This window comes from Myxocyprinus asiaticus, chromosome 6, assembly GCF_019703515.2.
Source record: "Myxocyprinus asiaticus isolate MX2 ecotype Aquarium Trade chromosome 6, UBuf_Myxa_2, whole genome shotgun sequence".
Classification (NCBI taxonomy): Eukaryota; Metazoa; Chordata; class Actinopteri; order Cypriniformes; family Catostomidae; genus Myxocyprinus; species Myxocyprinus asiaticus.
The window spans coordinates 13,133,760-13,193,472 of record NC_059349.1 but is presented as its reverse complement, the minus strand read 5'-3'; the positions used below and the strand labels follow the sequence as shown (position 1 = coordinate 13,193,472).

Here is a 59,713-nt window from a genome sequence, read left to right as displayed (position 1 = left end):
ATTTCAGCAATTCCTTCACCGTTTTTAAGTACAGGCATAGTATAGTTTTTCCTGATTCCTCCCATTTTCCTTATATCCCAGATGTCAGATATCTGTGTTTCCCAACCAATAGAATTACAAAACTCCTTCCAATATTTCCGCTTTGCAGCTCTAATAGTTCTTCTGACTGTTGCTTGGGCTTTTTTATAATTAACAAGATCATAAAAAGCATATGATGATTTAACTTTCCTAAATGCATTATTTCTAGCTTTAATTGCTTCTCCACATTCATTATTCCACCATGGGACTGCTTTCTGTTTCTTTGACAGATACCTTCCCAGTTATCTCTGTTGCTGCATTATGTATAATAGTACATATTCTTGAGTTATACTCTTCTACTTCAGCACCTAATCCACTTAATTTAACTAATCTGTTACTTCATTCTATTTTGAACTTCTTCCACTCTACATCCCTTAATTTCCATCTAAGTATCTGATCTTCTGCTATTTGTACCCCCTATTCCAATTGTGCAGCATATAGGATAGTGATCACTGCCTATTGTGGACTCCTTCAAAACTTCCCATGAACTTTTTTTTTTTTTTTTTTTTTTGCTATAGCTTAAGAGATTAAGGTAGAGATAACAACCTCCACGGAGTTCGCGTTTTTAGTAGAGAGCGTAACGGCAGGTATTATTTAGCAGAGACGAGCCACTTCTATTCAAATAAATGGGGAAAAATTGGAACGGTCAACGGAAATAGAAAGGAAGTCCCACCTTACAGTTAAAAGAGCCAATCACCTTTTAGATACAGACATCGCCTGTCAATCATATTGAGAATGCGCGTGTGCATTAACTATACAAGCCGGGAAATTTTCTTTTTTTTTTTTCTTTTTTTCTTCCATAATCTGAGGTAAGAAGCATAATTTATAATACCAGTATTGTCAGATTTTACTGCTGATTTGGAATGTTCTTTGATTGTAATCTTGACCAACCGGTTATGAGATGTCGGCCTTTCCCCTATTCAATTCAAGTATATAGAAGCTGCACTGGCATGACTGGAAATAGCCTCCCGAGAGCGTTCCAAAGATAGCCGACACTGGACTGACTTGCTGTAACAGACTTTGGTAATGGTCGATTAGCGTGTTACGACAGTAAATCACTGACGGGCTCTGCGACATTGTTATTGTCCTTTATCTCATTACTAAATAATGATTATAAATAATGCAGCAGTTTTTGCAAAACGAATGAAAAATGCTTTAAATGAGATAATTGATGTAACTCAATGTGGATTCATGAAAGGACGCCATATTTCCTCTTATATTCGTTATTGATTTAGTACAATATAGCAATTTACTAAATGGAGACCCTTTAATACTTTTTCTAGATTTTAGAAAAGCTTCTGATATAGTTAGCCATAAGTTTATATTTGATTCCTTAAAACTCTTTGCTCTTTAATCAAAAGTGTAAAAACAATGTACTATAGTAATAGCTCTATTAAACTTGCTAATGGAACATCTCCCAGATTTGAAATAAACGGAGGCATCCGACAAGGCTGTCCAATTTCTGCATTCCTTTTTTTTGGGGTGGGGGTAAACCAACACCCCTGAAATTCATGAAAGACAAATTAAAATATCGCAACTTGCTGATGACACGACACATTTACTTGGTGATAGTACTGAGGTACCTTTGGCTTTGAATATCATTAATACCTTCTCAACATTCTCCGGATTGAATTTAAATTTGTCTAAATGTGAGATCCTACAACTTAAAAACAACAACCTATCCACTGTTTGTAATATTCCTGTTAAAAGTATGGTAACCTATTTGGGAATTAAAATCTTTAAAAACACTGATGTAATGGCCAACTCTAATTTTAGGCCTGTTATTGAAAAAATGCAAAAGAAATATAACTCATCGTTAACTAGAGATCTTTCTATTCAAGGGAGATTTCTATTGAGTAAGGCAGAAGGTCTCTCGAGAGCAGCATATCTTTTCTCTTCACTTAGTGCCCCAAAGGATATATAGCGTCCTTGTTAATAAAATATCTGATGGTGGGTTAAATGTTCTTAATTTGACTATTTTCAATCAAATTTTAAAAATTAATTCTGCCTACAACTTTTTAAACAAATCAAACAAGTATATTCAATATCATTGAAAAACTTGGGATTACATTTTTTTGTTGCAGTGTCCTTATATAACTGGTAAACTTCCTATTGCTTTGGCCAATTATCACAAACAAGCATTACTGTTCTGGTCACTTTTGTACAAACACAATTTTACTCCTAACAGGTGTTTTATATGGAACATTGGTAATATCATTCATAATAAGAAGTCATTGTACATGAAGCATTGGGCTCGGCACAACATATAAATTATAAACCAGCTTATTGACAAGAATGGGCACTTAAACACATACCCTAATTTTATTTCAAAATATGTTATTTTTTATTTTATTTTTTTTATTTTTTTTGTGTAAATGAAAAAGAATTTAACAAAAAGGGCTATCCCCAATGGCATAATAACCTTAACCAAATTCTCAAATGTAGATATTAATAATACAACCTTACAAAATCCTCAACTTTTTGTAAATGGTCTCTCCTATTTTGATAAACGTTTTAATAACAATTTTATAAGAAATTCCTTTAATGTCGGATCCTCCTCCATGTAAATCAAAATGGCTTAAACCTCATTGTATATCTTGGCGCAGCATTTGGACATTACCATATAAATATGTTATTTCTAATAAAGTAAAATAAATAATTTACAAAATTATTCATAGATGTTATCCTGTAAATGCAGCCATTAGTAGATATATTCATACTGTTTGTGATAAATGTAACACATCATTTGAAGATATTGAACATTTATTTTTTTATTGCCCTTTTTGGACTGACTTTAAAATAGACATGACAAAAACATTAAACAAAACTCTTAATTTAGAACCTTATGACATTTTACTTTGTTTTCAAAACCCATGTTTTTCTGAAAAACAAAATTACATTTTGGCAAAGTTTTTATATTCATAAGACAAAAATAACTCAAAAGAAACCCTCATATATTACCTTTTGTAATACTGATCTCACAATATACTTAACCCTTTCAAACATGAGATCACAAAACAAAAAGCTTATAAAAACACAAATGTTAAAGCTTTTCAAATTCATGTAACTGCTCTAATATATTATATAGCACTTTGTATCCCAGTATTTTATTTTTTTATTTTTTTTACATATATGTTCATTTTATGTTTTAGTAGTTGTTGTTATTATGTTTCACATACTCTGAACTGTACCATAATGCCTTATATTTGCCTTGTACTTTTTGCATTGTACTTGTCTGTAATTGAACTCTGTTAAAAAAAACGCCAGAGTATTTCAATGAGCCCACACTGAATGAACCACTTTGACGAGGAATCTCTAGTAGTGCATGTCTGTAAAACACATTAAATAGGCTACAACAACATACAAAAATGATCCATAACAATTCTTTATTCACCTTACAAAAGCACTACCTGCTTGACCATACAGTTGAATGAACATGGACTATAACATCAATGCTGTGTTTCATTCAAATCGGATGTGGGATATTCCACTTGATATCCCCGATCTCCAACTAAATGCATTTCATTGCCAGATGCTCGGAAGATGACGTTTAAGGAAACAAAACTGTAACGCTCCCGTTAGCAGGTGTTTGACTGTCACCAGAGATGTCTCCAAGCAACCCAATTCATAAACATCCAGCAACGCTAGCATTTGTGCAACAGGTGTACGATTATCAAAAGATAGTATCATTTATCATGTTTTGAACACCTGCTACTCTGCTAGTGTTTGTTAAACAGGCTTTAATATCATGTAATGTAGGAACTTGGACTCATTTATCGATATTATTTAATAAAAGTGAATGTTTATCACTTATTTTGTACATCTTCCTGGGTGCCGACATGATTGTGTGACGTCATGCACCTGCATCTCAGAGAAGTCAGAGTTTAACATTTCCACACGACTTTCTGAGTTGGAATTCCGACTTCAAGTGTCGTTCCATTGGACTTTTCCTAATAGGAAGTTGGAAACTCAGACTTTCCGAGTTGAATGGAACGCAGCATAACATAAATACTATGTTTAAATATTACTGTTTCTTATAAAAATTGATACGACTAGTTCTACTTACAACACACATACAATGGCCCACATATATATTTCAGATTTCAAGTTGCATTTTTCTTTGGTACAGTTGTTATTTTAGAAAAGCACATGTTTGAAAACACAATTGTGTTTTCCATTTGTAAAGCTGTAACAGTTGGGGTTCCTTGATCCAAGTCCCACCCAGGTTTTAACAGTCAAAAGACTTTATTTTTAACTGCGCAATTGTCCTGTATTCAAAATGTAGGAATAAATGTGAAAAGTGCACGTTGTTGTGTAGGCTGAATTACATTCAAATGACTGTAAACTACCTGTACTCAATGTAAATCATGGAAAAAAACATGATCCACCACAGAAAAAAATGTGTGAATATCATATATATTGAGATTAATCATATTTATTGAAGCCCTGAGGCTTTAAATCTCAATACAACCATTTGAAAATCCTTAGGAGTCATTCAGATGATACCTGAATCTCCACTTGATTCAATTGACTGGATTTTACTATCATCATCTAAAAGCAAAACAAAGATGTACAGTGTTGTACTCAACATTAACTATATTAGCTGAAGTATCACCTACAAAAAAGCAAGTACTTTCACTGTATATAGTTCATAATTAAGCACAAATGCTTACCTCTTCCTCTTCTGTAAGTAAACCTGCACAAGCCAGTGCACAGCAAAAGGCCACATAACAGCCAGTGCCACAGAGCATGGGGACATGTCTAATGGCCACCAGGGTAACCTCTAAAGAACAGAAAATATATACATGTATTTACTACTTGCTTTTAATAAAAAGTCCATAGCAGTCCATAATTTTGAACTTCACATAAGCACACCTTTTTTGATGATTTTGAGTGCCAAGTCTCTAGAGGAATGATTTCAGCCTGAAACAAAACAAATAAATAAAAGATTAAATTAATGGCAGATGTCCAGATAAGATGACTTCCATGGTGTTATATATGATATAGGACCTCTGATCAAAACAAAAGCATATCCAGCATATCCAGCTTATAACTGTCCTAAGATCCACTTAGGGTCTTAAAGGGATAGTTCACCCAAAAATGAAAATTCTCTCATCATTTACTCACCCTAATGCCATCCCAGATGTGTATTCATGGACTCATTTACACTATAAATTGTTAAGCATCATAATACCACTTTATTTTTAGGCCCATGCAGAAAGATTGAATATGAAGATGTGGCCTGAATTACAGTGCTATGTGCCTTACTTGTGATGCTTTCAGAACTTCCAGTGCGGCCAGTCTTTGCAGCACATCCTGCATATTGTCCTGTAACTGTAACAAGGTCATGGCGATCTGGGTTTTCAATGCCTTTTTGTCCTTGATTCCTTCCGTCACCCAGTGTTTGCCATCTCCTTGGCAACTGTGCTCTGATAAAATATCATATTCAGTTCTTGAGTTAGTTCTCAATAACTGACAGCCTCAGAGGACATAAAGTGAAAATCATCAATTTATGTTTCCCAATTTATGGCATTACAAGAGTTATCTCTACTGCCCTCATTGTAATATAAGTCAACACAAAAAAGGCACGTTGCTAGTTGTTTGCTAGGGTATTTCATTAAAGGCTAAATCTCTATGATACTCTGAGCCCTGGATAAGTCTTGAGTCCCTTCTTCAATGTAAGTATATGGGATTTTATTCACCCATTTTGTCATCCACCAGGTGAAGATGGCAAGTCAGACTGCTTTGAAAAGTAATAGTACACATCTCCTCAACAAACCATACATGCAGAGGGTTGGGGTTACCGGTTTGATGTTGCCTTAGCACCACTAACTGCTTCTAAAAGAAATGATTTTCTAGCAAAAGCAAGTTTATACAAATGCTGGTAGAAAATAGGTCATCACATTATTGCTTGTTGACATCATTATTCAAACACTGACTCAAGCCCCACCTCGTCTTCTTCTGCATGGTGAGATTCGGTCATATTGGACTGTTCCAAATGCCGGTGGGTGGGGGAATGGGGGTGTAACTCCCTGTGGTTTTCCATCCTGACTCCCACACTGTGGCTTTCTGTTTCTCCCTTGTTGCTCCTGCATCTTGGCTCCAACCGCACTCATGTCTGCCAAATGCACCCTGGGAACTTCTGAACCCTGGTGAGAGCATTACATACACTCATTTTTAATGCTCTGACATGACATGACAAACAAATACATTTCTTCCTTTACAACTCTCTTTTTTTTCTCTCTGGGAAATGTCATAAGTGTGCACTTGCCAACTATAGATAGTCAGTGCCTGTGCCAAGGATTTCATGTAATACTTTGTGTTTTGCCAAGATTCAACACTTCCAAAGTTCTGGTGACGTAAGATGCATCAGTCTTGAATGACCTTAAAGCAAAATGGTTTCAACCCAACTTATAAACCACATTCAAGTGTTTGTCTGAATATTTTTAAAACTTTAGGTCAATAACTATAGGTTCTTTGAGCATTGAAATGTATCTCTTTAAATGCAAGCCTATGAAAGCATTAAAGACCCTATGAAATCAAAACTGAAGATTGTGTTTTGGCTATTAGTCCATGCCTGTTAGCTTTGAGGCCATCTCTATAAAAGTGTTTTCCTAAAAGTAGACGTAATAAACTTTCAGCCAATTTAAAATGTACAGTCTATCTCTTCTGAGAAAACTGACAAAAAAATATTGATGGCTCATCTTGCACTCATGGGCATATCCCAATAAAAATGCTGTAGAATGACAACACAGGAAAGAAAACTGTCAAAAAAAGTAAAAGAAAGAAAGCTCGTCAGGCAATTTCATGGGGTCTGTAAAAAGTACTGAGAAACCAATAGAGACTGTACCTTCTCTTGTGTTGCAGTCTGTTCCATCGAATCACTGTACATCTCATCATCCAAGCCATCTATGTGATGTTTGCCTTTTGTGAGAATGTTGTCATCTGTATGAGTATGATGTCATCAAACAAATTTTTCATATATCCAGTTTATAAAAGACACTTTGATCACTTTATCTGTCCTCTGGTTTCAAAACCTGAATCTGAACGCAAAACCAAAAGTGATATCCAATTTCAGTCAAAACTACTAGTACTGTAGTGTGACTAAAAAATATGCAACCTTTAACTCAGTTAAAATGGTCATAAAAAGAAATGATTTTGCCATGAAGTCCATCTTTGAAACCAAGTTTAGAACGCCTCTGTCATAAACCATATCTGAGCTTTAAGTCAGGATCAGCTTTCATCTTATCTTGACTGATCTTACACACAGAAGACTGAAATGTAAACCTAAGTCAGAGATGTAATTTAGGAATACAGTACCACTGGGGTAGTTGTTGGATGGGCAGAACTCTGGAGGCTCTATGCTTGGCTCTCTGCTGTATACCAGTTCCTCCTCGTCATCCTCAGAGTTCAAAGAGCTGTGAGTGTCATTGGTCAAGGAAGACGTGCTGTTATCCTCACTTCCATTAAACACACGTGAACCTCTTCTCCCTCCTGCCAGAGTGATCAAGTCTACAGAATAGAATTGAATATGACAGAACAGAAGAACAGAACAGAATATGACAGAATAAAACAGAACATGAAAAGAAAAGAATAGAACAGAATTACAGAAGAGGATAAAAACAGAACAGAACATAACAGAGTAGGATAGAATAGAACAGAATAGAATAACAGAATAATATGTTATAGAATAGAATGGAATAAAATAGAATGGAATAGAAAAATAGAACAGAACATGACAAGACAGAACATAATTTGATAGAATAGAATAGAACAACAGAACAAAATAGAATGGAACAGAACAAAAGAACAGAATGTGACAGGACAGAATATTAAAGAATAGAATAGAATATGACAGAACAGAATAATAGAACAGAATATATAAGAATAGAATAGAACAACAGAACATCGTTGTTGTTTTTGTACCTTTGCTTTTCTCTTCCATCTCTATGTCATCTTCAATATTCTCATCAGAACTTTCACTTTCGTCCTTGCTGTCTTCCTCAGCATCACCATAATTGTCATCTTCTTTACCCCTAGTCCTACCTGTTTAATCATTCATCATAATACGTATAACATTTTTCATTAAAAGCTCAGACAAGGACACATTTTATGATTAAGGAAAAGTCTAAGTTTCTGAAAGGGGTCATGAAATGCCTTTTTTCATTATTCATGTTCCTTGATGTTCACTTATAATATTAGTAAAGTTTTTTGCACAAAAATCAGTCATTAAAACATGATCATTTTCCACCCTCATTCTGACCCTCTGTCAGAAACACTCGGTTTTAGTCCTGCTTCTCCTTTAAGACTTGACAGTAAATGCCCACTGTTCTGATTGTCTCTCTGTTCTTGACTGATCTGCTCTCTCTACATGTCACACATTTAAAAGTACTCAAAATTTACTCAAAAGTACAATTTAAAAAGAAAACACCACATCTTCTAAATAATAGCTCTATTGTTATTAAAAAGTCTAATGCCAAAAGGAGCTGTAAAGTTACCAAAACGGTTTGTATTTGTTTTGATTAAGTCAAGTTGTTTTGATGGTGAAGAAGCCGACCAGTTTTTTCACCCCATTTGGTGGGGTGATCTCTCACAGTCAGAGGTGGGTAGTAATGCACTACATTTACTCCAGTTACATTTACTTGAGTAACTTTTTGGAAAACAATTTACATTTAGAGTAAGTTTAAAAGTGGATACTTTTTACTCTCACTCAAGTAAATTTCGAATGAATTTTTTTTACTTTTACTTCTTTACATTGGGTGGCGTTACTGTCATTACATTACTAGGTTTAATTTGAATTAATGTGTAATTTATTGAGAGATTATTGAATGGGACTTTTACGACAGTGGAAGTTCACACAGCTGCACGCGCTGAGCTGCTGTCACAGACTGTCACTCAATCACTGCTGCAGCATCAAACTCTTCAAAGTGAAACACTTTCTTCACTCCGCACAGTGAAAAAAAAAGAATCTTTTCATCATGCAATGCCTTCATTTAACACCAAGACAAGCAGATATTTCAAGATTAAAATCACAGCTCCAACTTAAGGCAGCACGCTGAGGTAAGTTTTGGCTCTAATCCTAACGCGGGCATTTCTGTGTAATGTGATGATCATTTTCAGGGTGATAATGTAACTGGGCTCTTATGACATCAGTTTTTAAGTGTACATTTTTAAATCAGTGCAGCAATATATCAGTGCGCTCTGTCCCGCGTCCCGCATGTCATGAGCTGTATTTACACATTTACCACGCGCCCTCGCTTGGGTACTGGAAACTATCGCAGCTACTTCAGGCGGATTAACTATAAATCCATGTAAACATCCAAGTTAAGTGTAAATAAATGCCTTGGCTCTGCTGTTCGCGTGATTGACAACTGGAGCGCGAACAGACAGCATTTCTGCGCGTGCACAGCGAGGTGCGAGGCGTGCGCTTGAGAGATGTGCAGGCGCGAGGCGATTGTATGGCGAAGAGAGTGGCTGTGTCTGAAATCGTTCACTCGTTCATTATTTCCTATATAGTGAATGGCAGTTAGTGCACTATATCTCAGCAGTGAATTAACGAAATGAGTGAGTAAATTCGGACGCTGACGTATACACAGAGTGTTGGAGCTCTGGGGCTGTCACAGAAACAACATCACATATGAACTTTAAAATACTTGGGCCTTACTAGTTATTCTTATTAAATAATATATTAATACAATAAATATTCATTCTTTTGGTCATTTTTAATATATACTGTGTGTTAAAATCAAGAGTAAACACATTTGATCAGATAAAGAGTAAATTTTTTAAATAAAGAGTACATTTTAAAATGTATCTGTATGTTTTGCCTCTCTATATGTTATTATGTTATTTTAATCAAGTAATGATTTGTCAGGAAGTAATTTACTACATTCAGCATGAAATAAAACATTGCAGGAGTGAAGGAAGCAGTAAACTCCCAGCTCGTACGTCTTCCCCGCGGTGGATTATGGGCAATTAACCGTCGTCGATTGTACATCAAATGTACACTCGAAATTAGAGTGCATTGTGGGTAAGAATGAGTGAACAAAAGTAAGGAACGTGTGGCTCACTCTGAATTCAGACAATCCTACAAAATGTCGGACACTCAAAATAGTGCACTGTATAGTGGACAGGGGGCAGTTTCAGACACAGCGAGTGTTCCGCGACCGGGGTTGGTGCCTCGCGACCTCTCGTCTTATTGACAAATTCATCCAGATCTGACAAGAGGCCTTAAAGGGATAGTTCACCCAAAAATTTTAATTCCCATTATTTACTCACCCTCATGCCATCCCAGATATGTATGACTTTCTTTCATCTGCTGGACTCAAATGAAGATTTTTAGAAGAATTTCTCAGCTCTGTAGGTCCATACAATGCAAGTGAATGGGTGGCAACATTTTAAAACTAAACAAAATCACATAAGTCAGCATAAAAGTAATCCATAAGACTCAGGTGGTTAAATCAGTATCTTCAGAAGCGATATGATAGGTGTACACCTTCACATTCTTCTTCTTGTGTTTTTGGTGATTCACAATCTTCTCTGCATATCGCCGCTGCTGTCTAGCAAAAAATGACAAATATTGATCTGTTTCTCACCCACATCTATCATATCACTTCAGAAGATATGGATTTAACTACTGGAGTCTTATGGATTACTTTTATGCTGCCTTTATGTGCTTTTTGGAGCATCAAAATTTTGGCCTACAGAGCTAAAATATTCTTCTAAAAATCTTCATTTGTGTTCAGCAGAAGAAAGAAAGTCATACACATCTGGGATGGCATGAGGGTGAGTAAATTATGAGAGAATTTTCATTTTTGGGTGAACTATCCCTTCTAAACTGATAGCTCAGCCATAATTTTATATTCTGTCATCATTTCCCTACCCTCATGTTGTTCCAAACCAGTGTGAAGCTTTGCATTATGTGGAACACAAAATATTTTAGACAGAATGTTAGGGACTGACAGTCTCAGTCCACATTCACTTTCAAAATATGGAGGAAAAAAAAAATTCACAAAGTAAATAGTGACTCTGTCTAATATCGACTTCGTGTTGCATGGAATAAAGAAAGTCATACAGGTTTGGAACAACATGATTGTGAATGATGACAGAATTTCCATTAATAATAATAAAAATAATTCTGTAGTATATGTTCAATGTGTATTATGTAATGGAATATAGGGGAGTTAACGTCTATTATGTCATTTGTGAAAGTAACGAGTTACTACTTGAGTACTCTTTTAACTGGATACTTTCATACTCTTACTCAAATAATTAGTTATGTTAGTACTTTTACTTCTTGAGTAATTTTTTTTTTTTTTAAGTAATTGTACTTTTACTGGAGTACAGTTTTTGGCTACTCTACCCACTTCTGCTCACAATGTGGAGGAAGTAGAGAATGAGTAATTTTAGCAGCTTGGTTTCAACAAATGCTATTTTTGCAGTGAGGAGGAAGTTTTGAGTTCTGAAACTTACAGTATGTTTTTATAGTATAATGACCCTTTTATATGTCAAAATATCAAGGGAAATTTGATTCCTAATGTCATGACCCCTTTAATAAAGACAATATGATTATTCTGGAATAGTAGAATTTTGGAATTGTTTCTACGCCACTAGCATCACCAAATGGAATTGCAAAAATAATTATTGTTTTCAAACATGTTTTTTTAATCCTACCCCTCTCTAACATTGTAAAGTCAGAGAGTACAAACCAAAACTCACGCCATTGGTCAAGCCAATTTTGCTGTGCCAGGCTGGACAGAATGCTTAATAAAACAGAGAGACGTTTTGAAAAAAAAAGATACATGAACCTTTTTAAAGGATTAGTTCACCCAAAAATGAAAATTCTCTCATGATTTACTTACCTTTAAGCCATCCCAGATGTGTATGACTTTCCTTTTTCCTTTTTTTGTCCATACAATGCATGTAAACGGGTGCCATCAGTCTGCTGGCTATTTGACGATCCAAAAGGCATATTTAGGCAGCATAAACATAATCCACATGATTCCAGTCGATCAATTCATGTCTTCTGAAGCAAATCGATAGGTTTGTGTAAACAAATAAATAGATAATTAAAACGCTTTTAAATTTAAATCGTTGCTTCTGGCCAGCGCTGGATTGCTGTTTGAAATTACCTAACTCTTGCGTGACGTTCGTTCCTCTGTTGTACACAAAGCGTGCACTTCTGACTTCTCGCGTGAACCCGCCATTGCGCTCATGTCACGCGACAGCAGTGTAATGCATCGACTGCTGGCAGGAAGAGATTTTTTAAAGTTAATTAAGTTTTAATTATCTATTTATTTTTTCACAAACCTATCGATTTGCTACAGAAGACATTAATTTATCGACTGGAGTCATGTGGATTACTTTTATGCTGCCTAAATATGCCTTTTGGATCATCAAATAGCCAGCAGACTGATGGTACCTGTTTGGTTGCATTGTATGGACAAAAAAGAGCAAAAATGTGCTGATAAAAATCTTCACTTTGGTTCTGCTGAAGAAGGAAAGTCATACACATCTGGGATGGCTTAAAGGTAAGTAAATCATGAGAGAATTTACATTTTTGGGGTGAATTAACCCTTTAAGGACTAATACCTGTGGATAACTGTGTCTGTCTTCTGGGCACATCTTCATCCTCATCATCAACTATCTCATAAAATGGGTCAAGAGCATCCATTAATTCTTCCATCCTGTCTGTGACTGGGAGGGTCTCTATTATCTATGATAAACATTTGATATGTTAATGATTTAATCACATCTTTGCTACTGAAACCTCAATATCCTTCATCTCTGTATTGTATTAAAAAAACACCTACCAGCTGTATTTCTTGAACATATTCCATCATGGCTTGATCCTTTGACATGTTTCCTAAGGCTTTCCATGCCTCCCTGCAAAGAACATGTGTGACTCTTTAACACATACAGTACATTCTGCCATTACTAATGTGACTTAAGGCCATTTCAATTATATTCTTTAAACATTTACTAATAAAATATCATCATATCTGTTGAACAGAATAATAAAAGAAAAATTAAATCAAAATGTAGTCTCATACTCTTCTTCACAGTAGTCATGTCTGATAAATCATTGAAGAGCCAGTGGATATTATTTACCATTTAGCTTTACCGATAGGATCCCAGGAATTGGGTTTTAGGGTGTTACATGGCCCTGCTGTGGCTTGTTTGTAGTAACTGTAGAACAGTACAAGCATATCATCTGAAATGTCATAAGAGCCTGTGTGGAATTAAGAAAGAATCATACAGTGTATTAATGAACCTACATAATATGTTCAATATATATGACCTGCATATACACTGCCTGGCTAAAAAAAGTCGCCGTTTGGATTGAAATAATCAGATACTTCAGAGTCTATGAATGAATCATTATTGCAGTGATTAATATGTTTCAGCTAGCAACAATTCTTTTAATCCTAACTGATGCAGTGTGTAAATTCTCATTTCTTAAACAACCATGTCGGAAGACGTATCCTGTGGTCGTGGAAAAGATGTTACTGTGTTTCAGAAGGGGCAAATTATTGGCCTGCATCAAGCAAAGAAAACAAATAAGGAGATTGCTGAAATCACTGGAACTGGGTTAAGAACTGTCCAACGCATTATTAAAATCTGGAAGGATAGCGGTGAACCGTCAGCTTCACGGAAGAAATGTGGTCGGAAAAATGCCTGAATGATCGTGATTGGCGATCACTAAAACGCTTGAAGTCATATCATAAAAATCAACAGTAGAACTCACGGCTGTTTAATAGTGAAAGTGAGACAGACGGACAGACGGACAGACAGACACACACAGATAGGTAGGTAGATAGATAGATAGATGACAGACAGACAGACAGATAGATAGATGACAGACAGACAGACCGATAGATAGATGACAGACAGACAGACAGACAGACAGATAGATAGATGATAGATAGACAGATAGATACAGTAGATAGATAGACAGACAGACAGATAGATAGATGATAGATAGACAGATAGATAGATAGATACAGCAGATAGACAGACAGACAGACAGACAGATAGATATTATTGAGAAGAATAGATAGATAGATAGATAGATAGATAGACAGACAGACAGACAGAGAGATAGATAGATGATAGACAGATACAGTAGATAGATAGACAGACAGATAGATAGACAGATAGATAGATAGATGATAGATAGACAGATACAGCAGATAGACAGACAGACAGACAAATAGATATTATTGAGAAGAATAGATAGATAAGATGACAGACAGACAGAGAGATAGATAGATGATAGATAGACAGATACAGTAGATAGATAGACAGACAGATAGACAGACAGACAGATAGATGATAGATAGACAGATAGATAGATGATAGACAGATAGATACAGCAGATAGACAGACAGACAGATAGATGATAGATAGACAGATAGATAGATAGATGATAGATAGACAGATAGATACAGCAGATAGACAGACAGACAGACAGACAAATAGATATTATTGAGAAGAATAGATAGATAGATGACAGACAGACAGAGAGATAGATAGATGATAGATAGACAGACAGACAGACAGACAGATAGATATTATTGAGAAGAATAGATAGATGACAGACAGACAGACAGATAGATAGACAGATAGATAGATAGATAGATAGATAGATAGATAGATAGATAGATGACAGACAGACAGACAGATAGATAGACAGACAGACAGATAGATAGACAGATAGATAGACAGACAGATACAGTAGATAGACAGACATACAGACAGACAGACAGATAGATATTATTGAGAAGAATAGATAGATAAATAGACAGACAGACAGATAGATAGATAGATAGATGACACTTGTAATGCTGGAGGTATTACCATCCTCAGGTAAACTTCTGATCACTTTAACAGCAGCTTCAAATCTCCTCTGAATAGATTTAGGATCATCCATTGCCTTTCGTGTCATGGACAGATCTATTATGTCACAAAATGTAATACACACAAATAAAGGTAGATGAGAAACACATTCAAAAGGTCATAATTTACAAATACGTTTGATGTAAACGTATGTGATGCTTTACCTCTTTTCTTAATTAGTTTAATATCAGCAGTTTAATTAACCTTTCTCGCCATATTGAGTAATCACCATCTAAAATAATTCCCTTAATCCGGACTTAAATTAGACGGAAATTGTAGGATATATATATATATATATATATATATATATATATATATATATATATGCAACTGAATAACGGAACAAAAAGCAACACATGACATTAACAGTATTGAACAACTCACCACCTGTGTTTCGTCCATCTGATGAAAATACTGCTCAACGCGTCAGGTATTAACTGAAACAGACGCGGTTTTGGGTGTTGTAGTTTCATATGAAGATCGACGACATTGTTTTGAAAGCAATCTAGCGTGCCATTTGCCTACAATATCCACAATGCCTTGTTAAAGCATATTTACTCTCGGGCTTTTGCTCACACTGAGATTGTGTTCAAGGAGTTGTCCAGCAACGATTCTGCTGGAACTGGATGGATTGTATAGTTTATAAAAATTAAAAAATGGATACATTTTTATAAATAGGCCCCTCAAAAACCTTCTTCATTTTAAAACAAAATCCATTTTTGTGGGTGTCAATTATTGTTCACAACATGGACATTGTTTGTTATGTTTCTTAACAAAAAGGTCTTGAAGGTTTTTTTTTGTTTTTTTTTTAACCAAAATGTAACTAAAATAACAGTGTTCATAAGGTTTTTACATTCTGAGCCATAAATAACATATTATATTCTAACATAAAAAATAATATTTTTGGTGCATAAGAAACACAATACAGAGATTATTCACACTTTATTATCATATTATTACTATATTATACTATTCAGACTTTTCTATAAATAGACCTCTCAAAAATCCAAAATCCTTGTCTTTTTTTCTGAATTAATTTTTAAGAACATGGACCTTTTTGTTATATTTCTTTACAAAAATGTCATGAAGGTTTTTTAATTATGATTAATTATATTTAACTATAATAACAGGCTGTTACATTTTGAGCAAAAACATAAATCAATAAATAAAGTTTTGTTAAATAATTTTTTTGTGTTTGGTGCATAAGAAACATATTACAGAGATTATTCATACATTATTATCATGTTATTACTATAAATTACTATGCTACTATACTATACTATACTATTATTATATTATTCTATTATTTTCACATTATTTATTTCATTAAATTACCTAATATTATCTTATCTAATTTTTTTTCTCTTTGGTGCATAAATTATTCACATTACTTTACTATATACTATACTTCACTATCAGACTTTTCTATAAATAGGCCTTTTAAAAAAGCTTTTTCATTTTAAAGCAAAATCTAAAATTCTTGTATTTTTTTCTGAATTAATTTTTATGCTACTATACTATACTACACTTATGTAAATATTATATTATTTTCACATGATTTTCATATTATACTACCTAATATTATCAGATCTACATTTTTTAGCGTGTTGTGGATAAGAAACATATTACAGAGATACTATACATACATAGTATACTATAATATGCTATGCTTTGCTATACTAAACTAGACTATACTATGCTATACTATTATGAAAATATTATATTATTTTAACATTATTTCATTATTATATCTCCTAATATTATCATATCTATATATATTATAGTTTGGTGCATAAGAAACAGATAACAGAGAATATTCACACTTTATTATAATATTATTACTGTACTATTTTTGCTTTACATTATTATCATATTACTTAACATTATAATATTACACACCTCCAAGGTTTTGCTATAACTGAAAAGCCCAGGAGTCTTCATCAAAGTCCTACATCAGGGCTTATCCTCACCCTAATAAAACAGTGGCATGTTATTATTGATAATATTTCTAGTGTTATTACGAGATATTAACAATTGTTATTGTTGAGTCTTAATACATTCTTTTTTTTAAATGTGCTATTGTGCCATAACACACACTAGTCTAACCCCTATTGTGGAACTGTACGGTTTTTCTCACCGCTGAGAAAAGCGCACTCGTCTTCCATTGGTCCAGAGCGTCTGATCTGAGCCAAACATCCCATCACAGCACAAAGCGTTACGCGCTGCGTTGAGAATTGTCGTGTTGCTAAAAAAAAAAAAAAAAAAAAAAAAAATAGACATACAAGCCAACGGGAATCCCACAATGCCAGGCGAGGGAGCTCCTGTCGGAGAGTGAAGCTCCGCTGCTCTCAATGAAAGAGGGGGAGAACAGTAATGCAGAGGGATGTAAGATGGCAGAGCTACAAATGTTGTTAGAGGAAGAGATCCCGGCTGGAAAAAGAGCGCTTGTGGAGAGCTACCAAAACCTTTCAAGGGTTGCGGAATATTGCGAGAATAATTATGTGCAGGTACGGTTGGGCAATATTCCCTTTGCCTTTCATGTATTGTGTCTGTATCAGTGTGGCTGTGATTGAAATGTAGGATTACATTGGATCCTCATGAAACGGCGATGAGCGCGCACTGAGGCACGATCACCGTGATATCTTCATGTAATCTGCAAGTTGCATGTTCGTTCTCGGATGATATTTGCGTTGTTTTAAGGCTGATGCACACAATGCACGAATGCACTTTCAGAGGGTGTGTCTATGATCACCCAGTCTCAAAGACGTGCCGCTTTCTCCGCGATGGATGAAGACAGCTGAGCTTTACAGTTGATCAAATAGTTCAGTGAGCAAAATATGACCCAAATGATTGTTTAAAAACTAAACAAGGCTTGTTACACACATTATGGGCTCTAATAGCATATTGCTGGTCACGTAGCGTCAATGTATTGACTGCAAATATGTTCTCAGCCAGTACGTCATTTTTCGAACTAATACGTCATATTATCAATGCTGCAATGTTTCATTTCTCAGCATTGTCAGTATGTTTCAGCGGAATTCGGCTGTTTGACTTTATAAGCTCTCCAGACGGTTGCCATGCCTCTCTCGGGTGATGAAAGCCCACATAGTCTATATTCACGTCGAACTTCATCCAGATTTTGCCAACATCAGCTGAGAGACGGGGTCGTTTTTTATTAAATGACCGTAGAGAGCAATTTATTGATATCCACTCGTTTGACTTGATTCCGGTTTTAATATTATATGCACTGATAATTATTTGTGTGTGTGTGTGTGTTGCAAATGTGTATTGCATGTGAGGTAGAATGGCGTGTCTGGACTCACGAGACGCCCAGACTTGAAATGTCGGTGAGATGGTGTGAATTAGTTACTGCTGACACACCTGTGTTAATCTGTCTCTCACTGAGCATTTTACACTTACAACTACAATAAAACACAGGACAGTAAGAATGCCTGTTGGGAAACATTGTGTTTTAACAGTCTGACGTACTGTTTGTGTTGTTATAGACTATGTTCTCCCAAAATTAAGAGAAACTGTTCAAAATCTGAGATGGTATTCTTATTATTATGTGATCATCTTCTACTGTTGTAATAATGAGTATATTTATATCAAGATACAGTATATTATGTATATTATTTTATCACAGATTATTGTCAGTCTCATACATTTTGGCATTGTGCAGTGATAATGAGTTGAATGAGAAAATCATTTCCTTGCATATTTTCATATCACATACACTGAAAAGATAAATGTTAACTAAAAATGCTACATTTGGTAACATCAAACTGTTCTTTTTTCATTATTAAAACATGGCAAAAATATTACTTGACTAAATCAACATGAAACAATTAGGATACATCATCAAAATTAATTTGAAGGGTGTAAATTTTCGGGTTAAAATTTTCTCTTATCCTAGCTTTATGTGCTATGTAGGCAAGCCATTTGTTGGTAAATTTTTTCGAAAACTGAAAATACTGTGTCTCTGTGGTGCTATAAAAAATTGTTTTGAGCGACCCGTCCATACCGACACAATAACATTGACAGCGTTTACATGCACTTAAGAAAACGGTTTATTCCAGGGTTTTTGCAGTAAGCGGCGTTCTGTAACATTATGTAGACAAGAACGGCAATTTCCTCACGCCATTTAAAGCTGCACTACGTAACTTTGTGCTCTCTAGCGACATCTGTGGGTGAAAGTTAAAATTGCAAGCAATTTGCTGAAGAATCAATCACATTTATTTCTATAGCACATTTAAAAACAACACGTTGACCAAAGTGCTTTACATAAAGGAAACATAAATAAATCATGCACATTCAGAGAACATAAATACTAAACCAACACAAATAAATGTAGTTACACACTAGACACAGTCATAAGCAAGAGAGAAGGGATGAGTCATTCAAATGCGATTTAAAAACATCAACTGAGGTACAGGATTTGATATGGAGAGACAAACTTTTCCAAAGGCAAAGAGCCGTAACAGAGAAGGCACGATCTCCTTTCGATTTTAAATGAGACTTAGGAATGATTAAAAGAAGACTCTGTGATGACCTTAGAGGTCTAGAAGTAGTATATTGCTGGAGTTCCACAATGTAAGGAGGTGCCAAGCCATTAAGACCCTTAAAAACAAATAATAAAACCTTATACTGAATTCTGAATTTAACTGGGAGCCAGTGGAGATAGTCAGATATACTAGCATGCTTCCTATTTCCAGTTAGAAGCCTAAGTTGGAGCCGGAGTCATAACGTGCTGTTTTCATGTTGATATTATGTTATACAATTAAACATTTAAAACTGAAATATTACTTGCTTTGATGAAGATAAAAAAACACATACATTGTACACTTATAGTGCTTTTCTGACACTACACTTAAAGCACTTTTACATAGAGAACAGGGTATACCAGTATTACCAGTATATTTTAATATGATTATTCAAGTGTTTTATCTTCTATTATGTTTGTATTGTACTACACATGTCAATTTAAGAGGTGATACTCGTGATATGGCTGATACGAGTTCAATGGAAGACTTTATTATTTTTATGTTATATTGTACGGCCTCAGTTGATGCAAGTGAGCCATAATACTACAATGTCTATGCAATACACACAATAACACCGCTAACTAAAAACATAAAACGAGGATTCAATAATGATGGGGATAAAATATGCTTTATTAAACATGAAAATAATATGCTTAAAAATGCAATATAACAGTTAACAGTCAATTTCAGAAATCATAAATATTAGTAAACATGTCACAGTAACTTCCCCCGACAACTTAGGTACATCACGATCGGTTAACACACGAGTATTGTTTGATTGATAAAAGCATGACAGGCAATATAAGCTTCAACAACCCTACCAGAAAACATATTCAAGCATTATAGCAGGTAAACAACTTCGCCAAACGGATAACAGATAAACATCCATCTAGACTGCATCGATGCTGTCCTGAACTGCGTGAATGTGACTGGACTGAACTGAATGTAGTTTCTCCAGTCGGAACAAGAGACAGACAGTATTTCTTTCTTGTGTTTAAGGACATGACGTAATGATGCAAGGATGTACGTCATAAGCCCGCGATTTCGTGCCAAATCAGACCAGACAGCTCAAAATACAAATCATTTTTATATGTTTACCATAGTGAATCGGGGTAAGGACATTGATTTGAACACTGATTGTTTATGTACTCAATCAGTAATGGCAATTTGTTAATTTTTAACCAGAAAATCTTACATAGTGCTGCTTTAAGGGATTAAGAGAATTGTGGTTATGTAAATGCATAAGCAACATTCTTACAGACTTTTAAGGAGTGCTCATGTGTGCGAACAAACCGGATAACAAACGTCATTAGATGGAGCTCACAACAAGTCAACAAAGTGGAAAGAATTCAACATTTCTGGGAGTACATTGTGAACAGCACATACACTATAATCTATTCTCATTCATAAGCACTAATTTAAAATATTGACAGTCCCTCACATTCGCGTATATTCACTCGTACATTGGGTGAATCCCAGAGTTTTACGTAAGAGGAAAACCCCACTATTGCAGCGCAATTCTGCTGTAGGCCGCAATGGAAATTTGAGGAAATAAACACAGCAACAACTCTGGAATATCTGGAAATAAAGCAAAGCTTAGAGAGAATAAAAACAGTGAAGTCTTCCTCAGATACGATGTTTGTTATTTACAGCGTCGTGGAGAAATTACATTGCTGTGGAGAAAGCTGCTTACTGACTGAGCCGCATGTATACGGGGGTAAAGAGTATACGGCTTACACAGTGCATGTAAACTGGAATGCTGCTTTCTCGCAATAACCCGCTTTCTGGTGTCCATGTAAACATAGTCAGTGACTACGCCAATGGCGTGAGTTGGGGGCGGAGCTATCTGTTTGTTCAAAAAGTTGTTTGAAAACAAACGTTTATTTTTGCAATACCGTTCGGTGGTGCTAGTGGCACAGAAATTACACACTTCAGCTTTAAGGTAACAATTGCAAGTGACCGTTTTTGAGGTGTATAGAAGAGATCAACAGTAAATAATGCATGCACCAAAATGACATTTCGGCTTCAGGAAGAAAAATGTGTTGATCAACTCTATAGCTTTCAGTGAAAAATTAAAAGATACTACAATTTCAGATATTCATTTTGCATGTTATTTTACCTTCAGTACTTTATTAATGGACCAAGACTGAGCATCACTTTGGTTAATGATATGCCTTGATGTTGTCGAGGCTTAACATAAACCACTATGAAACCTGAGTGTTCAGAGGTAGGAATTTGTCTGCAGCTGGGGAGGGAATATTTTTCATCATTCACATGGTGGTGGATATGTTGAGCTCACAGTCAACAACCACAAACATTTCAAACCAGTCACATGAACACATTTAAATGAGTATGAGGATGATATCATATGTGTGAAAGATCAGGGTACTTCAAATGGTTCATTGGGCTATAAAGAGTGATTGTCACAATTTACATCTATTAGAATGCACCGAAACATATTGTAATATTCTTCCTCTAACTAAATATATATTTTGATACATGCTTTATTGTAGCTTTAAAGGAATGTCTTGGGTGATATTTGTATTGTTTTAGAAATACAGTATATAACAATATACAATGATGATCAAATTAATTGAATGAAATACTTAGGAATCCATAAAAGTTAAAGTGCTTTATGAGACATTGTATTTAATTATACAAAATAGTCTTATTTTGTATTCATGTATTGTAGATTTTAGTGTAAAACAATTCCATTTACAGATGCTGTATGTAGAGGTTGACCAATAGTGGATTTTGCCGATACTGATATATGTAATGTTCAAAAGATTATACACAGAGGCAAGAGTCCAAAATTAATAAAATCCCAGAAGCAGTTTTTTGTTCAACCAAAATCCCAATAATTACCAGAAAGATTTTTGCCGATAATGATAGTTCCAAAAAGCAAGTATTGGCACCGATCATTCGGTAAAACCGATATAGCTGTGTGTTGATATGGAATGCTGTCATATTATTAAATGCCTTTACATTTTAGGCATTTTCAGATGCTCTTATCCAGAGCGTCTTTACCAAAATTGCTTTTGATTTGAATGCGAGACAGATTTGTATCATACAGATACTTGAAAATACAGCACATGGCATAATATGTGAATCAGTAATTTAATGCATCATTGTTCACATTTGTGCCATCTCACAATACTGGAATAATATCTAGGTATATTTACACTACATTATTGCATTGGAAGATAAAAAATAAACAGTCCAATCTAGAATGCCTACATTTTATTACTTTGTGTGTTCTTGGGAATTGAATCCATGACTCTTGCGCCGCTAACTCCGTTCTCAACATAGACTCTTGACAATTAAATAATTAGATGGCAAAATCTTAAGATATCGTACGACTTGGCTTGTAGGGAAAGGTACGACTTTTATTCCCATAGTGACAAACCAATCAACAAACAGAATTTCAAATCAAAGCAATACGGGCATCAAATTTTAGCTAGCCTCCTATCCAACTATTTATTTGAAGAAAGGAAATGCATGTGAACAAATTTGGTTACTTATTCCATATTTATTTAGACAGTACAAATGAGAAATTACTGATGTTTGTTAATAACTAATAATAAGTCTCATTTCAAAATTTTTTTTTATTTTTTATTTTTTTTTCCATAACACACAAAAGTTATTAAAGTCCTATTAAAGTCATGGGTTAGGGTAAAGTTTAGGGTTTGGGGAAGGGTTAGACTTTATAGTTAGGTTTAGGTTTGGGTTAGGGATTAAACGTAATAATTAATTCATGGTTCGTATATTGTTCTCTATGGGAGTAAAAAGTAATAGGTTTTTATTTTTATTTATTTATTTATTTAATTTTTCTCCCCAATTTGGAATGCCCAATTCCCAGTGCGATCTAAGTCCTCGTGGTGGCGTAGTGACTCGCCTCATACCAGGTGGCAGAGGATGAATCTCAGTTGCCTCCACGTCTGAGACTGTCAATCCACACATCTTATCACGTGGCATGTTGAGCGCATTACTGTGGAGACATAGCACGTGTGGAGGCTTCACACTAATCTCCGCAGCATCCACGCACAACTCACCATGTGTCCCACCGAGAGGGAGAACCACATTATAGCGACCACGAGGAGGTTAACCCAACGTGACTCTACCCACCCTAGCAACCGGGCCAATTGGTTACTTAGGAAGCCTGACTGGAGTCACTCAGCACACCCTGGATTCGAACTTGCTACTCCAGGTGTGGTAGTCAGTGTCTTTACTTGCTGAGCTACCCAGGCCCCTTAATACGTTTTTTATTGAGCCAGCTCATACGATCTCGTACTAATTATTTCGACTTGTTATGACAACGGGATGCAATTCTCTACCAGTTAAACTACAGGAACAGGAATACTGACTATTATAAACTCTCTCTCCTCTCAAACACCCAGGCATTCACACAGTCATCAGAGGACTAAATGACTCATAGATGTTTCCCTCATGACTTTGCTGGGTGTATCAGTCTTAAACAGAGGTTCAGGGCAGGGTTCTTTGGCTTTAGACAGAAGTTACTCATGTCTTACAATGACTTGCAACATGCCATCTGAGTCAATATTAAAACCATTTGTGAAAGAATCCAAATCCAGAATATGTAGAATATACCATAGCGTAGGAAATAATGTGTCAATATGACCGTAAAAATATAATAAGAAATGTGGTCCAGACTTGAATTGCTGTTCTGCATTCAATAAATAAAAACCCAGTATTCCCTGAGCATTTTGGCATTGTTGTTGTTTTTTTTTTTGTTTTTTTAACTTAAGTAATTATCATGTGTAATAAATTATGAATTCAATTTTCATTTTAAGGTCTGTCTAAGTTAAGAGGGCATCATTTATTATGCATGTTGTTAGTGTTGTTTAATAGGCAGCAGTCTGCTAGATTGTAGAATATCACAGCCAGGGCATTTAGGGGTCCATTCATGTGTATTTGCCCTGTGTTGACAGACACAAGGCCTTAGAAGAACAGCTGAGAAGACTGACATGTAGTGACAGGTGGTGTTTGAAGCAGGCCTGGGGACAGTGCTGCATGCTTGTAGTAGCCTAACTGTTAACAATACAAGATCAGAGTCAACTACTAGTGTTCAGAGCAGTGCCTTCTGTCATTAATACTAGCGACACACTTTGCTAATTCCTGAATTTTACATATTGCCATATATGCTGCTTGCAGCTAGATCATAGCTGCTTGATTCATGATGTAAAACATGACAAAGTCTAAACAAGCGCATTCGTTAGTTTATTCACTGTCACCAAATCTTTTAGACAGTATTTAGTGCTGTTTGCTGAGGAAACCACCCTTATGAAAATTGAGAGTTCATGGCAAATTTGCCGCAAACTTGCTGCAAATTTGCCACTGATTATTTTCACATGCAAATGAGCTTTGCGGCAAACTTGGCAAATTGTCCATTGTAGCCAAAGTTTTGCCAGAGGTTCACTACTACCGGTGAAGAGCTGCAAACTTCTGGCAAACATTTGTGGCCAGTCAAATGCTCATTTGCATGTGAAAATAATGAGCAGCAAATTTGCGGCTAGTTCAGATTTTTTGTAAGCATCGCTAATACTACTGCTCATACTTGGGGTTGGTGTGTAGTATGATTATTTGTTTGTCAAGAAAGCTACAATGTTAATCTATGAGTCTGCTGGCATACTCATAGAGCAGGAAATTGTTTTTAAATATAAAATGCTTTAAAAAAAAAGTTTTGAATTGCAACAACAATAGGATGTGGCTATTGTTTGTTCTTATTGTCTGCATTGCATCATGCTCATAGCAGTACAATGTAGGCTAACCATAGTGAGCCTGTTGTTTTTATGGCCTCTTGGTTTCATCATGTTTTTCCACTCTATTCAGAATCAGGTCTCAAATTTGTCTTCAGAATATCCTGCTGTGTTAATACCTGCAGTTAACAAGTTTAGATGTGCATTTATTTGAAAGTAATGATTTAGCAGAGTGTGGTTTTGGTGGTGTGGTTAAGCGCCGGTTTGTGAATGGAGAAGGGTAAGGATCATCACATGGCAATGATTGCCTCTAACAGCTGTTTGTCACTGCAGTAAGAGTGGAGACGGGCTTTAAGAGTGAGCCAGACGCCAGTCCCAGAAGAGAGAGAGCTGTGCACGCTGAGCTTACAGCGTGTGTGAACCAGAAACCAGTTCTGCTGAAAAGCAAACATTGAGTGTGTTAAATTTCTGCTGAAAAGCAAACATTGAGTGTGTTTGTAAGGGGATTTAGTGGAAAGGAGGAGGTGAGAACCGGCTTGACAACTTAAATAATAATTTATTAACCAAAAACACACACGCAACCAAAAACACAGCACAGCTGTCTGTAATTCTCTCTCTATCGAACTGTCGTCCCCGGCCGCCTTTATCCCTTGCGCGCCCCATCAGGCTGATTGGGGACCGGGTGTGTCTCATTCCAGCCCGGCCCCGCCCTCCTCAGCTCTACACTCCTCCCGGCGTTGCCTCAGGCGGGGAGCCCCCGGCATGACGTACATCCCCCCCCCCCTTCCTCTCCGGGTGGGGGGGCGTGCCTTATGCCCCGACTGCCGGCGGGTCCTCCCCGCCTTCCTCGACCTGGGAGGAGACAGGAGGGGAAAAAACAACAACACAAAATGGCGAGGGAAAGGCCAACACGGATCGGCAGAGAGAGAGAGAGGAGAGAGAGAAAAAGAAACTCACCAGTTCTCTGATGCGCCGTCGCGTGGTCCTCGATCACTACTCCACCCTCTCAGGCGGACTGCAGCCGCTCCTCCCCGGGCGGACCGGAGTCAGACCTCCGACCCCCAGCGGACAGAACGCCCCTCCGCGTTCCCGGCGTCCCGTGGGGACTCTCCTCCGCCCCTGGCAGCGGCCCTACCACTCCAGGCGGTCGGGGAGTCGCTTCCCTCCTCCCCCCGCAGACGGCGGTCTTCTCTCGACCCCTCCGCGTTCCCGGGGGACGGCAGGGCACTCCTCTGCCCCCGGCAGCGGCTCCCTCGCTCCAGGCGGTCGGGGAGTCCCGCCCCCACTCGCCTCGCGGACGGCGGCCGTTCCCCGCATCCGGGTAGTCGGGCTACTCCGTCCCCCGTCAGACGGCAGCGGCGCTCCCCTGGGTGGACGGCAGTGTCGAGGCCCCTGCGACGGGAATCCCTCCTCCTCCCGGGTTTCGGCACCAGTGTAAGGGGATTTAGAGGAAAGGAGGAGGCGAGAACCGGCTTGACAACTTAAATAATAATTCATTAACCAAAAACACACACACAACCAAAAACACAGCACAGCTGTCTGTAATTCTCTCTCTCTCGAACTGTCGTCCCCGGCCGCCTTTATCCCTCGCGCGCCCCATCAGGCTGATTGGGGACCGGGTGTGTCTCATTCCAGCCCGGCCCCGCCCTCCTCAGCTCTACAGTGTTAAATACCGAAAAGTATAAAAATATTAGTACCTTTTGAGTTGGATTTCGCTGTCTCCAGCTTCCTCCTTGTCCCCATCCTAAGAACTTTGTTACACATAGGCTTTTATAAAGCAACTAACTGTACACTTATTGCAGGAGCCTTGCTAAAGGATTCAATCAGGGGTGTAACTACCCACTTATGGTCGGGTATGCAGTAATAATGTTGGTTCCCCCAGAACGTTTAGCTGTCCAAGTGCTCCCTTTGGGATGATTCAGCGCCAGCTTTTGTATGGTGCCCCACGCATTGCATATATGGTAGGTGCATCCCTGGATACAATGGTGATAGCTCATGGATCGTCCTTTAACAGGCTCAGACCAACAGTTTTGGAGCATCTTAAAGGCACAATGGTGATACCCTAGTACAGGATTCCCATTGGAATTTTTTATCATAATTTTGTGCCAGTCCTAAAGGATCCTTTAACCTTCTGCGACCCCACACATCTGTGGACGTTGTATTTTGGCTTCGCTATTCACAATGCATAATAAACCGACTGATCGCAGTTCAGGAGAATCTGTGCTGTTAGTAAAGGGTTAAACTTTTGACATATGGAATCATGTGACAAAACAACATGGCGCCAACCACAGTAGAGTTTGTCTTTGGGAGAAAAGCCAACAAAACTCCATCTGGTAAGAAACCTAATTTAGTTTTTACATTGAAACCTGTTTGAGTCATAAGATTAGAGTCTCTAGTTTCATCAGATATGCCATTTTAAAAATGTGAGATTTATCACAAAATGCCACACTGATAAACACAATGTACACTAAAGTGTGCTTTAGTGCATCTTTTCCTTAGAAATCCTATATTTACTGTGCATTTTCACATTGAGAATCAAAGTGTTCATCCAAAAGCTGAAAAATGTTGCTTTCAGAGGCTGTATATGGAGTTGGAAATGTATCGTACAATGTGATTAAAATCAAGCAATGCAACATTGGTAGCTGCAAAACAGTCTCCTCCCTGGAGATGCGGCACTGAGCGCTCACAGGAAAACAGAGCCATTAGTATACAGAGGCGAGTTGAGAGCTCAAAGACCGATTGCAAATACAGCTTGTCGAATTTGCCAAACAATGGTGTCATGTCCTAGTGCTACAGTACATCAAAGATGTCATTTTATTTACGGCGACATCACAGTGCAAATCGTTGGATTTGCGAGGCTGAAACAGCAGCAGCAAGTTGCATTTAACAGCCAGCCTCTCTCTCGACATGTGAGAGTGATCACATGCACAGCAAGGTGCTCATAACTATCAAAAAACAGCTTATTAGAAAAAAAAGACAACGTAAGAAACCTGCGATTACATGAGACTTATTATTCTCTGCTTTTGACGTCAAAATGTGTACGACTATGAGCACAAAACTTGCATGCATTGGATAAGCTGGTAAGACTGGTAAAGTTTACATGCAAATTGAAATCGGGGGAAGAGGGCAAAAACATTACATGTGCCATCGAAAGCCAGAGGTCAGGTTCATCTCAAGTTTTTTTTTTCGCCACTAACTATTTTTTTCTTGCTCACTGGGGGCTTTAAGACATCAAGTCATGATTTTCTACAAAGCTGCTTTGAAACTATGTGCATTCTGAAAAGTGCTACTCAAATTAACATGACTTGAATGTAGTCAAATTCATTTTTTTTTTTTTTTAAGAAATCATGAAAATTGTGAGTTTTTCTCGTAACATTCTGCTGATAAATGCAGTGTTGTTGTTTAAGGTACTTTATTATAGAGCTCTGCTTTATGTTGCCAACGTCAGTTGTGTCACTTAAGATTTAAAATACATTTATGTCAAATCCTTGATTAAGTTTAAGCAAAACATTTTTTTTTTTATTATTATTATTATTTTTATATCCAAAATTATAATCATATCGTGAGGCTTCTGCATCGTATCGTATCGTGAAATTTGTGTATCGCTACATGCCTAATTTCAAACTGTTCTGAGACCAGTGTAGACAGACAGCACACTCGAGGTTAAGTCATTCACTAAATATGGAACAAGGGAGCATCCTATAACTCTCTATGCAGCAAAGTGCATTTAATCCAACATACCTATCAAAAGTTCAGTTTCAGGTTTCAGCTGTAGATGATGTTTGGACCACTCAACATGTTTGGCAGACATGGGACAATGGTAATCCGTTCATAGTTTCAGAATTTATAATGTATAATTTTATTTTTATTTATGGTTGGCAGTGATTGGATGATGCTGGCCATTACTTTGAATGAGAATTAATTCGGCTAATTTCTTATGTAATGTCTGTAACTTCTCAAAAACATGAATAACCAACACTCCTGGAAACATAATAAAGAATTAAAAATCTGACTTTCTATATTTTGGTATTATTTAAAATTTCACAACTTATTACCACAGTCCACATATGTTGCCATGTTTTTAGGAAAACTAGTTGCTCTAGGGGGAAAAAAATAAAAATGTTTTTGCATGTTTATTAGGTGCTAGTTTTAAATCAAAAAGGGAAATGGAAAATGCACATAGCAGTCACGCTCGGGACGTAGGAGGTTAAATAAGAATCTTCTAAGTAGAGCCGACCGATATGGGATTTTAGAGACCGATACCGATTTTAGAGAGGGAAAATTCACTGATTACCGATATGGTGACCGATATAGTTAATTTTTGAGCTGGAATGAAAACAGACCTTTTCTATGTGGATTGTGCACCGATTTTGCATCAATATGAATGCAAAGGTACTCAGAAGGCTGCTTTATTAAACAAATATTTTTATCAAAGAACATTTGACATTATTATTATACATTGTCAACAAATTCTAGAAATGAACACTGAGAAAATAAAGAATAAATAAAAATAAAAATAAATAGCTAAATAAACATCAGTACTGTTAGTATTAGTCAAATGCTGACCATTTAAATAAAGAATAAAAATAAAATAAATAGCTAAATAAACATCAGAACAGTTTAGTATCAGTCGAATGCTGACCATTAAAATAGAGAATAAATAAAAATCAAATAAATAGCTAAATAAACATCAGAACTGTTTAGTATCAGTCAATTGTTGACCATTAAAATAAAGAATACAAATAAAATAAATAGTTAAACATCAGAACTGTTTAGTATCAGTCGAATGCTGACCATTAAAATAGAGAATAAATAAAAATAAAATAAATAGTTAAACATCAGAACTGTTTAGTATCAGTCGAATGCTGACCATTAAAATAGAGAATAAATAAAAATAAAATAAATAGCTAAATAAACATCAGTATTACTGTTAAGTATCAGTCAAATGCTGATCATTAAAATAAAGAATAAATAAAAATAAAATAAATAGCTAAATAAACATCAGTATTACTGTTTAGTATCAGTCAAATGCTGACCATTAAAATAAAGAATAAATAAAAATAAAATAAATAGCTAAATAAACATCAGTATTACTGTTTAGTATCAGTCGAATGCTGACCATTAAAATAGAGAATACATAAAAATAAAATAAATAGTTAAACATCAGAACTGTTTAGTATTAGTCAAATGCTGACCATTAAAATAAAGAATAAATAAAATAAATAGCTAAATAAACATCAGTACTGTTTAGTATCAGTCAAATGCTGACCATTAAAATAAAGAATACAAATAAAATAAATAGCTAAATAAACATCAGTACTGTTTAGTATCAGTCAAATGCTGACCATTAAAATAAAGAATAAATAAAATAAAATAAATAGCTAAATAAACATCAGTACTGTTTAGTATCAGTCAAATGCTGACCATTAAAATAAAGAATAAATAAAATAAAATAAATAGCTAAATAAACATCAGTACTGTTTAGTATCAGTCAAATGCTGACCATTAAAGAATACAAATAAAATAAATAGCTAAATAAACATCAGAACTGTTTAGTATCAGTCGAATGCTGACCATTAAAATAGAGAATAAATAAAAATAAAATAAATAGCTAAATAAACATCAGTACTGTTTAGTATCAGTCAAATGCTGACCATTAAAATAAAGAATACAAATAAAATAAATAGCTAAATAAACATCAGTACTGTTTAGTATCAGTCAAATGCTGACCATTAAAATAAAGAATACAAATAAAATAAATAGCTAAATAACATCAGTACTGTTTAGTATCGGTCAAATGCTGATCATTAAAATAAAGAATAAATAAAAATAAAATAAATAGCTAAATAAACATCAGTATTACTGTTTAGTATCAGTCGAATGCTGACCATTAAAATAGAGAATACATAAAAATAAAATAAATAGTTAAACATCAGAACTGTTTAGTATCAGTCAAATGCTGACCATTAAAATAAAGAATAAATAAAAATAAAATAAATAGCTAAATAAACATCAGTACTACTGTTTAGTATCAGTCGAATGCTGACCATTAAAATAGAGAATACATAAAAATAAAATAAATAGTTAAACATCAGAACTGTTTAGTATCAGTCAAATGCTGACCATTAAAATAAAGAATAAATAAAAATAAAATAAATAGCTAAATAAACATCAGTATTACTGTTTAGTATCAGTCGAATGCTGACCATTAAAATAGAGAATACATAAAAATAAAATAAATAGTTAAACATCAGAACTGTTTAGTATCAGTCAAATGCTGACCATTAAAATAAAGAATAAATAAAAATAAAATAAATAGCTAAATAACATCAGTACTGTTTAGTATCAGTCAAATGCTGATCATTAAAATAAAGAATAAATAAAAATAAAATAAATAGCTAAATAAACATCAGTATTACTGTTTAGTATCAGTCAAATGCTGACCATTAAAATAAAGAATAAATAAAAATAAAATAAATAGCTAAATAAACATCAGTACTACTGTTTAGTATCAGTCGAATGCTGACCATTAAAATAGAGAATACATAAAAATAAAATAAATAGTTAAACATCAGAACTGTTTAGTATCAGTCAAATGCTGACCATTAAAATAAAGAATAAATAAAAATAAAATAAATAGCTAAATAAACATCAGTATTACTGTTTAGTATCAGTCGAATGCTGACCATTAAAATAGAGAATACATAAAAATAAAATAAATAGTTAAACATCAGAACTGTTTAGTATCAGTCAAATGCTGACCATTAAAATAAAGAATAAATAAAAATAAAATAAATAGCTAAATAACATCAGTACTGTTTAGTATCAGTCAAATGCTGATCATTAAAATAAAGAATAAATAAAAATAAAATAAATAGCTAAATAAACATCAGTATTACTGTTTAGTATCAGTCAAATGCTGACCATTAAAATAAAGAATAAATAAAAATAAAATAAATAGCTAAATAAACATCAGTATTACTGTTTAGTATCAGTCAAATGCTGATCATTAAAATAAAGAATAAATAAAAATAAAATAAATAGCTAAATAAACATCAGTATTACTGTTTAGTATCAGTCAAATGCTGACCATTAAAATAAAGAATAAATAAAAATAAAATAAATAGCTAAATAAACATCAGTACTGTTTAGTATCAGACAAATGCTGACCATTAAAATAAAGAATAAATAAAAATAAAATAAATAGCTAAATAACATCAGTACTGTTTAGTATCAGTCAAATGCTGATCATTAAAATAAAGAATAAATAAAAATAAAATAAATAGCTAAATAAACATCAGTATTACTGTTTAGTATCAGTCAAATGCTGACCATTAAAATAAAGAATAAATAAAAATAAAATAAATAGCTAAATAAACATCAGTATTACTGTTTAGTATCAGTCAAATGCTGATCATTAAAATAAAGAATAAATAAAAATAAAATAAATAGCTAAATAAACATCAGTATTACTGTTTAGTATCAGTCAAATGCTGACCATTAAAATAAAGAATAAATAAAAATAAAATAAATAGCTAAATAAACATCAGTACTGTTTAGTATCAGACAAATGCTGACCATTAAAATAGAGAATGCATAAAAATAAAATAAACAGTTAAACATCAGAACTGTTTAGTATCAGTCAAATGCTGACCATTAAAATAAAGAATACAAATAAAATAAATAGCTAAATAAACATCAGTACTGTTTAGTATCAGTCAAATGCTGATCATTAAAATAAAGAATAAATAAAAAATAAAATAAATAGCTAAATAAACATCAGTATTGTTTAGTATCAGTCAAATGCTGATCATTAAAATAAAGAATAAATTAAAATAAAATAAATAGCTAAGTAAACATCAGTACTGTTTAATATCAGTCAAATGCTGACCATTTAAATAAAGAATAAATTTAAATAAAATAAATAGCTAAATAAACATAATAAACTATTAGGGTTTTAAAATCCTGAATGATTTTCTTCAGATTCCTTTTGATGTCTTACTAGGATATTTTATCCTATTGGTAATCATAATATTCCTATTAGAAACTGTGTGTTCTAAATCTAAAAGATCTTGTTTTAGTTCAGTATTTTGTTGGAATCCAATAAGAAAATACCCATTAGGATCCTTCAGGATTGGTTCCATATTATGATTGATTGAAGAATCATTCATAGAGGCATGACTTCATAGTGTGAGATGCTTTGAAAAATCATTTATTGTTGAAAGCTGGGTAGAAACTATATTTTCAGAAACACATACCCACATCACTGTACTGACCTTTAGACCTCTTTTTTTCTCTTTTTTATCTCTGTTTAGGCACAAGACAAGAGGAAAGCCCTTGAGGAAACCAAAGCCTACACCACGCAGTCCCTGGCAAGCGTGGCCTATCAGATCAATGCCTTAGCAAACAATGTGCTACAGCTGCTGGATATTCAGGCTTCACAGCTGCGCAGGATGGAGTCTTCTATAAACCATATCTCTCAGGTCAGTCTGGATATTATAATACTAACATGAAAAGAATCAGTTGTTCTTTATCTTATGTGCTTTGTTTGACTTGAGGCTATGAGAAGAGTCAAAAATGAACATTTGCTAGGAGTGATTAAATTTAGTGTCTCGAAATTTCACAATACAAAAACACGACAATATGCATCATCTATTAAAAATGGATCCCAAAATGACATGTACAGTTAGCTTTAAACAATTCTCTTAATTTTAGACCAACAAAACGTTTGTAGTCAACATAGGCCTAAAGCACATACATTGGTATGATGCATGATAATGATACAACATTACTTTAAATATAATACTTTAAATGTATTATTAATAACCACGTGTTACGGACGTGACCATTACAGATGCTTCATATAAAATCATATAGATATCAATGGGAGAATCACACATTGCAATTACAACTAAATTCAGCTCAAGTTTCTCACACATATCACATTTTTTCCCATGAGTCATATTTACATGTTGGATTCACACTGGTCTGTTGTGAGAGAAGCACCAAATGGAAAACTGTCTGGCCATGGTGAAAAATGATCTTAAATCTCCAGTTGTCCTCACATGCTCTGGCTCATTTCAATAGCTGGATTCTGTTGGGCTTCTATAATGACTCCCATCACTTATTTATATAATATGCATTAATAATTAGATTTACATTGGCTAGTCTATAGATTATGCAACTGGTGAATAACTGGATTGAATATGTTGAAAAATGAATACGCAATAACAAGAGGCAGAGTGTGGTAATATACTGTATATTGTGAACACGGGTATATTGTAAGCCATAATATCTAAAGAGCATCTGAGACACTTTTAGCCCTCTCTGTAGCTACATCACCATTTGAACACAATGGCAGAGTGAATTATTTCATCCACAGAGGGGAATGCTTTTATTAGTAAGAGATACTGCTCTCTATCATTAGATTTTCAGAACCATAAAGGAAACCAGATATAATGATTTACTTGCTACTGAAGTTAAAAGGCTCCTGCAAACTAGTTTGCCACCACTTGTCTCCAAGAGGATAGGCAGAAATGGCAGCTAAATTATGTAAAAATTATGAAGCACTTTCTCTTAAAGGTGAAGTGTATATTTCTGTGTCAATAGCATCACCAAACAGAATTGCAAAGGTAAATTTAGTCTTTGGTAGGTATGGTGTTTGCAGACTTACATGGATTTCCTATCTTGTGGCTTCTAGTGGACAAAATTAGTTTTACATCTTTCATATTTTATTCACAGTTCAATTAACTTGGATGAAATTTGGCGCGTGTCCTCAGAGTGTCCTGTTGACCATGTGTACCAAGTTTTTTCAAATTTGGACATTGCATTCACAAGATACAGTCCAGTTAGACTTTATAGACCACACCCAAAGAATGTAAAGGCGCATATCTGCAAACGATTAAATGAATCAAACTTATTTTCATGTAGGTCCTTATGATGACAAATTTTGTTTGAATCAGAGAAAAGTTCTAGGTTAAGTTTAGAAAAGTATGTTTTTCAATAAATTCACAATGGCGGAAGTTTTTTTCTGTTCTGCAGCACTTAAAGTTGCAGTTCCAGAATTTTTACCAAAAAGGTACACACTCACTGAGCACTTTATTAGGAACACTATGGTCCTAATAAAGTGCCCGACGTGGTCTTCTGTTGTAGCCCATTTGCCTCAAGGTTCGACATGTTGTGCATTCTGAGATGCTATTCTGCTCACTACAATTATACAGAGTGTTTATCTGAGTTACCATAGTCTTTCTGTCAGCTCGAACCAGTCTGGCCATTCTCTGTTGACCTCTCTCATCAACAAGGCATTTCCATCCACAGAACTGTGACTCACTGGATGTTTTTTGCTTTTGACACCTTTCTGAGGAAACTCTAGAAACTGTTGTGTGTGAAAATCCCAGGAGATCAGCAGTTACAAAATACTCAAACCAGCCTGTTTGGCTCCAACAATCATGCCACGGTCAAAATCACTAAGATCACATTTTTTCCTCATTCTGATGGTTGATGTGAACATAAACTGAAGCTCCTGACCCATATCTGTATGATTTTATGCATTGCACTGCTGCCACACGATTGGCTGATTAGATAATCACATAAGTAGGTGTATAGGTGTTCCTAAAAAAGTGCTTAGTGAGTGTATATTAGCTTATTCTCAAAAAAAGTTATACAACCTAATTTTGGCAACCTGTAAATGGATGCGAGATTTCATAAAGATTGGTTGTTCACAACTCAAGATATTAGCTTCTGAAATTTGATTGGCTGCTGGGGGCTAAAAACAGTATTTTAAGAATATGTTAGATTTTGACCTAAAGAAGATGCATGCCAAATTCCAACTTCCTCAATCTAACGGTTGCAGAGTTACGAATGGTTTTTTAGTTGTAGCACCCCCTATGGACAGAATTGTATGCCATTTGGTATGCATCCTCAAAATTTCTTCATGTCGAAGTTTCCCCAAGTATCATTAAGTTTGGACATTGCATTCAGAAGATATAGGTCGATAAGTGAATTAGAGCCACATAATCTGGTTTCTGGTCAGAATTTCGTCCCTTTTCTTTTCTTAGACTGTGGACATTCATAAAGAGAAAGTTGCCAGACGAGAGATCGGGATCCTCACCACCAACAAAAACACGTCTCGGACCCACAAGATCATCGCCCCTGGCAACATGGAGCGACCCGTGCGCTACATCAGGAAACCCATAGACTACACCCTGCTGGATGATGTGGGCCACGGTGTCAAAGTAAGTCTATAATTTTGATGTCCTTCTTGTTAACTGTTGGATGGCCTCCATTTGGTTTACTGTCTTAAACAGCAAAATAAGCTTTATTTTCCTCAACATGGTATGAGCTGATTATTCCTAGAATAAAATTTTTCTTTCATAGCTCAGGAGTTTAAAAAGGGAAATTTCACCCAAAAATTAAAATTCTCCCATCATTTACTCATCCTCACACCTTCCCAGATGTGTATTACTTTCTTTCTTCTGCAGAACACAAACCAAGATTTTTAGAAGAATATCTCAGCTCTGTAGGTCCATACAGTGCAAGTGAATGGTGGGCAGAACTTTGAAGGTCCAAAAAGCATATAAAGACAGCATAAAAGTAATTCATAAGACTCCAGTGTTAAAAATGTATATCTTCAGAAGCAATATGATAGGTGTGGGTGAGAAACAGATCAATATTTAAGTCCTTTTTTTACTATAAATTTTCCTCCCTGCCCAGTAGGTGGTGATATGAACAAAGAATATGAATTGGCAAAAACAAAAGAAGAAAAATGTGAAAGTGAAAATGGAAGTGGCGATTTATAGTAAAAATGAACAGTACTTTTACAGCACTTATTAATCTTGGTTAAAGCTACACTCAGTAAGTTTTTACTAAATAAAAAAGTTTTACTAAATAGCACTTTTTAGAAACATGTTTCACATTAGATAAAAACTCCAGTAATGTCAGTAGCCCAATAAAAGCAGTTTAATTGTGCCCAGCCCTGTGCTCGAGCCCGTCTGTTATGGACAGCATGCTAAATGCGCTCCAGGACTATATGAACCAGTGAACTTTTGAACCAAGATTAATAAATACTGTTAAAATATTGTTCGTTGTTAGTTCATGATACCTGTAGTGAGGATGCCGAGGCAGGTGTGTTAAGATCCATGTGCAGTTTTAATAACAGAATAATTAGTAAAACAAAGTAGCAAAATAAGGAAAAACAAAAAGTCAGGCAATAGTAAACAAAAAGGCAGGCAAGGGTTCGGTACACAGGCAGATAGTCCAGGAAGGCTAACCAAGTAAATTCGATAGGCAGGAGGGTAATCCAGTAAACAGGCAATAAATCCACAAAACTCACAAGCAGGCTGGGAAATACGAGAAACAGGCAGGAGTCAAAACACAGGGAAAACTAAAATACGCTGGCTACCACCCCTGGAGTTCGCTAGTTCGAATCCCAGGGCGTGCTGAGTGACTCCAGCCAGGTCTCCTAAGCAACCAAATTGGCCCGGTTGCTAGGGAGGGTAGAATCACATGGGGTAACCTCCTTGTGGTCGCTGTAATGTGGTTTGATCTCGGTGGGGCGCATGGTGAATTGAGCGTGGTTGCCGCGGTGGATGGCATGAAGCCTCCACACGCGCTATGTCTCCGTGGCAACGCGCTGAACAAGCCACGTGATAAGATGCGCGGGTTGACTGTCTCAGACGCGGAGGCAACTGGGATTCGTCCTCCGCCACCCGGACTGAGGCGAATCACTATGCGACCACGAGGACTTAGAGCGCATTGGGAATTGGGCATTCCAAATTGTGAGAAAAAGGGGAAAAATCCCCCAAAAAAAAAAAAACACAGGGAAAACAGGATGGGTAAATAAGGCTCAGAAATGTTGACAAGGCAAACAAGACTTCGCACTGAATGCGAGAAAACAGGGAACTTAAATAACCAGAGTTAATGTGAATCAGATGTGAGAGTAATCAGTCTGAGCGGAGGATTATAGGAAATGTAGTTCGTGAGAAGTTAATACTCAGGGGATGGTGACCTCTGGCGGCGTACAGGAGAGGTAGCAGGCGCCGCAGGTGTAACAATACCTAATGCATTTACTGTTAACAAATACAACCTTAAGTGCTACCGAGGTATTACATTATTGTGGATCATGTTGCTCAGATAATCTTGGAAGAATTTGATGAGAAATGTTTGTTCATATTGAGATATCCATTTTTGATCACAGACTTTGGTATATTGGCAAATTTGTGGACAGTTTTTCTGACATTGTTGAGAAATCTTTTGAAATTCTAGAGAAGACACATGTGAGACTATTAGTGTTTATTTCTCAGGAGAAAATTTAAGAAGGATTTGAGAAAACTAGAGATTTAGGTATCAAATTCTGACACTTTGGTGTCTCTCCCTGATGCCCTTGTATTAGGCTATTCTTCACATAAATACAGCCTCTGTGTGTGTTCATTAGAGTTTTCATTGATATAATATATCAAAAATAATGCCGAAGTCACATGTGACTGCTTCAGATAACAATATTCAAAAGAACAAACAAGTAAACTGATCAAGTTATTGATCCATCATGCACTACACAAAGGGATTTTGCACGTTGTGTGTGTGTGTTGTGAAGACTCCTCTTGGGTTCCCCTCACTATATTCATGTTATTAAATTATTCATGTCCATCAATGTCAGCTCTGTGCAGTTACAATGACATTAGTTTGCTTTCTGTGCTCTTATACTGATGTTATCATCACTATTAGAGTCAATAGATGGTCTCTATCCACACTGAGATGTAATTAAGATCACTGTCTTTGCATATTTACTTTGACCTTTTATGGGATGATGGTTGGTATGGATTATGACACAGTGTCATCGTTATTCAACAGTCCTTCAGTCTTTTCATTGTCTAGATATATAGTTGAGGCAAGTCTTGAGGTCATGTGCCAACAGCTTGCCCAAAAACCTGTCTGAAATGCTTCATTAGTTCCGTGCTGCTGATGCGCACTGGCCTTTTACCCCTCGGCTAAATGAACGTCCTGCAGGCTGCCCTCATATTGACTCTGTAATTAGGGCACTTAACTCATCAAATGTTGCTTTCTCTGCATCAGTCACCCCTGAATGACATGCCCAGGGTACGTACAGTTCCTCTCTCCTCAGCTATCAGTATATCATGACAGCTCATTGTGAAGCCATCCACGGCTACAGGACTTTATGTTCACCTATTATTATTGGTGTATAGCGATGCACCAGTATTACATTTTTTGGCAGATACAGATAACCGATAATCATTACCTTTAATATTTTAACCCTTTTGATTGGAGCGACTGGCAAATTAATTAAAAACTACTCACGTGACTCAATAAGTGTTAAAATAATGAGAGTAGAGTAATCAACATTATGCCACAAATGCAGTCTATTGAGCTTTAATTTTATTGAAGCATTTTATTGAAGTTTCTTTAACTACATCTTTTTAATTGGCTGACAAATTAGAAGTGTCCTGTTTCTTTATGATTTATGATTTATTATCTTAATATGTCATTGGAAAGGTTCTAGTAGAATATAACATTTGTTATATTTGAATATGTGTTTCCCTTGCAAACTAGATGGAGTATTTGTATTTAGAATGTACTAATAAACTACTGTACCAATGTACCAATATAAAATAAAAGCACACAAAGAATAGGTCACCCAATATAATGAAAATAATGTAAATTTACTCACCCTCATGTTGTTCAAAACCATGGAATGTGGAAAACAATATAATTTCAATGCAATGGCAGTGGATCGTGACTCACTTTAAAGCTTAAAAAAGTACCCAAAAGTGTCATAAAAGTAGTCCATGCGACTTCTGCGTCATATTCCAAATGTTCTGAAGCTATACGACAACACGAAATTTAAGACATTTTTCAGTAATCTTGACATCCGTTGCATGTTCATGAGCACTGTGAGAGAAGCTTATTCACTGTGGCTCACATGTTCACGTGGGAACTTGCATTGTTTAGCTCTAAAAACAACTCAAATTCTTGTGTAAACGCAAGCCATTGTGAACAAGTTGCTCTCATAGCTTGTGTGTGTATATATACTGTATATATATATATATATATATATACACTGCCAGTCAAAAGTTTTGAAACACTTATTCTTTATTATAATTATTTTCGCATTTTAGAATAATAGTAAAATTATCAAAACTATGGAATAACATAAATGGAACTATGGGAATTATGTTGTGACTAAACAAAATCCAAAATAAATCAAAACTGTGTTATATTTTAGCATCCTCAAAGTAGTCACCCTTTGCCTAGAATTTGCAGACATGTACTCTTGACATTTTCTCAACCAACTTCTTGAGGTATCACCCTGGGATGCTTTTTAAACTGTATTGAAGGAGTTCCCATCTATATGCTGGGCACTTATTGGCTGCTTTTCTTTATTATTTGGTCCAAGTCATCAATTTCAAAAACTTGGTTTTTTTTTAAATTAAATTTTAGATTTATAATGAAATAAATTAATATGGTGGCACAATTATATTTTTGTCTACAAAACAAATTTCAAACATTTAAGCATACGCCTTCAGATCAAAAGATTTTTATGATCATGAGAAACATTTCGGTCAAGTGTTTCAAAACTTTTGACCGGTAGTGTGTGTGTGTGTATATATATATATATATATAATATATATATTAAATATTAATATTTATATTAGTGCTGTCAGTCGATATTTTTTTTTTAAAATCGCGATTAATCGCATACTTTTGTAGTTAATCACGATTAATAGCAGATTTTGAAAGTGCTGAAATGTAACACTATATATTCTTCTTTTCCTGTCAAAATGCATTCATTTCCTTCTAAGGAAAGAAAACAAAACAATATGTAACAATATAATGCTTTATTAGCATTTTCCAAACCAAGCCTTCCACAGAATAAAGATAGAAATGCACTAAAATAGCACCGGTTCAAGTAACATTAAATGTTTCCTGAAGTCTAAGTGGGTGTTTGACTAAATTAAAGAACTAGTCCTCAAATAGGTTGCATATTCATTGCAATGAGCATTAAATCTCTTAAACTCTCATTCTTCACAATATTGTTCAGCCAGTAGACTGTGGCTATCTGCTTTGTTACAGCAATCGTGAAGCTACTTTCATGATTCACGTCATGAAACGTGTCAGCGCTGCTTTTAACTCCACATGAAAAGCACTTACGTCTCATTCTGCATTTTGGAGATAGTAAGACTTGACCATACGGTTCAGTACAGGCGTCGGAACCACCGTCAGCCATCCTTGCAGCATATCTTTGTTTGTGTGTGCAACAGAGGAATTCCTGGTGCTGTTTTGACTCCTTTACACATTTTATTAGTTCTTCGTTTGTTCTCAGCTGATATATATATATAAAAATCCAACGAGCGCATTTAGCCCAGCAGCCAGCATTGTTTTGGATGTTCGGCAAGTTCCGTCGCAAAATATACATCATAAAAGCTGTCCAATCAGGTTGTGACCTTATCCTTATGCCTTTTGTTTGGTATCTTTAGGTTCGGTGTTAAAAATGCCAGTGTGAATGCTAAGCGAACCAGGACTAAATGTATCATTTTCTTTTTTTGGTCCAGACCAAGAGAACCAAACTACAAGTGTGAACACACCCTGAGTGTTATGTGTGACATGAAACTAGCATAGCTATGTAGGAAATCAGTTGCTTGAGACAACAGCCAATGTATACAGTTTAGCCTCATTATACAAAAATATTTGATCGCAGAATGCTGCAATTAACCAGTCAGAATCAAGTATTCAAGAGAGCTGTGTAATAATGTTATGATATGAAAGATATTATAAAGTCTAACCAATGTATAGTACTTGGCAAGTTTGGGAGTTCTTAGTGTAAAAATTAGAATTGTCGGAATTAATGCTTTAACACATGCGATTAATTAAAAAAGTTTAACACGTTTTTCTTAATCGCGATTAACGCATTAATCGTTAATACAGCATAAACCAGTGTGGCAGCGGGGGGGCGTGGTCGAGCGTCCGTCCGGAGAGAGAGAAAGTGGTAAGTGTGCTTGCACCTGAGCTAGATTATGTGTAACACCTGTCTCTAATTCCAGTGAGCATGGGGATATAAGCAGCCACGCCACCAGCAGAGAGAGAGAGAGAGAGAGTCTGGCACAAGGAAGGCCACGGTGCTCCTGAAGCTGCTACGTTTAATCTGTTATGTTTGTGAAGCTGATGTGTTTAAGTTACTAGTGCCTGTGAAGCTGACAAATTTGTGAAGTTGTAAAGCATTGAAGTGGCCGATTAAAAGTCCTTCCTGAGTCTGGAAAAACCTGCTTCCCTGTGTTCTCCTTCCCTTCTGTTTGTGAGCTGTGTTACACTGGTGCCGAAACCCAGGATCTTGAAGTACGCCCCATGGAGTCCTCCCAGTTGGCAGAGATCCTCAATTCCCTCGCTGGCTTACACCAGTCCCACCAACAATCCCTGCTTGAGCTCCAGCAAGAACAAGATCACCGGAACTTTGAGATCTTTTGGGATCAAGCAGAGGACCGGCATGTGATCCGGAGCCTTCTCAGCCAGGAGAGAGCCCCGGCCGCCTCCCCGGACAACCACAGCCCCATGCTCACTGGAATTAGAGACAGGTGTTACACATAATTTAGCTCAGGTGCAAGCGCCCTAACTGCTTTCTCTCTCTCCAGACGGACGCTCGACCACAGCCCCGCTGCCACAACCAGAATAAACACTGGTTGAAAGGGCAGAACCTTTGTAATGTGTCGATGTGTCTGCCCAGAGTCATTACACTGAAGCACACAGCACAAAGACACACACTACAGTACTTCATGTCAGTGATAAAATGATGGAGAAAGGACCTCTTAGAGCTCTTTGATGTACTGTACAAAACAAGCCCAGATGGGACTTGTGATAGAAAGCAAACATTTTAATCACCACAGAAACATGTCAAGTCTTAACTATCACCAAATTGTTTCTGCTTGCAAGCGCTTTTCATATGGAGTTCAAAGCGGCATTGATGCTCTGACACGAATCATGAAAGTAGCTTCACGATTGCTGTAACAAAGTGGAAAGCCACAGTCTGCTGGCTGATTAATATTGTGAAGAATGAGAGTTTAAGAGATTTAATGCTCATTTCAATGAATATGCAACTTATGTGGGGACTAGTTCTTTAAATTAGTCAAACTCTCACTTGGACTTTGGGAAACGTTTAATGTTACTTGAATTGTTGCTATTTTAGTGCATTTCTATCTTTATACTGTGGAAGGCTTTGTTTGGAAAATGTTAATGAAGCATTATATTGTACATATTGCTTTGTTTTCTTTCCTAAGATGGAAATAAATGCATTTTGACAGGAAAATAAGTATATATGGTGTCAAATTTCAGCATTTCAAAATCTGCTAATAATCGTGATTAACTACACAATAATTGGTGATTAATCGCAATAAAAAAATAAAAAATAAAAAAACAAATCGACTGACGGCACTAGTAAAAATCCATAGTAGCTAGTGCAGATGAAGGTCAAATATCAACCAATCTGCAAGCTAATTTGTGTTTGATGCAGTTTTTATGAACTTCCTTAATGATCTATAATATGTTCTGTTGTCCTTAATGTTTTATTACTGTAATATCGCGTGAGATTTTAACCAACATAATACATGTAATTATGCCAGTAAACAGCTCACATGTTGTATCAATTGAACATTAAGTATAATTATACATAATTATAAATACACTCAGTGCTAGAACAGTCACGTCTGTTTGTAATTATGCTCTCAGGAGTAAATGAGCCTGATTAGAAGATAATTATGAATGGCATTTATGTGATTATCATTTAGTTGTTTTGTGTAAGTAGCTTTGACTTTTCAGCTTTGTCTCCCTTGATGTTTATCAATCTAATTAGATGACGTTTATGTGTTCTTTTTTAAAGGTCTTTTGTTTCACTTCTCTCTCACTTTTATCATTAACTTAAATGAAAATGATTTATCTCATTTCTTCTTTAATGCTTTCACTTAGTGGCTTAAAGCAAAGGTAAGAACACCCTTAATCGACCCACAATGTTTTGTGACTACCACCATCTTTGCCTCTGTTAATTTTTCCGTGCATTACATTTGCTACAACTCATTATAGTGCAAATTATACCGCATTTCGTAAATTTGAATAAAGACTCTGAATGAGAATAAGTCTTTCAATAGATGATGTGTACCATTCATGTGGGAAAAAACGTAATGTATTTTTTTGGATTATAAGAGACACATTAATGTCTCAGTAAGTATTATGGGATTACTGAACGTTTCATATGTAAAATTTAGCCTACATTCCTATACAACACACTATACAATATGAATCATCTTTGTTAAAATTTTGCCCAATAAAAACATTATTATTTTTGTGGGATATCATTATATAATGCTGAATATTTATGACAATAGATTGAAAATGTCTTAATGTCGGTTTCCCTGTCAAATGTGTTTCAGCAAGGGAATAACCAGCCTGCTCGGGGTGGTGGAGGAACATTATCAAGGACCAACCCACCCACACAGAAGCCCCCCAGCCCACCCATGGCAGGGAGGGGTACTCTGGGGTAAACTGTCACCCTAATTCACTTTATATGCCCATGTTTGTGCTAATCTTTATGAGTCCAATGCTAGAATATGATACTAGATGTCTTGCAGTTATGTGTCATTTATTGATAGATTTTTGTTTGGTTTTTAATTGACATCATTAACAAATGTGTGTTTATGTTTCTCAGACGAAACACTCCTTATAAGACCCTTGAGCCAGTCAAGCCTCCTGTGGTGCCTAATGACTACATGACCAGTCCAGCACGTCTGGGCAGCCAGAACAGTCCTGGACGCACGGCTTCACTCAGCCAGAGACCCAGAACACACAGGTACGCACAGAAACATTCAAATGCATCTGAGACACAATGCAGGATAGTCTTGCATGGTACAGTATATATATTCAGACAAGATGCAGAAATTCAAATTACAATTCTGCATCTTGTTTGCTACCTTAATTCAAATTCAGGAATTGAATTGAAATTTAAAAGGCATCTTTAATGTAAGGTATTATCAATCATAATATCATAAAAATTAATTTGGTAGGTGTTGAAATATTTTATATCAGTAAGAATTATAGCTTTATAGAATTATAGTAAAAGTCGTAGTAATATAGAATATTTTTAGCACCTTTTTTCCTACCTCTTCTTGTATTAGATAAATTCTTTGAAGTTAACATATTCATTTATACTGAATCACTGGTCATTTCAAAATTCTGTGGCATTATTCAGATGCAAGTTTAAAGAATATGGAGCTCCTCTTCTCTTTGCACATAAACTTGATTCACGGCTGTCATGGGTGTCCCATTAGTCTTGTTCTGCTCGCTGTGGGTAGCTGTAGGTGAATATGTTTTGGAGTGACAGTGAATTGTTTCTTAACCTTTGATTTATCGCAGTTGTTCTCCAGTTTCAGGCTACAAAAGGCCTTGATGCTGTCATAAATGATTTTATTGCTATGCTGCATAAAGAATGCCTCTATGAGAGCCCTTTGGGAATTTATGACAATGTGTGCTCATTATGTTTTAATAGCTCTTTTATAACGGTAATCCGATTGACTCTCTTTGTGTTCAGTGGCAGCAGTGGGGGCAGCGGTGGTCGGGAGAATAGCAGTAATAGCATGGGAATCCCTCTGGCTGTACCAACACCCTCCCCTCCCAGTATGGCACCAGGTGACACCCCATAATTCAAATTTTTCACAGTGCACATTCTAGTATTGCTATCTAATATATATATATATATATATATACAGGTGCATCTCAATAAATTAGAATGTCGTGGAAAAGTTCATTTATTTCAGTAATTCAACTCAAATTGTGAAACTCGTGTATTAAATAAATTCAATGCACACAGACTGAAGTAGTTTAAGTCTTTGGTTCTTTTAATTGTGATGATTTTAGCTCACATTTAACAAAAACCCACCAATTCACTATCTCAAAAAATTAGAATATGGTGACATGCCAATCAGCTAATCAACTCAAAACACCTGCAAAGGTTTCCTGAGCCTTCAAAATGGTCTCTCAGTTTGGTTCACTAGGCTACACAATCATGGGGAAGACTGCTGATCTGACAGTTGTCCAGAAGACAATCATTGACACCCTTCACAAGGAGGGTAAGCCACAAACATTCATTGCCAAAGAAGCTGGCTGTTCACAGAGTGCTGTATCCAAGCATGTTAACAGAAAGTTGAGTGGAAGGAAAAAGTGTGGAAGAAAAAGATGCACAACCAACCGAGAGAACCGCAGCCTTATGATTGTCAAGCAAAATCGATTCAAGAATTTGGGTGAACTTCACAAGGAATGGACTGAGGCTGGGGTCAAGGCATCAAGAGCCACCACACACAGACATGTCAAGGAATTTGGCTACAGTTGTCGTATTCCTCTTGTTAAGCCACTCCTGAACCACAGACAATGTCAAAGGCGTCTTACCTGGGCTAAGGAGAAGAAGAACTGGACTGTTGCCCAGTGTTCCAAAGTCCTCTTTTCAGATGAGAGCAAGTTTTGTATTTCATTTGGAAACCAAGACCTAGAGTCTGGAGGAAGGGTGGAGAAGCTCATAGCCCAAGCTGCTTGAAGTCCAGTGTTAAGTTTCCACAGTCTGTGATGATTTGGGGTGCAATGTCATCTGCTGGTGTAGGTCCATTGTGTTTTTTGAAAACCAAAGTCACTGCACCCGTTTACCAAGAAATTTTGGAGCACTTCATGCTTCCTTCTGCTGACCAGCTTTTTAAAGATGCTGATTTCATTTTCCAGCAGGATTTGGCACCTGCCCACACTGCCAAAAGCACCAAAAGTTGGTTAAATGACCATGGTGTTGGTGTGCTTGACTGGCCAGCAAACTCACCAGACCTGAACCCCATAGAGAATCTATGGGGTATTGTCAAGAGGAAAATGAGAAACAAGAGACCAAAAAATGCAGATGAGCTGAAGGCCACTGTCAAAGAAATCTGGGCTTCCATACCACCTCAGCAGTGCCACAAACTGATCACCTCCATGCCACGCCGAATTGAGGCAGTAATTAAAGCAAAAGGAGCCCCTACCAAGTATTGAGTACATATACAGTAAATGAACATACTTTCCAGAAGGCCAACAATTCACTAAAAATGTTTTTTTTATTGGTCTTATGATGTATTCTAATTTTTTGAGATAGTGAATTGGTGGGTTTTTGTTAAATGTGAGCTAAAATTATCACAATTAAAAGAACCAAAGACTTAAACTACTTCAGTCTGTGTGCATTGAATTTATTTAATACACGAGTTTCACAATTTGAGTTGAATTACTGAAATAAATGAACTTTTCCACGACATTCTAATTTATTGAGATGCACCTGTATATATATATATATATATATATATATATATATATATATATATATATATATATATATATATAGGGCTGTCAATTTTACGTTAGTTTAGTGTTATTAATTATAGAAAAAATAACATATTAAAAAACTTGCCTCCTGACCTGTACGTAAATTAATACAAAAAGTATTTATTTTCCTTCCATCGAAGCAATTCAAGTTTCTACGAGCCACATCAGCAGGGGGCAGCCAGCGCACCTCAACAAACCTCACAAACAGCGCAGCCCCAGATTGAAAACCAGGATGTGTTCTTGACAGCTGGAAAAATCACAACAAAATGCAGGAATCTCGAGCTGCGATTTAGTTTTTCATAGTTTAAACTGGTTTTAACTTGATACATCATCATAAAATTGCAGCGTTTATGATGCTGAAAACCATTGAGATGCTCCAAAAGTGCCCGTCTGACTCCGTTATGTACATAGACCAACAATATAATTACAGCAGTTGGAATGAAAGAACACATCCTGTGAAAAAGGACAGATTGACAAACTTGACTGCATGTTGCTATCAACTGTAGGCACATGTTCAATGATACTGGAGTAAAACAAACAATATATTGACTTATAAAGCCATATTTTGTATTGTCTAATAAGTGCTTTACTCATGCCACAATATATATATATATATATATATTTTTTTTTAATTTATTTTTATTTTTTTTTTATTGTGATTAGATATGTGTGTGTGTGTGTGTGTGTGTGTGTGTTGTTGGAAAATAACTATACTGTGATATACAGGATGTGTACATGTATATATACCTATATATATATATATATATATATATATATATATATATATATATATATATATATATATATGTAAAGCATTGCCATAATATAAAATGATTCATACCATGAAATAAGATTTTGATCATACTGCCCAGTCCTAATTAAGAGTAGACATCTTTGCGTGAGACTTACGTTGTTTGGGTGTGCATGTCCTCTCTGCAGTAGTTCCTCCAGGTCCAGGTCTGGGTCCAATCCCTATGTCTCAGTTTGGGACGATCTCTCGGCAGATCTCCAGACACTCCTCCACCACTTCCTCCTCCACCTCTATGGTATCAGCTACAGGCACCTACCGACGTGCCCCCGCCAGCTCCTCGCAGTTCTCTGTGCCTCAACCACACCTGAATGGAGGTCCCACATACCCCCAGAACACAAGTGAGTCCAACCCCATAATAAGGAGAGGTGTATGTTTTAAAGACAGTTCAGCTTTAAGGGATAGTTCACCCAAAAAGGATATTTCCGTCATCATTTACTCGCCCTGTTGTTGTTCTACACCTTCAAACTTTATTTTTTCAGTTGAACTCAAATAGTGAAGTACCAAGACATCAAAAGTACCAGAACCATTGTTCCAAAAGTACAAGTACCATTGATGTAAAATCTTGTGTGGCACTTCTTGATGTGCCAAATTTAAAAATATGCATGCGTGAATGAGATTGAAGAGCTACAGTGGAGGAAGAGGTTTTTAGTGAACAACTTTTCGGTCTGTTCCTCTCACAAAGTTATTGTATGGCTTCAGAAGACTTGGCATGTAGGGTTTGAGTCATATGGATAATGTTTATGATGTTTTTATGATACATATTCATCCTTTTTAATGCTTGGCAGCCCATGGTCGCTATATGCTTTTGTTTAGGGATGCAACGATATGAACATTTTTGGCCAATACCTATGTTAACAAAAAATTATAGGCCGATACCGATAATGCTACCAATATTTTGCCACTTATCTTATTTTGTCATTAGATCACTGTTTTACTCTTTAAGTTATGTTTTAAAAATGTACAAAGGGGTTTTACTGTTCTAACAATAAATCACTTCCATTGAACATGGATTGGATCTGTTGAACACGTGACTGGCCAAAATTTTAAAGAGAGCTACAATGAAAGATAAATAGAAGATAAAAAATATCTAAACATATAACAAATAACAAAATATGATAACATGATAATTGATATGAAAAAAGGTTATTTTGTACTTCAAAAACATTTTTGCACTTCTGTTTTTGCCGTTCAAAACAACCAAACTCACATTTTACATGTATGTACTGTATATAATAAAACATTACAAATTCATACTATGTTGGAAATTCCATGGAAATGTCAACCACATTAAGGAAAAAGAAGTTTAACCAACAGAACAAAACCCCATTTTAAACTCTGTATTATAGTGGTATAATTGATAATGCCGTCCAGACCGCTAGAGGGTGCCGCTTGCTCACACAGTGCTGACTGAAGCGCTAAATGCAGACTATATTTTAAAATGCAGCCTTTTAAGGTTTAGTAACCGCGCAAGGCCATATTGCAATCTTAATTCAATCAATCTTGCAGCATAAATGGATATCATACCGATGTCTCAGAAGTCAAAATCTGCTGGTTTCAAAGCGTTTTAGATGGTTTCCCTCATCATGTAGCCTATAGGTAAGTGCCACTTGTCTGTAACGCTGGTTGTTCCTCATTAATGTGATTCAAATTTAATATTACATGTTCTTAGGTGTGCCAACCCTTCTACATATTGTGGCTTTTATTATTTTTGGATTGTGCATTTGAATTCACAGAGTTCTACAAAGTGTTTTACATAGCCTATTCATTATAAATAAACCATTGTTTTTTCATATCAGCATTTTTATGCTAATAACCGATATGCCGATGGTTTTAATTTGATCAGTAATTGGCTGATAAATATCAGCAGCTGATATACATCGGTGCATCCCTACCTTTGTTGTATGAAAAAGCAGCATGAACATTCTTGTAATTCTCTTCTGACTATATGGATTTGGAGTGTGAATAAATTATGACAGAAATTTTAACATTTTGGATGAACTATCGCTTTAACACATGTAGCCAATGTAGATTGTGTCTAACTGAGAAATAACAAATGAGGTTACTAGCAGCTGCTTTTCTGCTTTTAATCTCCCCTCATCACAGTAACTCGCAGCGGCTTTCACTTTCTCTCTGTTTATCTGTCTGTTTGTAACTCTCTCTCTGTGTCTCATTTTTTGCCTGTGCTCTTGGGTCTGTCTGGCTGAATGTGTATGAATGTAAATGTGTGTGTGTTTGCGCTCTGTGTGTCTCCAGTGTCTGTCGCTCCACCACCTCCACCCATGGTGCAGCTGACGCCCCAGATTCCCCTCACTGGCTTTGTGGCCAGAGTTCAGGAGAACAGTGAGTACTGCATTCATTAGCATAGAACTTCACTCTTAACGCTCTCCATTCACCTTCATTCATTGTAGCAGCCTGCACTGCTACAATGTAACAGTATGACATATAGTGGGGTAAATCACCGTTATATGCATTTACGTTGATAAGGCTAGCATCACTATTAGTATTGCTTAGGGGGATTACTAATAAGATTAGGGATTTGAACAAGTGATGAAGTGATTTGAACCTGGTGGTTTGAACCTTGTTCATAAAATGTGTAAAAAAGTCTCTAGACTTCCATTTAAGGTGGAAATCACATCTGGGGACCAGAATATCATACATCATGTTTCCATCCAAATTCCAAATGTAATTTATGCAAAAAATCGAAATGTAGCAAAAAAACCAAAATTCTAAATTCTAAAGTTTTGAAGCTGGATGATGTCATCGAAAGAGTCACTTTGTCTTCCAGTAACAGACAGCCCATCTCCACCTCCTCCTCCTCTACCTGAGGACACGCCCATATTTGAGGAAGCAGCTCCGCCCCCTCCACCTCCACCTGTGGATTATGATGAAGAAGACGCAGCCATGGTGCACTACAATGACCCCTACGCTGATGGAGACCCCCACTGGGCCCCGAAGTCCTACCTAGAGAAGGGTGAGTGCGCCCTCTGCCCTTGAGTTGCTGCTCTCAATACATTTTGTTACATAAGATCTATTAATTTAGTGTTTGATTCTCTTTAATAGATCCATTGCTTCAACTGACTACTCAACTGTATCCCAAAGACAAAGCTACTAACAAGTCAAGAGCATCTCTGATCTTGCTCGTAGTGCTTACTTTAGCTTTCTAATCCACTTCACTTTGAACTAACCGTGTGTACTTCTCTTTCAGTGGTGGCCATCTATGACTACTCAAAGGACAAAGACGATGAGCTTTCCTTCATGGAGGGCGCCATCATCTACATCATCAAGAAAAATGATGACGGCTGGTTCGAGGGCATCTGTAATGGCGTGACTGGACTGTTTCCTGGCAACTACGTCGAATCCATCATGCACTATGCTGACTAAGCTGCCAATCAGTTACAAACATTGCAAAGTGCATTAGGATATGACTGAATGTTTGTTTTTGTCCAATAGCCAATGTATCCAAGCTTCTACAATGCTCTTTGTTTGAGGAGACAGGGCTTGTAATGCTTTTACACAGAATATGAAAAGAAACAACAGATCTCTCTTCATTCTGGTTAGGTTGCCTAATATATTTTGTACATATATTACAGTGAGAAATTGCCTGTAGGCTGTTGCTAGTGTTTGTTTTTGTGCGTATTTTGTCAGTGTACTGAGACCCGTGTTTGCCAAGTGTCAACTAGGGCTAGTTAGTTTTTTTTTGTTTTTTTTTTTTAAATAAATGTCATGCTCTTCCTTTACATCAGGAAGAAATGCTTGAATGTCATTTCTGAATTGTTATTATGCCTGGCAAAGAATATGAAAATGACAATGATTGCATGTCCTGCATTTCGACTAAGGACTTGCTGATATTTTCTATAATTTTGCCTCTCTTATTTCGTCTCATGACTGTAAGGTGAGGGTAAAAACAGATGCAGTAAGGGGCAGAGGTGCTCCTGGATATCAAACTGAACTCCATATTGGCAAATTTCTCGAAACCTGTCAAGAACATTTATGGGTCATATTTCAATCCAAATATCACAAGAAAGAATTAAGAAATTATATTTTGCTTAAAGAAAACAAATCCTTTTATTAGGACTATATAAGGGATAGTTCACCCAAAAACGAAAATGCTCTCATCAATTACTCACCCTCATTCCATACTAGTTGTGTATGACTTTATTTCTTCTGCTGAACACAAAGTAAGATTTTTAGAAGCATATCTCGGCTCAGTAGGGCGATACAGTGCAAGTGAATGGTGACAAGAACTCCAAAAGCTGCAAAAAGGAGATATACACCAGAGTCAGTATAAAATGAATCCATAAGACTACAATTGGTTTGATCAATGTCTTCTGAAGTGATCCAGTTGGTTATGGGTGAGAAACAGACCAAAATATAACTTCTTTTTAACTGCACATCTTGACATTGTAGTCTCTAGGTACGATCATGATTTCAGGCTCGAATACACTTCTTAGTGCTTCACGCATGCAGAGCGCTAGATGATGCTATAGGAAGTGTAATCAAGCTTAAAATCATGATTGTCAAGGAGAGTGCTGTCAAGAAATGAGAGAGCTGTCAAAAGATGTACAGTGAAAAAAGGAGTTACATTTTGAACTGTTCTCACCCAAAGCCAACTGGATTGCTTCAGATGACATGGATTAAACCACTGGAGTCGTATGGATTATTTTATGCTGCCTTTATGTGCTTTTTGGAGTTCTGGTCACCATTAACTTGCATTGTATGGACCTACAGAGCTGAAATATTCTTCTAAAAATCTTTGTGTTCAGCACAAGAAAGTCATACACATCTGGGATGGCATGAGGGTGAGTAAATGATGAGAGATTATTAATTTTTGGGTGAACTATCCCTTTAAGATGTTCTACATTGTGACATTATTTTCATGAAAATTAAGCACATTTTCACCACAAATTCTCATTACAGTAATGCAAAAAATCAAAACAAAAAAATATTTTCATTACTGTAATGTGAAAAAAATAATGGTTATATTTGATATTGATAAAAAAAATGGCTGTATTTGTTGGACTATCTCTAATTTATGCTGATTTAAATAAAATACAAATTCTATTACAGCAATTGTTTACTGTATTAGAGCAATACAAATAGCCTTTAAGAATAATAAGATTAATTAAAATGTGGAGACGCATGGTAATAGGAAATTCCATTAAATATAAAATTACATGAAAAATAATTTCATAATGCAAAAAAAAAATATATCTTTTAGAAAAAATAGACTTAATTTCTTTGCAAAACAGGTCTACAATTTCTTGTTTTTTCTTTTAAAATTTGGGGTAAAATGTGACCCGGACATATGCTGTGTTTCTTTGATAGTGTTTGGAAAATTACAATTGTTGTTTTAAACTGCTGAAGTAACTTTTTTATGTTGCACTGACCAGAGGACAGTGGCACACTAACCAGTCCTAAACATTGCCCACAGATGAAATATTTCTCACAGAATGAGAAAATATTTCATACACTTGATTTTTTGTAAGAAGGTTTGCAGAATTTAAGTGATAATCCATTGATTTCTTTGAATAATCAGGTTTAGTGTTTAGTACAGATGAATGTGAGCTCATAAATCTGAAAATATACGAACTATAAGCATGGGACAAATATCAAGATGTTTCTGTTATTTTAGAAGTGTCTCATACTGCTGTTCAAGGCGAGCAGTGTTTGATTACCACTTTTATTTATTTAATCCAATTAAATATCTGAGACTGTACCTCACATATAGAGCTGTCTGAACAATGATTACTTAATGTTAAGCATTTGCAAGGCCTTGTCATAAGATGTGCAAGTGATCTGTAATTTAAATGTTTCTTTGCAGAATATCTGCAAATAATATAATCTCTATTATCGTTTTGTATATAAATATATACAATCTGTTTTTGTTTTTTTTTTTGTTTTTTTTATGTACAGTCTCTTTTATAATAAAGCACAAGTCCTGTGCAACACATTGTTTTATATGTTTTTAGGTTCAAAGGACAAGACGTATGATTTGCATAAGCAATATATCTTGTTTTAAGGTTTAAGTGACAAATGTGATTATTTGCATAAGCATTCCCGGAATGAAAAATCACAAATGAGATCTCGTCAATAACAAAAAATGGACAGCAGGGGATGATGTGGGGTCTGAAATGGAAAAACCTTGTTTACTGTATCAACTCCTAGCACATATAAGCAGCATATTTGTGGTAAACACAGACAAGCCTTATTGGGATACATGATCACCATCAGAACAATAACTTTCTTTTAACAAGACGTTGTCCACAGTGATGATGTCATTTAAAATTTAAGGTAGAAGACAGTACAGGATTTAAAGTATACATTAGATTTGGACTGAGGAGGTTATCCAAATGTCAGTTTAAGTGAAGTGCCAAAAATATAGCCCTCCATATGTGCATTAGGCATAACCTCTCTTATGCTGCAAACTCTTTTCATTTTTTTATACATTTCAATAAATTAAGATATCAGTTAAGACTTGAGAGGTAGCCTTTGACGCAGAAGTGTAAAGGCCCTTAAAACAACAAGACAGGAACAATTTCTTCCCAAAGCTACTAAATTCATAAAAATTGTGCATACTGGCTCTGCAGTATTATAGTCCTTAACTGTACATACACAGTGCATACACCCACACACACAAAAATATCTCTTTGGCTGAAATTGATTCAATCATGAACAGTGGTTCCACCTGTTTGAAATGAGTTTTCTTAACTTAAAATTACTATGTAATCTCAACACAAACTCTTTGTGTAGAAAGAACCTAGTTGAATTGGGTAAACCCAACTAAATTAGACAAGTCAATGTAACTCAAATAAATTCCTTATTTCTTTATGTATTAACTAGTGAAAGTGAATGTTAGCATACTAAATACATGCTAGTTGGAAGCACTACAAAGTGTAGTTTGGTAACCATGCTATGATCAGCACAGCAATTTTTCAGCGAAGCGACCAAACCATTTCATGTGTGACATCCACCTGTCCTCATTGTTAGCTCAAGCGTCACTCTTCACCAAAACTCCAATATAACAGAAACTCTTCTAAATCTCAACATAACAAAACTTTAAACACCAACAAGTCTCACCCTTTATATTAATCTTGCACAAAAACATAAAATAACACTTAATTTTAACATTTACTCTCCCTATCGAGTCCCATTGCAAAGCATGCTGGGAAATGACCAGTTTCATCAATGCTACATGAACACCACAAAAAAATTAATGTAGTCCCAACTCAAAAGGATTAAGTAAACTTATATTTTACAAAAAAATGGGCAGAATGCAATGAAATCAAATGTTGACAAAATGTTCTAGAATTGTGTTGCTTTAGTTCATTTTAATTAAGTAAATTGAACATCCTTTTTTTTAGTGCATTTTTACGAATACTGCTTAAAAGGCTAATACTTGCACTGGCAAGTACTACACCAATGCACAGAAGTGTTCTGGAGCACTAACCTGCTGTCAATATTGGGTTGATTTCTGGTTGCATCTTCATTGGCCTTATTGGTGGAATCTGTAACTGTTTGGGATGGAGTTGGTGTGTCATGGTAATTCACTCCATCTGTGGAGTTCAACACTATGAACTTGTACTTCTTCCAGTTGCAGACTTTGGGATCACTCACTGAGCTCTGAGGAGATGCTGCCCCTCGACTACAGCTGCTGGACTCTGCAGGTGAGATTGGCTGGCAGTCTGATCTAAGGGGGCTTTGAGGACCACTGGTGTCAGAAGGCTCAATGTTCTCCATACTCACACATGGAACTCTACCAGTAGTCACTCCACTGTCTGGCAGGGATGTTATGCTTGTCTTTGGGATCTGCCAGAGGGGGTTTGTGGTGTTGGAGGTCTCCAGTGGGAGAGGAAGGTGTCTATAGAATCGAGTAGGGCTTTCAGATGAAGTGATGGCTGCATAGTGTAGACTGTGTAGACCGTAAGTTCTGGTGTTAACACTGGATGGGTTGTTCAGGGCATCACTAAAAATAAATGGAGCTTCTGAAGTTAAACATCCATGATCTGTCTGCTTCACACACAAGCCCCTTGGAGAAGACAAGGAAAAAGATGTTACAAATTACATATTTTTCTCTAAACAGAGCATTTTAGGCCATGTTTGCACCTTATATTCCCATCTGCCCCAGTCAGGTGAGACAGGTTGCCATTTAAACCTGGTAGTAATACTGTATGTGTCTGTGTGTTATTGCATGATGATAAAGCACAGAAAAGTCCAAAAGAAACCTACAGAAAGTCACCACACTGTTGCTTCCAATTACACTTCAAATTTTAATCTCAACACAAATGTGAGGTTTCAAGTGGATAGTAAGTCAGATTGCCCAAAACAGACGTTAATAACAGGTGTAAATGGGGTCTTGAATGCTTTCTTGGAGTTCAGTTCTAAGTGCTTACCTGGAGTCTATAAACCTCTGGCACATGCCCATCACATGGTCCATCTGTAGGTATGTGGCCATGTTGAGTGTGGCTATAATGAAGTTATCTTTAAGCGTGAGACAAGACGTGTACATAAACTCCAACAGTATGGCAAAACCAGTGGGGTCCACCTTTGGATCTAAACTTATGAAGCTCAGGTTACTTTTGTGGGTGTCGGCAAACATAGAGTAAAAGAGTCCACTGGAACAAGATAAAGACGTATCACACTAAACATAATGTACATATCATATATTGATTAATTAAATGCTTCTGGATGAAGTTACAAAATGCATAAATTAAACAGCACAAAAATTGCATTACCTCCATGCCATCAGAACTGTCTTATGGGGGCCTGGGTAGCTCAGCGAGTATTGATGCTGGCTACCATCCCTGGAGTCGTGAGTTCGAATCCAGGGTGTGCTGAGTGAATCCAGCCAGGTCTCCTAAGCAAATGTTGCTAGGGAAGGTAGAGTCACATGGGGTAACCTCCTGTGGTCGTGATGAGTGGTTCTCGCTCTCAATGGGGCGTGTGGTAAGTTGTGCGTGGATCGCGGAGAGTAGCATGAGCCTCCCATGCTGTGAGTCTCCACGGTGTCATGCACAATGAGCCACGTGATAAGAAGCGCGGATTGAGAAGCGGAGGCAGCTGAGACTTGTTCACCACCCGGATTGAGGTGAGTAACTGCGCCACCACGAGGACCTACTAAGTTGTGGGAACTGGGCATTCCAAATTGGGAGAAAAAGGGGATAAAAAAAAAGAACTTAATGGTGACATCGGTCAGGATGTTTCTGCGGCGCAGACGGTTGAAGTTGAACAGCAGATCACCGGTATGCCGAGTGAATTTGATGCAGCCGTCTGCTGCACTTGACATGTTGTCCACCTGTGTAGAAATAGTTAAATGCCTGGTCAAATATTTACCCCAAAATAGTCTACATAGGTTTCCACTGAATCAGACAATAAAAAAAATTGTTCCAAGGAGTAATATTTTGAAATAGTTTTTGTCTTGTCCCCAAACTACGTTTCCCAGGATTCACTGCCCTCATCACAGCCACCTGTTCTTCATTCCCTCATCAGCGTTGTTACATAGTTTATGTTAACTCAAACAACTGTCTTGTTTTGTAATCTTAGTCATCGTCTTCTGTGTATCCTCACCTTCTTGTCATTGTGAATTAAAGGATTGCTGCTCTTAGATCCAGCTCTCTCGCCTCCTCTATACTAAATGTGACAATATGAGAGTGGAGTGTTGAGATCCTTTGAAAATATGATTCAACATTTTGGGATTCCCAGATCTCAGTTCTTTAGGTATTTGCAGCTGCGCCACCTGCTCTGTACTATATTTAGAAGTAGCATACACCCCTCTAAAGCAGCAGATACTCTGGGGGTGGTGATTACTGCTTTTGGAAAAGGTCATGAGGCATCAGTGTATTACTCCATGCTAATTCAGAGACTAGGGGATGGAGCTTAAACTTCTATCAAGAGATTATGGGAGAAAGATTTAAACTTGGTATTGGAGGGGGGAGTGTGGGCTAGGATTCTAAAAAATGACAAATCTACATATAGAGATGCAAGGGTGCGCCTTATGCAATTTAAGATTTACATTGATTCTATTGGACCCCCTCTAGATTGTATAGGCTTGGTTTTAAAGACACACCCACCTGTTGGCGATGCCAATCAGAAGATGGAGACACAACCCAAGTTTTTTGGTGATGTGTTAAGATCCAAAAATTTTGTTTTGGAATGTTCGGGGGGAGGGGTTTAATTTATATAATTTGATTCCATATTTTCTGTTATGTTTATTTAATTTGTGAATGAAATCAATAAAAATTGTTAATAATAAATGACTGAAAATCAGTGCAGACTCAAAAAAGGTCCCTAAGTAGACAGCTCCCTAGTTTTGAGACCCAGCCACTGTCGTATCTACACAGTTTGGATTTATTTCAAAATAAAACTTTGTTAAGCCAACATAATTAAAAGAAAATAAAAACTGAAGGGTAAATGAGAACTGGAATGACAGGATCTTAAAACGTATTTTTAGGTCTTACTGTAAAAGTTGGTCAACACACCTTTCATTTCTAACTTTGTGGCATCGGCTCTGGGATGGTTAAGTCTACAGGCATCGGCTCTGGGATGGTCGAGGCTACAGGCATCGGCTCTGGGATGGTCGAGGCTACAGGCATTGGCGCTGGCTCGTTAAACATTGCAGGCGTTGGCGCTGGCTCGTTAACCGTGGCAGGCATGGGCACTGGTTCTTTAATCGTGGCAGGTATGGGCACTGGCTCATTAAATGTGGTAGGCATGGGCACTGGTTGTGGCCCAGGGTTCCCGCCATAATTCACAGTGTACGGAGATAATGCCACCTCCGTGGTCGCTACCGCTGACTGCGGTGGGGAATCAACCACCGGAGCTTGGAGAGGGTGAGCCCCCCCCCGAAAATTATTTAGGGGGAATGTATGGAGAGGAGTTACCTTGGAGCAAGGAGCTGTGGAAGGCTTGGAGCAGTTGTCCTCATCCTCCCTTCCCACAGTGAATGGTGAGCCACAGAGTTGCAGAGCCACCTCCATGTAGTTAGCCAGCATCCAGTGATGCATCAGTTCCTTCAGTGCACTATTCAGACCAGCTCCGAAGAAAGCCACCAGAGAGCGGTCTTCATAGTGCACTAAATTCGCCAGTTGGAGAAACTCACGGACATGATCCTCAACTGGATGGTCCCCTTGCTTGAGCAGGATAATCCTAACTGCAGGTATATCCATTTTGTTTTTGGTCAGTTCTTCTGGTTACAAAGTTACAAAACAAGACAGTCATTTGCGTTAACATAAACTATGCAAAAATGAACAAGAACTGACAATGATGGAACTAAACTAGAGGGTATTTAT

The 59,713-nt window shown here is 36.3% G+C and overlaps 2 protein-coding genes across 7 annotated transcripts; one reads left to right on the top strand and one right to left on the bottom strand.

Annotated features, from left to right (window-relative positions):
* Positions 1-2,862: 2,862 nt before the first annotated feature.
* LOC127442480 (acyl-CoA-binding domain-containing protein 5-B-like) lies at positions 2,863-15,414 on the bottom strand. 3 transcript variants are annotated; one of them, XM_051700546.1, is made up of 13 exons: positions 15,361-15,414; positions 14,938-15,033; positions 13,189-13,309; positions 12,891-12,963; positions 12,670-12,793; positions 8,005-8,124; positions 7,399-7,590; positions 6,929-7,023; positions 6,029-6,227; positions 5,347-5,507; positions 4,954-5,001; positions 4,752-4,861; positions 2,863-4,629 (listed from the first exon to the last, which is right to left on the bottom strand). In XM_051700546.1, the coding sequence occupies exons 2-13, from the start codon at positions 15,023-15,025 to the stop codon at positions 4,626-4,628; spliced, it is 1,335 nt and encodes a 444-aa protein (XP_051556506.1). In that variant the 5' UTR covers positions 15,026-15,033; positions 15,361-15,414; the 3' UTR covers positions 2,863-4,625. The 3 variants fall into 3 exon arrangements, with proteins under 3 accessions (XP_051556506.1, XP_051556507.1, XP_051556505.1); XM_051700547.1 differs by having other exon boundaries at positions 6,929-7,002; XM_051700545.1 differs by having other exon boundaries at positions 2,863-4,861.
* Positions 15,415-17,276: 1,862 nt separating this feature from the next.
* On the top strand, positions 17,277-52,647 carry LOC127442479 (abl interactor 1-like). Of its 4 annotated transcripts, XM_051700544.1 has the most exons (11): positions 17,277-17,483; positions 33,553-33,720; positions 36,295-36,471; positions 44,665-44,771; positions 44,940-45,080; positions 45,819-45,916; positions 48,557-48,766; positions 50,682-50,768; positions 51,214-51,399; positions 51,489-51,543; positions 51,634-51,792. In XM_051700544.1, the coding sequence occupies exons 1-11, from the start codon at positions 17,328-17,330 to the stop codon at positions 51,647-51,649; spliced, it is 1,401 nt and encodes a 466-aa protein (XP_051556504.1). In that variant the 5' UTR covers positions 17,277-17,327; the 3' UTR covers positions 51,650-51,792. The 4 variants fall into 4 exon arrangements, with proteins under 4 accessions (XP_051556504.1, XP_051556501.1, XP_051556500.1 ...); XM_051700541.1 differs by lacking the exon at positions 51,489-51,543 and having other exon boundaries at positions 48,560-48,766; positions 51,634-52,647; XM_051700540.1 differs by lacking the exon at positions 51,489-51,543 and having other exon boundaries at positions 51,634-52,647.
* Positions 52,648-59,713: the final 7,066 nt, after the last annotated feature.

Coding starts and splice junctions, on each gene's coding strand:
- LOC127442480 (XM_051700545.1), bottom strand. CDS start 15,025: ATGACACGAAAGGCAATGGATGATCCTAAATCTATTCAGAGGAGATTT. Junction 7,591..8,004: donor GATGGAAGAGAAAAGCAAAG/GTACAAAAACAA, acceptor TCTATTCTGTAG/ACTTGATCACTCTGGCAGGA. Junction 4,862..4,953: donor ACTCAAAATCATCAAAAAAG/GTGTGCTTATGT, acceptor TCTGTTCTTTAG/AGGTTACCCTGGTGGCCATT.
- LOC127442479 (XM_051700540.1), top strand. CDS start 17,328: ATGAAAGAGGGGGAGAACAGTAATGCAGAGGGATGTAAGATGGCAGAG. Junction 36,472..44,664: donor ATGTGGGCCACGGTGTCAAA/GTAAGTCTATAA, acceptor AATGTGTTTCAG/CAAGGGAATAACCAGCCTGC. Junction 45,081..45,818: donor CAGAGACCCAGAACACACAG/GTACGCACAGAA, acceptor CTTTGTGTTCAG/TGGCAGCAGTGGGGGCAGCG.